The sequence below is a fragment of the Oncorhynchus mykiss genome, chromosome 28 (genome assembly GCF_013265735.2).
Source record: "Oncorhynchus mykiss isolate Arlee chromosome 28, USDA_OmykA_1.1, whole genome shotgun sequence".
Taxonomy (NCBI): domain Eukaryota; kingdom Metazoa; phylum Chordata; class Actinopteri; order Salmoniformes; family Salmonidae; genus Oncorhynchus; species Oncorhynchus mykiss.
Genome location: NC_048592.1, coordinates 9005760 through 9077848, shown reverse-complemented (window position 1 = coordinate 9077848; position 72089 = coordinate 9005760). Strand labels below are relative to the sequence as shown.

Below are 72089 nucleotides of genomic sequence, written 5' to 3'. Positions count from 1 at the left end.
TAGGGTTGATTTGAACATTCTGACCTAACAACAGCAGTCAAGCACCCAAGCTAACTGGCTAATGTTGGCTAGCTTGCTAGCTACTTCCAGACACAAATGAGAGAACTGCTCACTCTGACCATTTTACTCACCCTAGCAGAGCTGGTTAGGCTGTTTTTATGTTAACCAGACCATTAGTGACTATAACTGTGCTGCTGGCAATAATTGAATTACGCTATTTTGCCAACGTTTACTGACACCGGCCACGGGTGTTGAGCGTTCATAAATGTGTCAGTTATTCTGCTCTTTGGCACAGAGCTCTGGCACGGAGTAGATAGCCAGTGCGAATTTACCAGCTACGTCTATTGACAGTTGTTGCCTTGACATCATGAACATTCTATTGAAATGGCTACTTGAATAGTGGAGTCTTTTGTTTAGTTATTTAGCCAGCTAGCTAAACAATGAACCATAATCCCAACTCATAACGCTACTACCCTGCATGAATATGCAGGTAGCTAACCAACTAGGTCCAATGTTAGTCTGCTAACTAACACTGGGCAATAACTAACAATGCAAATGGCTCTGAGATACGTATACTTTTTCTACACAGATCATACAAGTAACATTAGCTAGTGAGCCAGCTAGCTAACGTTAGCTAGATAAATAACAGTACGGTTTTAACTTGAAATGACAACAACTTTCTGACAAATTTACAAACCTGTAATATCTGAAAATGCAGCTAGCTAGACTATCTTACGTATACATGGATGGATGCTTCTCCCTCTCTGTCATGGATGCCATGGTTGCCCTTAGTTTGAAGATGTAATCCAGCGACAGGTATTTTATAGAACAGCCGTATGTTCTCTTTTCGACATCTCTCTGCATATTTGCAATCAATTGCCAGAATTTTCTACATCTCCTTAGCTAATTCCACTGTTCATTCCACTGATTTCAAAACTCTGTCCTCCAGAAAGTGGAGAACACTTTTTCAGTTATACTACATGACATCTTTCAAAAAGGTGTGTTAAAAAGGATTACCTACACATACTGACCAGCTCATATTACAGACAGAAGCGTGTTACATTGCAGACCAATCCGAAAGTATCTCTCGGCATATCCAGCCCATGCATTGTCCCAGCCAATCATAACTAGAGGGAAGGTTCCTGAATTTTTCCGTGGCTAAACCAACTAGGCTTCACAGATTTTCATTGTAAAGGGTTTAAACACTGTTTCCCATGCTCGTTCAATGAACCATAAACAATTAATGAACATGCACCTGCGGAATGGTCGTTAAGACACTAACAGCTTACATATGGTAGGCAATTAAGGTCACAGGTATGAAAACTTAGGACACTAAAGAGGTCTTTCTACTGACTCTGAAAAATACCAAAAGAAAGTTGCCCAGGGTCCCTGCTCATCTTGCATGAACATGACTTAGGCATGCTGCAAGAAGGCATGAGGACTGCAGATGTGTCCAGGGCAATAAATTGCAATGTCCGTACTGTGAGACACCTAAGACAGCGCTACAGGGAGACAGGATGGACAGATGATCATCCTCGCAGTGGCAGGCCACGTGTAACAACACCTGCACCCTGCACAGGATCGGTACATCCCTACATCACACCTGCGGAACAGGTACAGGATGGCAACAACAACTGTCCAAGTTACACCAGGAACGCACAATCCCTCAACCAGTGCTCAGACTGTCCTCAATAGGCTGAGAGAAACTGGACTGAGGACTTGTAGTCCTGTTGTAAGGCAGGTCTGGCAAAAAGTGCTCTTCACTGATGAGTCGCGGTTTTGACTCGGATTTGCGTTTATCGTCAAAGGAATTAGCATTACACCGAGGCCTGTACTCTGGAGCGGGATCGTAGTGGATTGTCCGTCATAGTCTGGGGCGGTGTGTCACAGCATCATCGGACTGAGCTTGTTGTCATTGCAGGCAATCTCAACGCTGTGTGTTACTGGGAAGACATCCTCCTCCCTCATGTGGTACCCTTCCTGCAGGTTCATCCTGACATGACCCTCCAGCATGACAATGCCACCAGCCATACTACTCGTTCTGTGTGTGATTTCCTGCAAGACAAGAATGTCAGTGTTCTGCCATGGCCAGCGAAGAACCCGGATCTCAATCCCATTGAGCACATCTGCGACCTGTTGGATCGGAGGGTGAGGTCTAGGGCCATTCCCCCAGAAATGTCCGGGAACTTGCAGGTGGTTTGGTGGAAGAGTGGGGTAACATCTCACAGTAAAAACTGGCATATCTGGTGCAGTCCATGAGGAGGAGATGCACTGCAGTACTTAATGCAGCTGGTGGCCACACCAGATACTGACGGTTACATTTGATTTTGACCCCCCCTTTGTTCAGGGACACATTATTAAATTTCTGTTAGTCACATGTCTGTGGAACTTGTTCAGTTTATGTCTCAGTTGTTGAAAATTGTTATGTTCATACAAATATTTACACATGTTAAGTTTGCTGAAAATAAATGCAGTTGACAGTGAGATGACGTTTATTTTTATGCTGAGTTTATGTTTCAGAATGTATTTCTGCCAAAAAATGCATTTTGATTTGAAAAAAAATAGTAAGGTTCAAATGGCTCGCCTGTGAAGTAGTGACGCTCGCAACATACACCTAGTTTCCCAAAACGAGTCACAAATGAGTGTCTAAGTAAATATGATATCAGTACAATTAAACTCTTCATTGCAAAGCATGTAACAGCAAGATGGCACTGGCAGACATGGCAGCTCTGCTTCTAGCTCCAAAGCAACTTGGCAGTATTAGATTTTTTGGTGTGTTATTTCTTACATTATTAGCCCAGAATGTTTTTTGTGTTATTAAATACACTTGGAAATAACTTTGGGATTTCAGAGTGGCGGTAACTCACCAGCATTACCAACAGGAATATGACTTTCCCGAATTGGATCCTTGTTCGTAACACCCAGGGCAATTTAACTTATCCCAGAGGCTGCTCCAAGACGCCGGCGGTGGAGAACAGGTTGTTGGAGTGAACCTCTAGTCCGACCTCTAGTACGGGCAAACCATCTACCTCTAATACTTCTAATACTTCTAATACTTACCTCTAATACTTTCTAATGTTCAGTCTCTGGACAATAAAGTAGATGGGTTTATGGCGAGGATGTCCTTCAAAGAGACATCAGGGACTGTAATGTACTCTGTTCCACGGAATCATGGCTATCTCCAAATATACTATCACCCCATCCATACAGCCAGTTGGGTTCTCAGTACATCACGCAGAAAGAAATAAAGAACTCCCCGGGAAGAAGAAAGGCGGTGGTGTATGTTTCATGATAAACTACTCATTGTGTGATTGTGATAACATACAGAAACTCAAGTCCTTTTGTTCACCTGACCTAGAATACCTCACAAACAAATGCTGACCGTATTACCTCCCAAGACAATTCTCTTCGGTTATATATCAAGCCGATACCCTGGCGGCCCTCAAGGAAGTACACTGGACTTCATGCAATCTTGAAACCACATATTCTGAGGTACTCGCGCTGCTAAAACACTCAACCACTGTTACCCCCCTTTCTGGGATGCCTACAAGGCCTTCTCCCGCCCTCCCTTCGGCAAATCAGATCACGACTCCATTTTGCTCCTCCCTTCATATAGGCAGAAACTCGAAAAGGAAGTACCGTGCTAAGGTCTATTCAATGCTAGTCTGACTAATCAGAATCCATGCAGACTGAGATATGTTGTGGGTAGCCTCTGAGAATAACATTGACGTATACACGGCCACGGTGACTGAGTTCATCAGGAAGTGGAAAGGAGATGTTGTTCCCACTGTGACTATTAAAACCTACCCAAACCAGAGACCATGGATAGATGTCAGCATTCGCGCAAAACTGAAAGCGTGAACCACAACATTTAACTAAGGCGACTGCGAATACGGTTGAATACAAACAATATAGTTATTCCCTCTATAAGGCAGTCAAACAGGCAAAACGGCAGTACAGAGACAAAGTGGAGTCGCAATTTAATGGCTAAGACACAAGGAGTATGTGGCAGGGACTACAGACAATCACAGATTACAAAGGGAAAACCAGCCATGGCGCGGACCCCAACTTCATGCTCACGGACAAGCTAAACACCTTCTTCGCCCGCTTTGAGGATAACACAGTCCCACCAATGCGGCCGACTCCCAAGGACTGTGGGCTCTCGTTCTCTGTGGCCAATGTGAGTAAGACATTTAAGCGTGTTAACCCTTGCAAGGCTGCCAGCCCAGACGGCATCCCTAGCCACGTCCTCAGAGCATGCGCAGACAAGATGGCTGGAGTGTTTAGGGACATTCAATCTCTCTCTATCCCAGTCTGTCCCCACTTGCTTCAATATTCCACCATTGTTCCTGTACCCAAGAAAGCAAAGGTGCCTGAACAAAATTACTATCGCCCCATAGCACTCACTTCTGTCGTCATCATCCCCTAAGACCCTCACAAACTTTTACAGATGCGCAATTGAGAGCATCCTGTTGGGATGTATGGCCTGGTACAACAACTGCACCGCTCGCAACTGCAGGGCTCTCCACAGGGTGGTGCGGTCCACTCAACTCATCACCAGGGGCACACTGCCTGCCCTCCAGGACACCTACAGCAGCCAATGTCACAAGAAGGCCAAAAAGATAAATCAAGGACGTCAACCACCCGAGCCACTGCCTGTTCATCCTGCTATCATCCAGAAGGCGAGGTCATTACAGGTGCATCAAAGCTGGGACTGAGAGACTTAAAAACTGCTTCTATCTCAAGGTCATCAGACTGTCAAATAGCCATCACTAGCTGGCTACCACCCGGCAGCTTAGAGACTGCTGCCCTATGTACATAGACATGAAATCACTGGTCACTTTAATAATGGAACACTAGTCACTTTAACAATATTTACGTACTGCTTTACTCATTTCACATGTATATACTGTATTATATTCCACTGTATTTCAGTCAATGCCACTCCAACATTGCTCATCCAAATATTTATATATTTCTTAATTCCATTCTTTTACTTTTAGATGTGTGTGTATTGTTGTGAATTGTTAGATACTACTGTGCTGTTGGAGCTAGGAACGCAAGCATTTCGCTACACCCGCATTAGCATCTGCTAAATATGTGCCAAATGAAATTTGATTTGATACAGTATAAGGCCTAGCATGGTAGGCAGATTGTTCTGGCAAATCTCACATAGAAACTTAATTGGGAGGAAGAATGTTTGACATGCTATTTACATTCGTAGCACAAACCATTCTTTAGAAAATCATGATGAAAATTGACATTTTGGGCCCTTTTTCGACCTATACATGCCTCCTTTAAGACTTTATAATCTGTGAACCGTTCATGATACAGACAACATCTTGGTGTCATTATACTCCTTATAGTGGGCTCTAACATATGGAGTATGTCTTGGTTCTGAAATACACATTATATTAATATGAATATCTCAAAAGTACCCTTCTTGATTTAGTTAATTTCATTGTTTGGAAAGAATATACTCTACAAGTGCATCACTTTTCCAGAGTGGTCTCTCTGGTAATTCTAAAGTTGTGAAAAATGTTATGAGCACCGGCAACAAAGTGAATGCTAAACGGATTCAAAGGGAATTCCTTCTGCTGATGATTTGCTGAATGTGCAATCCCAAAGGAGGGCTGTGATTGGTTAATGAACTATAATGACCATTACTATGTATAAAATGGGTCATATTGTTAAAAGTACCAGAGAGCCCACTGAAATTTTGACTTGTTTGAAGAGTATATTGTTCCAAACAATATATCTAAAAATAAACAATATCAAAAAGGGTGCTTTTGAGATATGAATAATATTTTTTTAATGTTAAATACATTATTATTGTGAAGACAAAAAACTACTCCATATGTTAGAGCCCACTATAAGGAGTATAATGACACCAAGATGTTGTCTGTATCATGTACGGTTCACAGACCATAGGGTCTTACAGGAGACATGTATAGGTCTAAAAAGGTCCCAAAATGTCCACTTTCATCATGATTTCCTAAAAAATGGTTTGTGAAACAAATGTAAAAACCATCCTCCCAATGAAGTTTCTATGTGAGAATTGCCAGAACAATCTGATGTATGTTGGCATGGAATCGCAATTCTGAAAAGCAACCTGCAGTAGAGCATAGTGGGAAATATGATAATGATGGGCATGGTTTAGAGTGGTTTTGAGCAAACATTAATTTGTAGTTTTATATTCAGCTCACTATTAAGCTTGTTCAGTAAATACATTTTAACGCATTAGCTCAAATTCTCCCCCTTTTGAAGTCCAGTCAACTCACAGAATAACGCTGATTAATTGGTTTCGTTTTTTAAAACAATGTATCACAGAGGACACAGACATTAAAGAATAGAGGACTCACACACAATTAGGACACCACACACACACACACACACACACACACACACACACACACACACACACACACACACACACACACACACACACACACACACACACACACAGGAGGGGTGTATCTGGTGGCAGATGGGGAGCAGTCTGGTACCTTGGCAGCTCAGGAGAGAGAACCCACATTTCTCTACCAGAATCAGTGGACACACTCATGGACAAGGGAAAAGAGAGAAGGAGAGGAGGAACCTGCACTTTGTCATTGTGCCCTGGACCGGACAAACACAATACAGTCAGCAGCATCTCAAACCAAATCAAATGTTATTTGTCACATGCGCCGAGGGGTGAAAGTATAATGAATTTATTCCCGGTACGGGACCTGCTATATGTGCACGCGCTTGCGAGTGTAGGAATTTTTTTATGGGCCTAATCATAGAATTACATACGGTGCATCCGGAAAGTATTCTGACCCCTTGACCTTATCCACATTTTGTTACGTCACAGACTTATTCTAAAATGGATTAAATAAATGTTTTACCTCGTCAAAACTCGTCAGTTTTACCTACACACAATACCTAACAATGACAAAGCAAAAAAATAAGGAAATACCTTATTTACATAAGTATTCAGACCTTGTGCTGTGAGACTCGAAACTGAGCTCAGGTGCATCCTGTTTCCATTGATCATCCTTGAGATGTTTCCACAACTTGGAGTCCACCTGTGGTAAATTCAATTGATTGGACATGATTTGGAAAGCCACACACCGGTCTATATAAGATCCCACAGTTGACAGTGCATGTCAGAGCAAAAACCAAGCCATGAGGTCGAAGGAATTGTCCGTAGACATCTGAGACAGGATTGTGTTGAAGCACAGATCTGGGGAAGGATACCAAAAAATGTCTGCAGCATTGAAGGTCCCCAAGAACACTGTGGGCTCCATCATTCTGAAATAGAAGATGTTTGGAACCACCAAAACTCTTCCTAGAGCTGGCCGCCCGCCCAAACTGAGCAATCGGGAGAGAAGGGCCTTGGTCAGGGAGGTGATGGTTACTCTGACAGAGTATTCCACCAATCAGGCCTTTATGGTAGCCACTCCTCGGTAAAAGGCACATGACAGCCCTCTTGGAGTTTGCCAAAAGGCACCTAAATTACTTGTTTCTCACGGTCTGATGAATCCAAGATTGAACTCTTTGGCCTGAATGCTAAGCGTCACATCTGGAGGAAACCTGGCACATTCCCTATGGTGAAGGATTGTGGTAGAGACTAGTCAGGATCAAGGGAAAGATTAATGGAGCAAAGTACAGAGAGATCCTTGATGAAAACTTGCTCCAGAGCTCTCAGGACCTCAGACTGGGTTGAAGCTTCACCTTCCAACAGGACAACGACCGTAAGCACACAGCCAAAACAACGCAGGAGTGGCTTCGGGACAAGTCTCTGAATGTCCTTGAGCGGCCCAGCCAGAGCCCGGACATGAATCCGATCTAACATCTCTGGAGACACCTGAAAATAGCTGTGCAGCGACGCTCCCCATCCAACCTGACAGAGGTTGAGGATCTGCAGAGAAAAATGGGATAAACTCTCCAAACACAGGTGTGCTAAGCTTGTAGCGTCATACCCAAGAAGACAAGAGGCTGTAATCGCTGCCAAAGGTGCTTCAACAAAGTACTGAGTAAAGGGTCTGAATACTTATGTAAATGTAATATTTCAGTTTTATATTTATTTATACATTTTGCAGAAAATTCAAAAACCTGGCTTGGCTATGTCATTATGGGTTTTTTTTGTGTAGATTGATGAGGAAAAAAGCATTTGACACGTAACAAAATCGACTGGTGGAAAAAGTCAGCCCGGTCTGAATACTTCCCGAATGCACTAGAACCCCTATTAATTGATTCAATGTATTACCATTTATTGTGGCATAAACACAACCAGTCCTGATGTCAAACAATCACTTCAAAGGGCTCCTTTACTAGGCTACCCGTGCACGTTCATCCACTCGCAACGTACAGTACCTTCAGAAAGTACTCATAACCCTTGACTTATTACACACCTTGTTGTGTTACAGCCTGCATTCCAAACGGATAATATATTTATTTCTCACCTACCTACACACAATAACCCATAATGACAAGGTGAAAACGTGTTTTTGGACATTTTTGCAAAGGTATTCTAAAATGAAATATAGAAATATCACATTTATATAAGTCTTCACACCCCCTGTTAGAATAACCTTTGGCAGTAATTACAGCTGTGAGTCTTTCTGGGTAAGTCTCTAAGGGCTTTGCACACCAGGATTGTACAATATTTACACATTTTTGTTTCAATTATTTTTTTGCCTGTGGTTAGCTCTATTCCATTTCTTTTTATCCTCAAAAACTCACTAGTCCTTGCCAATGACAAGCATATCCATAACATGATGCAGCCACCGCCATTCTGGAAGGCGAAGGTTCACCTTCCAACAGGATAACTACCCTTTGGGGCGGCAGGTAGCCTAGTGGTTAAAGCACTGGGCCAGTAACCAAAAGGTTGCTAGATCGAATCCCTGAGCTGGCAAGGTAAACATCATCCGTTCTGCCCCTGAACAAGGCAGAAAACCCACAGCTCCTAGGCCGTCATTGTAAATAACAATTTGTTCATAACTGACTTGCCTGGTTAAATAAAGAAAAAGTCTTGAAAATATAAAGAGTGGTACTCAGTGATGTGTCCTGTTAGATTTTCCCCAAACATAATGCTTTGTATTCAGGACATAACGTTCTTAATTTCTTTGCCACATTTTGTGCAGTTTTACTTTAGTGTCTTATTGCAAACAGAATGCATTTTTTTGAATATTTTTTTATTCTGTACTTCCTGTCATTTAGGTTAGTATTTTGGAGTAACTACAATGTTGTTGATCCATCCTCAGTTTTCTCTGATCACAGCCATTAAACTCTGTAACTCATTTGGTGAAAGCCCTGAGGAGTTTCCTTCCTCTTAGAGTTAGGAAGGACCGATGTATCTTTGTAGTGACTGGGTGTATCGATACACCATCCAAAGTGTTCTTAATAACTTCACCATCCTCAAAGGGATATTCAATGTCTGCTTTTTTACCCATCTACTGTACCAGTAAGTGCCCTTCTTTGCGAGGCATTGGAACATTTCCTAGGTCTTTGTGGTTGAATCTGTGTTTGAAATTTACTGTTCGACTGGGGACCTTACAGATAATTGTACGCTACATATACAAAAGTATGTGGACACCCCTTCAAATTAGTGGATTCGGCTAGTTCAGCCACACCCGTTGCTGACAGATGCATAAAATCGAGCACACAGCCATGCCATCTCCATATAAAACATGGGCAGTAGAATGGCCTTACTGAAGAGCTCAGTGACTTTCAACGTGGCACCGTCATAGGATGACACCTTTTCAACAAGTCAGTTCATTCAATTTCTGCCCTGCTAGAGCTGCCCTGGTCAACTGCAATTGATGTGATTGTGAAGTGGGAACGTCTAGGAGCAACAACGGCTCAGCCATGAAGTGGTAGGACACACAAGCTCACAGAATGGGACCACAGAGTGCTGAAGCGCGTAGCGTGTAAAAATGGTCTGTCCTCGGTTGCAACACTCACTACCGAGTTCCAAACTGCATCTGGAAGCAACGTCAGCAGTGATAAATCACACTTCACCATCGGGCAGTCCGACGGATGCATCTGGGCTTGGCGGATGCCAGGAGAACGCTAGCTGCCCCAATGCATAGTACCAGCTGTAAAGTTTGGCGGAGGACTCACATACTTTTGGTCATGTTGTGTATGTGTGGAGTACAGAGATAAGGTAGTCATTCAAAAATAATGTTAAACACTATTATTGCGCACAGATTGAGTCCATGCAGATTGAGTCCATGCAGATTGAGTCCATGAACTTATTTAGGCTCGCCATTCCAAAAAGGGGTTGAATACTTATTGACTCAAGACATATCATTTCATTTTGTATTCATTTGTAAACATTTCTAAAAACATAATTCCACTTTGACATCATGAGGTATTGAGTGTAGGCCAGTGACACAAACTCTCAATTTACTCAATTTAAAATTCAGGATGTAACACAACAAGATCTGGAAAAAGTCAAAGGGTGTGAATACTTTCTGGAGGCCCTCCAAACAGTGGTGAATAGAAAGAGACTGTAACACAAAACACCAAAAAGGGTCATGGCATTTGGCGAGTTTCATTAGGCCAGAATGAATGAATCCTTTGCTGTCCGCGTGCGTCTAGGAGTTGACCACTCATCTCTGCCTTGGCAAAAAGTTTGTGTTCTGGTAGAACGACATCGCATTTTGGAGCGTAGGCTATACCACTCATTTTTCATGCGTCTGAAATGTGGTAATTATAAAAAGTGGTGTAATAGCCTACAGTTTTCTTGAAATTTTGTTTGAGTTATTTTGATGTGCTCATGTTTTACCGATACGGCCTACCCCCACTATATATTTTGTAGGAACGCCGTACCAAACCGTATACATGTACTTTCACCCCTGTATGCGCCGAATACAACTGGAATGCTTGCTTACGAGCCCGTCCCAACAATGCAGAGATTAAAATAGTAACACAAGAGGAATAAAATAAAGTACACAAGTATGGAGCTATATACAGGGAGTACCAGATCAATGTGCAGAGGTACGAGGTACATGAGGTAGATAAAGTTGAAGTCGGAAGTTTACATACACTTAGGCTGGAGTCATTAAAACTCGTTTTTCAACCACTCCACAAATGTCTTGTTAAAACCTCTTGGAACTACCCATCCCAGATCCGGGAGAATTGTCATCAACTGACACTAATTAGCATAGCGCAACGGTCAAAAATATTACTAGAAAATATTCATATTCATGAAATCACAAGTGAAATATAGTGAAACACAGCTTAGCCTTTTGTTAATCACCCTGTCAGCTCAGATTTTAAAATGATACTTTACAGCCAAAGCAAGACGAGCGTTTGTGTACGTTTATCGATAGCCTAGCATAGCATTATGTCCAGCTAGCAGCAGAAGCTTGGTCACGAAAATCAGAAAAGCAATCAAATTAACCGTTTACCTTTGATCTTCGGATGTTTTCACTGACGAGACTCCCAGTTGGACAGCAAATGTTCCTTTTGTTCCATAAAGATTATTTTTATACCCAAAATTCCTCCGGTTGTTGGTCACGTTATGTTGAGAAATCCACCGGAAATAGCGGTCACGACAACGTCGACAATTCCAAATTATATCCATAATATAGATAGAAACATGGCAAACGTTTTTTATAACCAATCCTCAGGGTGTTTTTCAAATATCTATTCGATAATATATCAACCAGGACAGTTGACTTTTCAGTAGGACCGTTCTTTTGCGCAAGAATCACTCTGAAAGCCATCAGCTGGCCACTTATGCAATGTAGTCGTTCACGCTCATTCTTCAACATAAAGGCGTGAAACTACGTCAAAATGCTGTAGACACCTTGGGGAATACGTAGAAAAAGGAATCTGGTTGATATCCCTTTCAATGGCCAATAGGGGTGCATAGGAACACAACGGTTTCAAAATAAGAGGCACTTCCTGATTGGATTTTCCTCAGGGTTTCGCCTGCAATATCAGTTCTGTTATACTCACAGAAAATATTTTGACAGTTTTGGAAACTTTAGTGTTTTCTATCCTAAGCTGTCAATTATATGCATATTCTAGCATCTGGTCCTGAGAAATAGGCGGTTTACTTTGGGAACGTTATTTTTCCAAAAATAAAAATAGTGCCCCCTAGTTTCAAGAGGTCAAACTATAGTTCTGGCAAGTCGGTTAGGACATCTACTTTGTGCATGACACAAGTCATTTTTCCAACAATTGTTTACAGACAGATAATTTCATTAATAATTCACTGTATCACAATTCCAGTGGGTCAGAAGTTCACATACACTAAGTTGTCTGTGCCCTTACACAGCTTGGAAAATTCCAGAAAATTATGTCATGGCTTTAGAAGCTTCTGATAGGCTAATTGACATAATTTGAGTCAATTGGAGGTGTACCTGTGGATGTATTTCAAGGCCTACCTTCAAACTCAGTGCCTCTTTGCTAGACATCATGGGAAAATCAAAATAAATCAGCCAAGACCTCAGAAAAGAAATTGTAGACCTCAGTCTGGCTCATCTTTGGGAGCAATTTCCAAACGCCTGAAGGTACCATATTCAACTGTACAAATAATGGTATGCAAGTATAAACACCATGGGACCACGCAGCCGTCATACCGCTCAGGAAAGAGACGCGTTCTGTCTCCTAGAGATTAACGTACTTTGGTGCGAAAAGTGAAAATCAATCCCAGAACAACAGCAAAGGACCTTGTGAAGATAATGGAGGAAATAGGTACAAAAGTATCTATATCCACAGTAAAATTAGTCCTATATCGATATAACCTGAAAGGTCGCTCAGCAAGGAAGAAGCCACTGCTCCAAAACCGCCATAAAAAAAGACTGGTGCACTTCACAAAATAGATGGCATCATGAGAAAGAATAATTATGTGGATATATTGAAGCAACATCTCAAGACATCAGTCAGGGAGTTAAAGCTTGGTCGCAAATGGGTCTTCCAAATGGACAATGACCCCAAGCATACTTCTAAAGTTGTGGCAAAATGGCTTAAGGACAACAAAGTCAAGGTATTGGAGTGGCCATCACAAAGCCCTGACTTCAATCCTATAGAAAATTTGTGGGCAGAACTGAAAAAGCGTGTGTGAGCAAGGAGGCATACAAATCTGACTCAGTTACACCAGCTCTGTCAGGAGGAATGGGCCAAAATTCACCCAACTTATTGTTTGACCCAAGTTATACAATTTAAAGGCAATGCTACCAAATACTAATTGAGTGTATGTAAACTTCTGAGCCACTGGGAATGTAATGAAAGAAATCAAAGCTGAAATAAATCATTCTCTCTACTAATTATTCTGACATTTCACATTCTTAAAATAAAGTGGTGATCCTAACTGACCTAAGACAGGGAATTTTTACAAGGATTAAATGTCAGGAATTGTGAAAAACTGAGTTTACATGTATTTGGCTAAGGTGTATGTAAACTTCCGACTTCAACTGTCTACAGTATATGAAGGCAGGGTAAAGTGACGAGATATCAGGATAGATAATAAAACAATTAAAACAGATAACAGTGTAGGAGCAGCAAATTGTGTAAAAGTGTGTGTGTGAGTGTGAATGTGTAATGTGCATGTATGTATGTATGTGTGTTTGTGTTGTGTCGGCATGCGTGGGTGTGCATATGTAACGTATGTGAAAGTGTGTGGGTTTTGTGTGGGAGTGTCAATGTAGTGTGTGTGAGTGTGTATACATAGTCTAGTAAGTGTGAGTAGAGTCAGTGCAGATAGTTCAGGTAACATTCATTGACTATTTAGCAATCTGGCTTTTGAGCAGTCTTATGGCTTGGGGTAGAAGCTGTAACGGAGCCCGTTGGTCCGAGAGCCAAATATCCAGTGCCGTTGCTGCACGGTAGCAGATTGAATAGACTATGGCTTGGGTGGCTGGAGTCTTTGTCAATTCTTCAGGCCTTCCCCTGACACCGCCTGATATAGAGGTCCTGGATGGCAGGGAGCTTTTCCCCAGTGATGTTCTAGGCTGTCCATACCACCCTCTGTAGCACTTTGGGCGATGCATTTGCCATACCAAGCGGTGATGCGTCCAGTCAAGATGCTTTCAGTGGTGTAGCTGTAGAACTTTTTGAGGATCCAAGGACCCATGCCAAAACTTTTCAGCCTCCTGAGGGGGAAGAAGTGCTGCCGTGTCCTCTTCATGATTCTGCGGGTGTGTGTGGACCATTTTAAGTCCTTAGGGATGTGTACGCCAATGAACTTGGAGCTCTTGTCCCACTCCACAAGAGCCCCGTGCTCTCCCCTCTTTCTCCAATAGTCCACTATCAGCTCCTTGGTCTTGCTGAAGTTGAAGGAGAGGTTGTTGTCCTGGCATCAAACTGCTAAGTCTCTAACCCGCTCCCTGTAAGCTTATTCATCACGTCGGTGATCAGGCCTACCACTGTCGTGTCGTCAGCAAACTTGATGATGGTGTTGGAGTCATGCTTGGCCATTCAGTAGTGGTTGAACAGGAGGGGACTAAGCACACACCCCCGAGGGGCTCCCGTGTTGGGTCAACGTGGCTGAGGTGTTGTTGCCTACCCTCACCACCTGGGGCCGGCCTATTAGGAGGTCCAGGATCCAGCTGCAAAGGGAGGGGTTCAGTCCAAAAGTCCCTAGCTTGGTGATGAGCTTGAGGGCACTATGGTGTTGAACGCTGATCTGTAGTCGATGAACAGCATTCTCATATAGTTATTTCCCCTCTTGTCCAGATGGGAGAGGGCAGTGTGAAGTGCAATTAAGATTGCGTTATCTGTGGATCTCTTGGGGTGGTATGCGAATTGGAGTGGGTCTACAATGTCTGGGATGATGGTGTTGATGTGTCTCATGTCCAGCCTTTCAAAGCACTTCACAATTACAAATGAGCGCTACAGGACGATAGTCATTTAGGCAGGTTACCTTGGAGCTTGGAGCTTTCATGTCTCGTCAGAGGTCGTAGGGGGCTTTCTTGTATGTGTCCATGTCCGTGTCCCGTTCATTGTAAGCAGTAGCTCTAGTCTTTAGCCCATTGTGGATATTGCCTATAATCCATGTTTTTTTATTTGGATCCATTCTTATAGTCACAGTGGGGATGACATCGTCTATGCACATCGTCTATTGATGAAGCCTGTGACTGTTGTGGTAAACTTCTCAATGCTTTTGGATGAATCCCGGGACACATCGCAATCTGTACTAGCCAAACAGTCTTGTAACCACATGTCTTCTATATTCAACCACTTCCGTATTGAGGGCATCACTGGTACTTCCCGTTTGAGCTTTAGTTTCTAACACGGTAGCAGGAGAATGGAGTCATGGTCAGATTTGCCAAAAAGAGGACGAGGGAGGGCCTTGTATGCATTTCTGAGGGTAGAATAAAGTGGCGCATGGAACGTGTTGGTAGAAGTGAGATAGGACGGTTTTAAGTCTTCCTGGGTTAAAGTCTCTGCCCTCTAGAAACACTGCCTCTGGGTGAGCGGTTTCTTTAACTTCACTAGGGTAGGGGGCAGCATTCTGAATTTTGGATGAAAAGCGTCCCCAAATTAAACTGCCTGCTACTCAGGCCCAGAAGATAAGATATGCATATAATTTGTAGATTTGGATAGAAAACACTCTAAAGTTTCCAAAACTTTTAAGATAATGTCTGTGAGTATAACAGAAAGGATATGGCAGGCAAAAACCAGAGGAAAATCCAACCAGGAAGTACTATTATTTTGAAAGGCTGTTTTTTCATCCTATCCACCATACAAAGACTTAGGACCCAGTTCACGGTCTCTATGGCTTCCTCTACATGTGGCCAGTCTTTAGGCATTGTTTCAGGATTTTACTCTGAAAAATGAGGGAGACACAGCACTTTCAATCAGTGGCCAGTGGAAATTTCCATTCATCAGCCATGCGCCTGATAGGGAACGCGCCTTTCTTGTTTCTCCTTTCCTATTGACAAAGCTTTTGTCCGGTTGAAATATCATTGATTATTTATGACAAAAACAACCGGAGGATTGATTTTAAACATCGTTTGGCATGTTTCTACTAATTTTTATTATACTTTCTTTTGACTTTTCGTCTGGACATAGTGCCTTAAGCATTTGGATTACTGGACAAAACAAACATTTATTGTCTAACATGGAGACCTGGGAGTGCCACCAGATAAAGATCATCAAAGGTAAGTGATTCATTTGAATGCAATTTCTGACTTTTGTGACACTCTCCTTGGCTGGAAAATGTCTGTGTGGGTTTCTGTGGTTAGGTGCAGACCTGACATAATCGCAAAGTGTGCTTTCTGTGTAAAGCCTTTTTGAAATCTGACACAGCGGTTCCATTAACCTATTTCATTTTTGGATAAAAAACGTTCCCGTTTTAAGCGCGATATTTTGTAACGAAAAGATGCTCGACTATGCATATTCTTGACATTTTTTGAAAGAAAACACTCTGAAGTTTCAGAATCTGCAAAGATATTGTCTGTAAGTGCCCCAGAACTCATTCTACAGGCGAAACCAAGATGATGCATCAACCAGGAAATTAGCAGAATTTCTGAAGCTCTGTTTTCCATTGTCTCCTTATATGGCTGTGATTGCGCAAGGAATGAGCCTACACTTTCTGTCGTTCCCCCAAGGTCTTAGCAGCATTGTGACGTATTTGTAGGCATATCATTGGAAGATTGACCATAAGAGACTACATTTTCCAAGTGTCCGCCTGGTGTCCTGCGTGGAATTCGGTGCGCAATTGCCAGCTGCTTGTACTTTTCCATTTGATATAGGGGAGAAACCATGCGTCCAAGAACGATATATCAATGAAGAGATATGTGAAAAACACCTTGATGATTGATTCTAAACAACGTTTGCCATGTTTTCAGTCGATATTATGGAGTTAATTTGGAAAAAAGTTCGCGTTTTGAGGACTGAATTTTCGGGTTTTTTTGGTAGCCAAATGTGATGTATAAAACGGAGCTATTTCTAATACACAAAGAATATTTTTGGAAAAACTGAGCATCTGCTATCTAACTGAGAGTATCCTCATTGAAAACATCAGAAGTTCTTCAAAGGTAAATGATTTTATTTGAAGGCTTTTATGTTTTTGTTGAAATGTTGCGTGCTGGGATGCTAACGCTAATGCTAATGCTAAATGCTACGCTAGCTAGCTACTTTTACACAAATTATTGTTTTCCTATGGTTGAGAAGCATATTTTGAAAATCTGAGATGACAGTGTTGTTTACAAAAGGCTAAGCTTGAGAGATGGCATATTTATTTCATTTCATTTGCGATTTTCATGAATAGTTAACGTTGCGTTATGGTAATGAGCTTGAGGCTGTAGTCACGATACCGGATCCGGGTTTGGGAGATCAGAGAGGTTAAGGAGAAGTTTATCTTTATTCGCATGTTTAACACTTGTATCGTTTATCAATGTTTATGATGAGTATTTCTGTAATTTAATGTGGCTCTGCACTTTCACCGGATGTTTGTTTGAGACAATGCATTTCGGACCATAATGTGCAAATGTAAACTGAGATTTTTGGATATAAATATGAACTTTATCGAACAAAACATACATGCATTGTGTAACATGAAGTCCTATGAGTGCCATCTGATGAAGATCATCAAAGGTTAGTGATGAATTTTCTCTATTTCTGCTTTTTGTGACTCCTCTCTTTGGCTGGAAAAATGACTGTGTGGTTTTCTGTGACTAGGTGCTGACTTAACATAATCGCATGGTGTGCATTCGCAGTAATGCCTTTTTGAAATCAGACACTGTGGTTGGATTTACAAGAAGTTTATATTTAAAATGGTGGATAATACTTATTTTTATTTTAATTAGGGATTTCTGTTGTTTTGAATTTGCCCCCCCTCCCCCATTTCACTGGCTGTTGTCGATGTGGGACTCTAGCGTCCCACTTGTACCAGAGAGGTTAATGTCTATGGCCCCAGTTTACAGTTTGCTGAGTGCCAGAGTGGTGTTGGCTTATGGAGGGATGTAGACAACTGTGATAATTACAGATAAGGACTCTGATGGTAGTCCTTATTTCCTTCACACTTGAAGCAGCACGGCAGTTGTTATTTGACGAAAAACCACACTCCACCTCCTTTTGAATTCCCAGAGGCTGCCTTCTGATCCTGCCGCTGCATGGACAATCCAGGAGTACTACGTGCGTAGCGTCATCATCCAGCCACGTTTCAGTAAGTCATATAATATGGCAGCTTTTCAAGTCTCTCTGATAGGAGACTCTCGAACGAAGCTCATCCATCTTATTCTCCAGTGACTGGACATTTGCCAGTTGAACATAGGGGAGAGGCGTTCTGTTTTCTCATCGCAACCAATTTCCCCACCTCGTCTCCCGCGTCTACACCGGCTGCGTTTTAGTAGCCCCTGGAACAATGAATAAGGTTCGGTAAGAACAGTGGAACAGCTGAGTCGCATTTGAAGTTGAAATCGAGGTTCGTAACTTTTGATCTGATGTCCAGAAGTGCTTGGTGATCATGTGTGATAATAGTACACACTTTATTTTAAGATAAACACGATTAAAGTCACCATATAGCCAAGTTGGGGTCGAATTCGTAAGATGTCGCCCTTCTTTGTCGGTGTCCCCTTCATGAGGTGTTGCTGTAACTCTCAGCTCTCTCTCTCGCTCCCTCTCTCTCTTTCACTATGTGCGTGCATAGATGCGTGCATCTTAAAGATAATATTTTGGGGGTTGGGGACTGGGGCTTGTAGTCTGTAAATATGATTGGCAATTGGTGGTCCTAGTGTAATGTTGTAACGGCGGGAGGAGGCTTCATAGAGAGCAGCAAGATTAGCGTTAATCACACTGGTATTCCCCAAGGAGATCCTGACTAGACAATGACAGAGACATTGTAGGTCTGCAGACCACACCCTTCCTCCCCCGACCCGGACAACTACGCCCTCAGCGACCCCTCTATGACCTTTAAACCAGGACTCCTCAACTCTGGGTCCATCTAGGATCAGGTCCCCTCTGTCAATGTATTCCTTAGGATCAGCATTTCCACTCTGAGACTGTTTGTTGGTTTTCATTACAGCCACTTACTTTCATTGACAAGACTCCATTAAATGGCTGTGGCTATTTGAAGTATTCCTGATAACTATTCCGCAGAAAAGTCATAGAGCTATTACCCAACTGTCTGAACAGTTTTTAGGGTGAAAGGTGCTGTGGTAAGATGCCACATCAGACTCATTAATTGGCTGCTAATGTCTGTCTCAGACTCATTAGTCAGCTTTTAATGTCTGTCAGATGTTATCTGTCCACTGGCAGCGGGAGAGGTGGATCACATGACTCGAGTCAGTGGCTTCAGTAATAAAGGGAGCACAGGTTGCCAAATTGGACAGGTGGCTACACCAGGATGGCGTGAGAGAGGGAGATAAAAAGAGGGACTAGGCGTTTCTGTATACACTGTGTACAAAACATTAGGAACACCTTCCTAATATTGAGTTCCACCCCTTTTTGCCCTCAGAACAGCCTCAATTCGTCGGGGCATGGACTCTATAAGGTGTCGAGTGTTCCACAGGGATGCTTCCCACAGTTGTGTCAAGTTGGCTGGTAGCAATTCTTGACACAAACCGGTGCTCCTCGCACCTACTACCGTACCGTACCTGCTCAAAGGCACTAAAATACACACACACAATCCATGTCTCACTTGCCTCAATGCTTAAAAATCCTTCTTTAATCTGTCTCCTCCCCTTCATCTACACTGATCGAAGTGGATTTAACAAGTGGCATCAATAAGGGATCATAGCTTTCACCTGGATTCACCTGGCCTGTCGATGTCATGGAAAGAGCATGTGTTCTTAATGTTTTGTATACTCAGTGTATGCTATTTTACACTGGGGGGACTGCCTGTCACCTCTCTACCAGTACCAGTGGGCACGCAAACTTGCTTGCACGTACACACACAAAACACGCACACCAGGGTTACCGTGGGAATGCCTCTGGCATTGCGTTGGTCAATGAGGTGATGCATTTAAATGGAAATCCTGAAAGACATGTAAACCCTGGCTGTGTGTGTGTGTGTGTGTGTGTGTATGTGCGTGCATGCGACTGTGTGTGCGTGTGTGTGACTAAACCCTGTCTCTCTCCTCCCAGTCACACACACATTAGGGTACGGTTGGCTGGCTATTAAAGACACCCCACGATCACTCCCTCTGTGTAAGACCAGGCGAGATTAGCCTGTTCTATTACCACACTAATCTAGTGACCAAAAGACCACAATGACACCCTACAGAGAGCGGGAGAGAGAGAGCGCGCGAGAGACAGAGGGGAGAATTTTTTAATTGAAGCATTCATCCTAACAGAGATTCTGTTCTCTTAACATGGTTTTTTCAGTGGCAGCCTGCGTAGACAGACGGACAGATTAAGAACGGGTGTCTATCTTCGTGCTCCGGTCTCCCTCAAGCTCTATTAGAGTGGGAGAGTGGGCGCACATGACTCTATAAGGACAGAGTGGGTTTTGTGCGAGATGGGTTTCGTCTGTGGGAGAGAGGAGTGTGTCTAACACCATTAACGGGATCAAGTCTTCAAAAAGACTGTCCCAGCATATCTGCCCCACACCCCTAACCCACAGGCCGGCTTTGTGTTGGTGCGAGTGTGTGTGTGTGTGTGTGTCTCTCTCAGATCATATGCAAAACCCCGGTGTAGAATGTCTGAGTATCCAAGGTGATTTTGCCTGTTGTCTCCAGCTGGCAAGGATTTTATTTAATCCACAAAAGCAAATATCCCTGATTTGAATGTGAAATTGAGGTTTGGTTTTGTGCAAGTACATGTCGTTGCTAAAGTGACATATCTGTGTTGTACTGTTACCGATGTCCTTCACCTGTGCTGTCCATGTGTGTGTGCCCGAAGTTCTCTCCTGCTGCGTGTGTGTCACAGTGTGTGTGTGTGTGTGTGTGTGACACACTGTGTATGCGTTTCTCCGTGTGTGTTTAGCAGATGGCTCTCTCCACACCACTGAACGTTTTAACAGAATGCCTCCCAGCACCCTTCACTTTAATCCACCTGGCTTTGTTGCCGGTCAGACCACACCAGTGCACACACTTCCCTTAGTTACACACACACACCGAACACACACTTCCCTTAGTTACACACACACACACACACACACACCGAACACACACTTCCCTTAGTTACACACACACACACACACACACCGAACACACACTTCCCTTAGTTACACACACACACACCGAACACACACTTCCCTTAGTTACACACACACACACACCGAACACACACTTCCCTTAGTTACACACACACACACACACACTTCCCTTAGTTACACACACACAAACACACACACACACACACACACACTTCCCTTAGTTACACACACACACACACTTCCCTTAGTCACACACACACACACACACACACACACCCCTTAGTTACACACACACACACACTTCCCAGTCGCACACACTCTTCCGCATCTGCTTCAAAAAGAAGTTCAGACAGAAATGACCCATTTCAGTCATTTACATTATTCCTATTTCACAATGTACAACCTCGATAATAAGAAGACGATAAATAGAATGAAATCCTTTATGCACCTGATTGTATTTCCAAACAGTAACATTTTACAAAGACATGTAATACCTAGAGTATATGTTAATCGTTGACGAGATAAAACTAGCTAATACCGTTGTTAATGTGCTCATCCTAAATAAAAAGCCAGCAAGAGCTTGGCACACATACATTCTATCACAAAACGCTCCCCTGCCCATATTTCTGTCTTTGAATATCCCAAACTAGTCCTCAAAGGCAAGCACACACACCAGGATTGAGGTCAATTCCATTTCAATTCCAGTTTATTCAGAAAGTAAACCCAATTCTAAGTGAACATTTTACTGATTGAAAAGCATTGGAAGAGAATTGGAGTTGGAATGTCATTGTATTTTCTGAATTGACTGGAATTTAAATGGAATTGACCCCAACCCTGACACACACACACACACACACACACACACACACACACACACACACACACACACACACACACACACACACACACACACACACACACACACACACACACACACACACACACACACACACACACACACACACACACAGTGATGCTTCAGAACTACACTTTATCAGCTCGTTCATTAAGTTTCTCGACTTCCAGACGACATTCAATTTGTCCTGTTTTTATTTGTCGAACTATGCTTCACTATTAACTTACAAGTCTTTGTTGGTGAATATTTGTAGCACTCATTAGTCCTGGTCTACAAAAGCTCAATGGATGGATTACTTCTTTGTGGGAATGGGAGCTGGAGTCCTTCTGGTATAAAGACAAATGGGTAGCCTAGTCCTGAGATGCATATGAGGCAAACTGGAGGTGTCTGGAAATGTGCACGGGAGAGAAAACAGTTTCTAAACTGAAAACAATGGCACCACTGTCGGGATGACACAAAATCAACAACAACAAAAATGTTTAAAAAAAGAAAAATCAGGAGCAGATGAATGTTATTTACAAGGACACGTATGTACAAAAAGTAAACAAAAAAGGGACAAAATGTCTCGTTGTTTCCTCAGTGTTGCAGTGAAACCATCTTCAGCAGCTTCTTCAGCCTCAGGTCAAACCTCAGGTCATAGTTCAAAGGTCAAAGTTTATAGGGTTTATAAAAGTGCTGCTTTTCTCTCTTTCTCTCCTCATATTTTCTGTTGTAGTTTTTTGTATGTTGATGTAATTCCTTGTGAAAATCTCATTCTAAAGTGCATGGATGAGGTAAATAAAATTCATTAAAAACAAATTGTTTTAGTTTTGTATCCATTCACTGGCTCAGACGGGAACCATACTGTCTGGCATCTGTTCCTGTATTTGTTGCATGTGGGACAGCAATACCTGCTGCACACTGGCAAGGATCTGGTCCTGGTGTGATGGTGTGATAATTCCTATACTGGTCATATCCCTGTAAACATGGAATAATTAAATTAGACATGTTCAGAGTTATGAAGACTATGAGTACCCACCCAGAAAGAAAGAGAGAGAGAAAGAGAGAGCGGGGGGGAATAGAGGGAGAGAAATAGAGAGCCATAGTGATATATAGAGAGGGGGGTTAGAGAGAGAGAGGGGGGTTAGAGAGAGAGAGGGGGGTTAGAGAGAGAGAGGGGGGTTAGAGAGAGAGGGAGAGAGAGAGAGAGATACAGAGATACTGAGAGAGAGAGAGAGACTCACTGATGTGTGAGGGTTAGCAGAGAAATAGAGAGAGCCATAGTGATATATAGAGAGGGGGGGGGATTAGAGAGAGACTCACTGATGTGTGAGGGTTAGCAGGCTGTCAGGGCTGGTGTATCCAGCAGTAGTGAGCGTGTCTCTATACATGCCCATCCCTATAGCCTGAAGACAGTCTTCTGCTGACCACACTGACACAAACTCTGGACCTCCTACAGGCTCCAACAGACTGGGAACAGGTCTGCACAGAGAGATAAAGACAGAGGTTGAGGTAGTTATGGGGAGTGAATGTTATGCTGGAAAAACACATTGAAAGAGCTTGCAATGAAAGACATCGTGTCCCCCGTGTGTACCTGTCTCCTCCTGTCCTCCTCAGAGTGGTGGTCGGGTTGCGGATGAGTTTATCCAGCATGTTGAGGATCTGTGTGAAGCTGGGTCTGTGTGTTCTCTCTGTCTGCCAGCAGTCTAACATCAGCTGGTGTAGACACACAGGACAGTCCATTGGCGGGGGCAGACGGTAGCCCTCATCTATTGCTTTTATCACCTGGAGAGAGACATTTGTCATTTCTTTCTTCTTTTGGAACTTTTGTAATGTTTACTGTTCATTTTTATTGATTATCTCACTTTTGTCTACTAAGGGAAAATGGCGCTGGAAGAAATGGCAGCAGTTTTACGGGCGCCCAACCAATTGTGCTATTATGTGTTTTTTTTTCGTGTTATTTGTAACTTATTTTGTACATAATGTTTCTGCCACCGTATCTTACGGCAAAAAAAGAGCTTCTGGATATCAGGACAGCAATCACTCACCTCGGATTAGACAAAGATTTTTTCTACAACAAGGACGACGCACAAGATACTCTCCAAACACCCCACAGGGCCAACATCCCCGTTATTTGCAAGAGGAAGCGACGCAGGTACAGAGGACAAAGAGCCGGATGCCTGGTCAGCACCCGTAGAAAGCGAGTGGGAAAGCTGCCGTTACAGTCAATACTACTCGCCAACGTGCAATCATTGGACAACCAATTAGACGAGGTACGATCACAAATATCCTACCAACGGGACATCAAAAACTGTAATATTCTATGTTTCACGGAATCGTGGCTGAATGACGACATGGATATTCAGCTGCACCGGCAAGATAGAACAGCATACTGTGAGATGAGGGCGGGAGGGGGGGGGGGGGGGGGGGTTCTGTGCATATTTGTAAACAACAGCTGGTGCATGAAATCTAAGGAAGTCTCTAGATTTTGCTCGCCTGAAGTAGAGTATATTGTGATAAATTGCAGGCCACACTACTTGCCTAGAGAGTTTATTTACCACCCTAGACAGATGCTGGCACTAAGACCGCACTCAGTCAGCTGTATAAGGAAATAAGCAAACAGGAAACCACTCACCCAGAAGCGGCGCTCCTAGTGGCTGGAGACTTTAATGCAGGGAAACTTAAATCAGTTCTACCAAATTTCTATCAACATGTTAAATGTGCAATCAGAGGGAAAACAATTCTAGATCACCTGTACTCCAAACACAGAGATGCGTACAAAGCTCTCCCTCGCCCTCCATTTGGTAAATCAGACCACAACTCTATCCTTCTGATTCCTGCTTACAAGCAAAAATTAAAGCAGGAAGCACCAGTGACTCTGTCTATAAAAAAGTGGTCAGATGAAGCAGATGCTAAACTACAGGACTGTTTTGATATCATAGACTGGAATATGTTCCGGGATTCTTCCGATGGCATTGAGGAGTACACCACATCAGTCACTGGATTTATCAATAAGTGCATCGAGGACATCGTCCCCACAGTGACTGTACATACATACCCCAACCAGAAGCCATGGATTACAGGAAACATTCACACTGAGCTAAAGGGTAGAGCTGCCGCTTTCAAGGTGCATGACTCTAACCCGGAAGCTTACAATTAATCCTGCTATGCCCTGCAATGAACCATCAAACAGGCAAAGCGTCAATACAGGACTAAGATTGAATCATACTACACCGGCTCTGACGCTCATCTTATGTGGCGGGGATTGCAAACTATTACAGACTACAAAGGGAAGCACAGCCGCGAGCTGCCCAGTGACACGAGCCTACCAGAGAGCTAAATCACTTCTATGCTCGCTTCAAGGCAAACAACACTGAGGCATGCATGAGAGCATCAGCTGTTCCGGACAACTGTGTGATCACCCTCTCCGTAGTCGTCGCGAGTAAGACCTTTAAACAGGTCAACATTCACAAGGCTGCAGGGCCAGACGGATTACCAGGACGTGTGCTCCAGGCATGTGCTGACCAACTGGCAGGTGCCTTCACTGACATTTTCAACATGTCCCTGATTGAGTCTGTAATACCAACATGTTGTTTCAAGCAGACCACCATAGTCCCTGTGCCCAAGAACATAAAGGCAACCTGCATCACTCACGTCCTGTATCACTCACGTCCGTAGCCATGAAGTGCTTTGAAAAGTTGGTAATGGCTCACATCAACACCATTATCCCAGAAACCCTAGACCCACTCCAATTTGCATACCGCCCAAACAGATGATGCAATCTCTATTGCACTCTACACTGCCCTTCCCCACCTGGACAAAAGGAACACCTACATATGTGAGAATGCTATTCATTGACTACAGCTCAGCGTTCAACCATAGTACCCTCAAAGCTCATCACTAAGCTAAGGATCCTGGGACTAAACACCTCCCTCTGCAACTGGATCCTGGACTTCCTGACCGGCCGCCCCCAGGTGGTGAGGGTAGGTAGCAACACATCTGCCACGCTGATCCTCAACACTGGAGCTCCCCAGAGGTGCGTGCTCAGTCCCCTCCAGTACTCCCTGTTCACCCACGACTGCATGGCCAGGCACGACTCCAACACCATCATTGCAGATGACACAACAGTGGTAGGCCTGATCACCGACAACGACGAGACAGCCTATAGGGAGGAGGTCAGAGAACTGCCCGGATGGTGCCAGGACAACAACCTATCCCTCAAAGTAACCAAGACTAAGGAGATGTGAACTACAGGAAAAGGAGGACTGAGCACGCATCCATTCTCATCGACGGGGCTGTAGTGGAGCAGGTTGAGAGCTTTAAGTTCCTTAGTGTTCACATCAACAACAAACTAGAATGGTCCAAACACACCAAGACAGTTGGCATGGGTCCTGAGATCCTCAAAAGGTTCTACAGCTGCAAGAGCAGCTGGTTGCATCACTGCCTGGTTGAAAGTCTGTGTTGCCCAGCAACAACCCCAAAACATCACTGCTCTAGAGGAGATCTGCATGGAGGAATGGGCCAAAATACCAGCAACAGTGTTTGAAAACCTTGTGAAGACTTACAGAAAACGTTTGACCTCTGTTATTGCCAACAAAGGGTATGTAACAAAGTATTGAGATAAACTTTTGTCATTGACCAAATACTTATTTTCCACCATAATTTGCAAATAAATTCATTAAAAATCCTACAATGTGATTTTCTGGATTTTTTTTCTTATTATGTCTTTCATAGTTGAAGTGTACCTATGATGAAAATTACAGGCCTCTATCATATTTTTAAGTGGGAGAACTTGCACAATTGGTGGCTGACCAAATACTTTTTTGCCCCACTGTACATGTTCATACTACCTCAATCTGCCTGACTAACCGGTGTCTGTATGTAGCCTCGCTACTTTTATAGCCCGCTACTGTCTATAGCCTGTCTTTTTACTGTTGTTGAATTTCTTTACTTAACTATTGTTTACCTAATACCCTTTTTGCACTATTGGTTAGAGCCTGTAAGTAAGCATTTCACTGTAAGGTCTACACCTGTTGTATTCGGCGCACGTGACAAATAAACGTTGATTTGATCTAGTTCACTTGCTTTGGCAATGTTAACATATGTTTCCCATGCCAATAAAGCCCTTAAATTGAATTGAGAGAGAACAGGGTATAGAGAAAGAGGGTAAGAAAGCATGTTTAACTAACTTTGTCTACAGTGAATACATTTGCACACATTTCTAAAAACCTGTTTTCACTTTACCATTATGGGGCATTGTGTGTAGACTGATTTAACCCATTTTAGAATAAGGCTGTAGCGTAACAAAATGTGGGAAAAGTGGGCTCTGAATACTTTCCAAATGCACTGTAGCCATCTACCTTTTGCTTCAGTCCACACAAAAAAAGATTCCACTTTCAGGGGAAAATCCATTACATAGAAAACGCACTTACATCCTGGTTACTCATGTCCCAATATGGTCTCTCGCCATAGGACATCACCTCCCACATGACCACGCCATAGCTCCAGGTGTCAGAGGATGGGGTGAACTTCCTGTAGGCGATTGCCTCTGGAGAGGTCCATCTGATGGGGATCTTCCCCCCTGGAGAGTGGTACGTCCCAGTCACCTCCTGTAACACATGGGAAGAGAATTGTATTTCAATCCACAGTCTAGCACAAAGGACCCAGTGTTCAAAGGTGATTGAAACATGAACCTCTCTCACATACTAAATCATTACCCCAGATAGACATGCTAGTGTTCAATGTTCTCCCCTGTGTTCTTACCCGTGTGGTGTAGGCATTCTCAGGGTCCTCTTGGAGTACTCGGGACAGGCCGAAGTCAGACACCTTACACACCAGGTTGCTGTTGACCAGGATGTTGCGGGCGGCCAGGTCTCGGTGAACGTAGCTCATGTCAGACAGGTACTTCATGCCCGACGCGATGCCACGCAGCATGCCCACCAACTGGATCACTGTGAAATGACCATCGTGTTTCTAACGGAGAGAGAGAGAGAGACTTTAGGACAGGTGTCAAACTCACGCCACGGAGGGCTGAATTCAGGTCACTGACTAGTAAGGAACTCCCCTCGTCTGGTTGTCTAGGTCTTAATTGAAACCCCCTGCTGTTTTAGAATATAACACACAGTACAAAGACATAGAGATAAAACTTATTTCTAATCTTTGTTTAACTTGGCAAGTCAGTTAAGAGCAAATTCTTATTTACAATGACAGCCTGCCGGGGAACAGTGGGTTAACTGCCTTGTTCAGAGCTACACCTTGTCAGCTCTGGGATTCGATCCAGCAACCTTTTGGTTACTGGTCCAACGCTCTGAACACTAGGCTACCTGACGCTCCAAGAAACACTAGGACCTCTTACCCTGAGGAAGGCGTCAAGAGATCCATTCTCCATGTACTCTGTGATGATCATCACTGGTTTACCTGCACAGGAAGCAAACAAGCAGCGATTAAGACAGGGGGGTGTTCCACAAGGATCAGTTTCGGGATCCTCTGCATTTTTATATCTTTATAAATGTAGAAGGAACCTGTCAATCTCTGCTTGGATTGGTCAAAGTAGCTGTCAATCACTCACATCGCGTGACCACGCCCTCCAGTCTGATGATGTTTGGGTGGTCGAACTGTCCCATGATGCTGGCTTCAGAGAGGAAATCTTGCCTCTGTTTGTTAGAGTATGCTGCCTTCAGACTCTTTATGGCCACGTAGATCTCCCTCTTTCCCTGGAGACGCAGACGGCCACTACACACCTCCCCAAACTCACCTACAACACACACACACAGCATAAATAACTACACACTTCCCCAAACTCACCTACAACACACACACACACACAGTATAAATAACTACAAACTTCCCCACACTCACCTACAACACACACAGTATAAATAACTACACACCTCGCCACACTCACCTACAACACACACAGTATAAATAACTACACACTTCCCCAAACTCACCTACAACACACACAGTATAAATAACTACATACATCCCCACACTCACCTACAACACAGCATTAGCATCACACACCTTCAAAACCTTGACGATTTACAGTGAGCGTGTGTGTCAGGCTCCCTTACCAATGCCAATGACCTTCTCTATGTGTATGTAGGAGGCGTCAATTTCTTTGGCAAACTCATGAACTGCCTGGTCTGGGTCCTCATAGGTGAACGGGTCCACGTATATCCTCACACCTACAGATGAAGAAAGGGGAGGAGATGGGTTGGGGAAAGGAGTTTGACATGTTTGTGGAATAGGATGAGGTGTGTGTGTGTGCGTGCGTGTGTGTGTGTGCGTGCGTGTGCGGTCTTACCTGGGTTTAGGTGTTTCTCCTCCTCGGAGTCTTGCTTGGCTTGGCTGTATTTGCCCCTCCTGAAAGAAGAAAGGCAGAGGAAGAAGTGGTGAGTGGCACGGAACACACACAATGTGAGTGATTGACAGCTACTTTGACCAATCCAAGCAGAGACGGGTTATTCAAGGCGAGTAGAGGGAAAGAAGGAGAAGGGGGATGGAGGGTGGGAAGGAGAGAGAATAGTGCCTCGGGTAATATAGGAGAAAAGGTGTGTTATCTTACAGAACCTGTCTGTAACACTACCCATTGTGTCTTTAAGCGGTGTGGTGTGTCATACCTTGAGAGCCACTGTCAGTAAAAAGAGGCCTCAAGGGAGAGGTTGTGTGTGAGTGTTCGGAGGCCAGGGGAAAGCTGATACAGTGGCTGTGTTGTTGTGGAGACACTAATGATAAGTCAGGGACAAGGGGATTACCAGGTGAACAATCAGACCTTCAGAAGGACATACTGTCTCCTCTTTAATCCCCCTCCAAAGCCCCAGGTGATCTGTGTGTGTGTGTGTGTGTGTGTTTTAGCGGTTGCTTGTTCTTCTGAGGCCATATGTGTTTGTACCTGCGGCTGATAATGAAGACTGCGGTGGAGGTGAGCAGTAGAATCACACCTCCGCTGATTGACAGCAGGAGCAGGGTGGAGCTGGCGGCATCACCAATCAGAGGCAAGGGATCTGTCAGTGGGAGGAGACATCAGGTTACAAACCAGGATGTTTTCTGTAAAAACAGGTCGCCCCAAAAAAATGCAATATCTCTTGCTCAAAATCAGCCGAATAGAATACATTAGAATGTCTTCTACCTGAGTTGGTGGAGAACTCCAAGGGGCCGCTGAACTCTCCGTATCCGGCGGCGGTGCGAGCGCGCACCTGAAACAAGTACACAGTAAGGGGACTCAGCCCAGTGATGTCAGCACTGCGAGACGCCGTCTTCATGATGCGGTAGGAGCTCTCCTTCTGATCCTGATTGGAGGAGAGACAGGAAGAGAGAAAGAGGGGAGGGATCTGTTAATGAGCAGAAATCTGCGGCCATATACATGACTCTTTCCAAGATACAGCATAACTTAAATGCACCCCATTTTAACTGGGAAGTGTAAAGATAAGGGGTAACGGATGAGGTCATGATCCTAAAATGTAACTTGAAGTTGCAGAACAATGTGTGGTTCTGGAGCGAAATACCTCTCCCTGTGGACCCTAGGCCTATAATCACAAAACCAGACGAGCGAGGACAAACTGTAGCCACACAATTCCAAATCCACTACAAATCACTCCCGCCCATCTTGCTCTCTCCACAAAAGAAAAATGCATCTCGTAGTCTCTCCCTTCATATCTCCCTCCCTCTTTTTCCATGTCAAACACAAGGAATGCTTTGAAGATTGTTTATTGGTTGTTTTATAGGTCTATTGATACCAGTTTAAGCAGATAGCATGTGAACACTCACAAACATGCATGGATGCACATAACATCCCCCCCCCCACACACACACACACCAGTTATAGTGTTTTCCAAAAAAAGAAAGTGGTATCAAAAATAGTGGTATCTAGTAGAACCCTTTCCACAGAGGGTTCTACCTGGAACACAAACGAGTTCTCCTATGGGGACAGCCGAAGAACACTTTTGGAAACCTTTTTTTTCCCTAAGAGTGTAATTTTTTTTAAAGGATTTCTGAACCGCGGTTCCCACAAGGCATCTCACCTTCTCGTAGTACTTGACCTCATACTCCAGGATCACCCCGTTGGGACGATCGGGCTGTTGCCATGCCAACGACACACCATGCCTGGTGACATCACCAGCCTGGATGGATGTAACTGGGGAGGGAGCTGAGTGAGTGAGAGAGGTACACAAGTTGAAGAACTAGGACAGCCCAAGATATATCATGGCTTTTATGTTTGTGTATTGAATCTCTTGAATAGTTTACCAGAAAATAATGTATAAGACACAATGGCATAACATCCGCAAATAAAATAATTCAAGCTACAGGATTGACAGGTTTTCATCCAAATCCACATTTGGAGTTATAAAAAAAACACTTCCCTGAATGTTTGGTGGCAGTCACAATGACCCAATTCACCACAGCTGAGTCCTGGATGACACTTTTACCTTTTTCTCTTGGGAACAGGCCATGACCTTTCTCACCTCTTTTCCTTTCTATCCCTTTATCATTGTCTTTCCCACTTCCTTTATCATTGTCTTTCCCACATTCTTTCTATCCCTTTATCATTGTCTTTCCCACTTCCTTTCTATCCCTTTATCATTGTCTTTCTATCCTTTTATCATTCATTGCCTTTCCCACATCCTTTCTATCCCTTTATCATTGTCTTTCTATCCCTTTATCATTCATTGCCTTTCCCACATCCTTTCTATCACTTTATCATTGTCTTTCTATCCCTTTATCATTGTCTTTCTATCCCTTTATCATTGTCTTTCTATCCCTTTATCATTCATTGCCTTTCCCACATCCTTTCTATCCCTTTATCATTGTCTTTCCCACATCCTTTCTATCCCTTTATCATTGTCTTTCTATCCCTTTATCATTGTCTTTCTATCCCTTTATCATTGTCTTTCCCACATCCTTTGTATCCCTTTATCATTGTCTTTCCCACATCCTTTCTATCCCTTTATCATTGTCTTTCCCACATCCTTTCTATCCCTTTATCATTGTCTTTCTATCCCTTTATCATTGTCTTTCTATCCCTTTATCATTGTCTTTCCCACATCCTTTCTATCCCTTTATCATTGTCTTTATATCCCTTTATCATTCATTGCCTTTCCCACATCCTTTCTATCCCTTTATCATTGTCTTTCTATCCCTTTATCATTGTCTTTCCCACATCCTTTCTATCCCTTTATCATTGTCTTTCCCACATCCTTTCAATCCCTTTATCATTGTCTTTCCCACATCCTTTCAATCCCTTTATCATTGTCTTTCCCACATCCTTTCTATCCCTTTATCATTGTCTTTCTATCCCTTTATCATTGTCTTTCCCACATCCTTTCTATCCCTTTATCATTGTCTTTCCCACATCCTTTCTATCCCTTTATCATTGTCTTTCCCACTTCGTTTCTATCCCTTTATCATTGTCTTTCCCACATCCTTTCTATCCCTTTATCATGGTCTTTCCCACATCCTTTCTCATTGTCTTTCCCACTTCCTTTCTATCCCTTTATCATTGTCTTTCTATCCCTTTATCATGGTCTTTCCCACATCCTTTCTCATTGTCTTTCCCACTTCCTTTCTATCCCTTTATCATGGTCTTTCCCACATCCTTTCTCATTGTCTTTCCCACTTCCTTTCTATCCCTTTATCATTGTCTTTCTATCCCTTTATCATGGTCTTTCCCACATCCTTTCTCATTGTCTTTCCCACTTCCTTTCTATCCCTTTATCGTTGTCTTTCTATCCCTTTATCATGGTCTTTCCCACATCCTTTCTCATTGTCTTTCCCACTTCCTTTCTATCCCTTTATCATGGTCTTTCCCACATCCTTTCTCATTGTCTTTCCCACTTCCTTTCTATCCCTTTATCATTGTCTTTCTATCCCTTTATCATTGTCTTTCTATCCCTTTATCATGGTCTTTCCCACATCCTTTCTCATTGTCTTTCCCACTTCCTTTATCATTGTCTTTCCCACTTCCTTTCTATCCCTTTATCATGGTCTTTCCCACATCCTTTATCATTGCCTTTCCCACTTCCTTTATCATTGCCTTTCCCACATCCTTTCTATCCCTTTATCATGGTCTTTCCCACATCCTTTATCATTGCCTTTCCCACATCCTTTCTATCCCTTTATCATTGTCTTTCCCACTTCCTTTCTATCCCTTTATCATGGTCTTTCCCACTTCCTTTCTCATTGCCTTTCCCACTTCCTTTCTATCCCTTTATCATGGTCTTTCCCACTTCCTTTATCATTGCCTTTCCCACATCCTTTCTATCCCTTTATCATTGTCTTTCCCACATCCTTTCTAGCCCTTTATCATGGTCTTTCCCACATCCTTTCTCATTGTCTTTCCCACTTCCTTTCTATCCCTTTATCATTGTCTTTTCCACTTCCTTTATCATTGTCTTTCCCACATCCTTTCTATCCCTTTATCATTGTCTTTCTATCCCTTTATCATTGTCTTTTCCACTTCCTTTATCATTGTCTTTCCCACTTCCTTTCTATCCCTTTATCATTGTCTTTCCCACATCCTTTCTATCCCTCTATCATTGTCTTTCTATCCCTTTATCATTATCTTTCTATCCCTTTATCATTGTCTTTCCCACTTCCTTTCTCATTGTCTGTCCCACATCCTTTCTCATTGTCTTTCCCACTTCCTTTATCATTGTCTTTCCCACATCCTTTCTATCCCTTTATCATTGTCTTTCTATCCCTTTATCATTGTCTTTTCCACTTCCTTTATCATTGTCTTTCCCACTTCCTTTCTATCCCTTTATCATTGTCTTTCCCACTTCCTTTCTCATTGTCTGTCCCACATCCTTTCTCATTGTCTTTCCCACTTCCTTTCTCATTGTCTTTCCCACTTCCTTTCTCATTGTCTTCCCCACTTCCTTTCTATCCCTTTATCATTGTCTGTCCCACATCCTTTCTATCTCTTTATCATTGTCTTTCCCACTTCCTTTCTATCCCTTTATCATTGTCTTTCCCACTTCCTTTCTATCCCTTTATCATTGTCTTTCTATCCCTTTATCATTGTCTTTATATACCTTTATCATTGTCTTTCCCACTTCCTTTATCATTGTCTTTCCCACAATCTTTCTATCCCTTTATCATTGTCTTTCCCACTTCCTTTCTATCCCTTTATCATTCATTGCCTTTCCCACATCCTTTCTATCCCTTTATCATTGTCTTTCTATCCCTTTATCATTCATTGCCTTTCCCACATCCTTTCTATCCCTTTATCGTTGTCTTTCTATCCCTTTATCATTGTCTTTCTATCCCTTTATCATTCATTGCCTTTCCCACATCCTTTCTATCCCTTTATCATTGTCTTTCCCACATCCTTTCTATCCCTTTATCATTGTCTTTCTATCCCTTTATCATTGTCTTCCCACATCCTTTCTATCCCTTTATCATTGTCTTTCTATCCATTTATCATTGTCTTTCCCACATCCTTTCTATCCCTTTATCATTGTCTTTCCCACATCCTTTCTATCCCTTTATCATTGTCTTTCTATCCCTTTATCATTGTCTTTCTATCCCTTTATCATTGTCTTTCCCACATCCTTTCTATCCCTTTATCATTGTCTTTATATCCCTTTATCATTCATTGCCTTTCCCACATCCTTTCTATCCCTTAATCATTGTCTTTCCCACATCCTTTCTATCCCTTTATCATTGTCTTTCTATCCCTTTATCATTGTCTTTCTATCCCTTTATCATTGTCTTTCCCACATCCTTTCTATCCCTTTATCATTGTCTTTATATCCCTTTATCATTCATTGCCTTTCCCACATCCTTTCTATCCCTTAATCATTGTCTTTCTATCCCTTTATCATTGTCTTTCCCACATCCTTTCTATCCCTTTATCATTGTCTTTCCCACATCCTTTCAATCCCTTTATCATTGTCTTTCCCACATCCTTTCAATCCCTTTATCATTGTCTTTCCCACATCCTTTCTATCCCTTTATCATTGTCTTTCTATCCCTTTATCATTGTCTTTCCCACATCCTTTCTATCCCTTTATCATTGTCTTTCCCACATCCTTTCTATCCCTTTATCATTGTCTTTCCCACTTCCTTTCTATCCCTTTATCATTGTCTTTATATCCCTTTATCATTCATTGCCTTTCCCAAATCCTTTCTATCCCTTTATCATTGTCTTTCTATCCCTTTATCATTGTCTTTCCCACATCCTTTCTATCCCTTTATCATTGTCTTTCCCACATCCTTTCTATCCCTTTATCATGGTCTTTCCCACATCCTTTCTCATTGTCTTTCCCACTTCCTTTCTATCCCTTTATCATTGTCTTTCTATCCCTTTATCATGGTCTTTCCCACATCCTTTCTCATTGTCTTTCCCACTTCCTTTCTATCCCTTTATCATGGTCTTTCCCACATCCTTTCTCATTGTCTTTCCCACTTCCTTTCTATCCCTTTATCATTGTCTTTCTATCCCTTTATCATGGTCTTTCCCACATCCTTTTTCATTGTCTTTCCCACTTCCTTTCTATCCCTTTATCGTTGTCTTTCTATCCCTTTATCATGGTCTTTCCCACATCCTTTCTCATTGTCTTTCCCACTTCCTTTCTATCCCTTTATCATGGTCTTTCCCACATCCTTTCTCATTGTCTTTCCCACTTCCTTTCTATCCCTTTATCATTGTCTTTCTATCCCTTTATCATGGTCTTTCCCACATCCTTTCTCATTGTCTTTCCCACTTCCTTTATCATTGTCTTTCCCACTTCCTTTCTATCCCTTTATCATGGTCTTTCCCACATCCTTTATCATTGCCTTTCCCACTTCCTTTATCATTGCCTTTCCCACATCCTTTCTATCCCTTTATCATGGTCTTTCCCACATCCTTTATCATTGCCTTTCCCACATCCTTTCTATCCCTTTATCATTGTCTTTCCCACTTCCTTTCTATCCCTTTATCATGGTCTTTCCCACTTCCTTTCTCATTGCCTTTCCCACTTCCTTTCTATCCCTTTATCATGGTCTTTCCCACTTCCTTTATCATTGCCTTTCCCACATCCTTTCTATCCCTTTATCATTGTCTTTCCCACATCCTTTCTAGCCCTTTATCATGGTCTTTTCCACTTCCTTTATCATTGTCTTTCCCACATCCTTTCTATCCCTTTATCATTGTCTTTCTATCCCTTTATCATTGTCTTTTCCACTTCCTTTATCATTGTCTTTCCCACTTCCTTTCTATCCCTTTATCATTGTCTTTCCCACATCCTTTCTATCCCTCTATCATTGTCTTTCTATCCCTTTATCATTATCTTTCTATCCCTTTATCATTGTCTTTCCCACTTCCTTTCTCATTGTCTGTCCCACATCCTTTCTCATTGTCTTTCCCACTTCCTTTATCATTGTCTTTCCCACATCCTTTCTATCCCTTTATCATTGTCTTTATATCCCTTTATCATTGTCTTTCCCACTTCCTTTATCATTGTCTTTCCCACATTCTTTCTATCCCTTTATCATTGTCTTTCCCACTTCCTTTCTATCCCTTTATCATTCATTGCCTTTCCCACATCATTTCTATCCCTTTATCATTGTCTTTCTATCCCTTTATCATTCATTGCCTTTCCCACATCCTTTCTATCCCTTTATCATTGTCTTTCTATCCCTTTATCATTGTCTTTCTATCCCTTTATCATTCATTGCCTTTCCCACATCCTTTCTATCCCTTTATCATTGTCTTTCCCACATCCTTTCTATCCCTTTATCATTGTCTTTCTATCCCTTTATCATTGTCTTTCTATCCCTTTATCATTGTCTTTCCCACATCCTTTCTATCCCTTTATCATTGTCTTTCTATCCCTTTATCATTGTCTTTCCCACATCCTTTCTATCCCTTTATCATTGTCTTTCCCACATCCTTTCTATCCCTTTATCATTGTCTTTCTATCCCTTTATCATTGTCTTTCTATCCCTTTATCATTGTCTTTCCCACATCCTTTCTATCCCTTTATCATTGTCTTTATATCCCTTTATCATTCATTGCCTTTCCCACATCCTTTCTATCCCTTTATCATTGTCTTTCTATCCCTTTATCATTGTCTTTCCCACATCCTTTCTATCCCTTTATCATTGTCTTTCCCACATCCTTTCAATCCCTTTATCATTGTCTTTCCCACATCCTTTCAATCCCTTTATCATTGTCTTTCCCACATCCTTTCTATCCCTCTATCATTGTCTTTCTATCCCTTTATCATTATCTTTCTATCCCTTTATCATTGTCTTTCCCACTTCCTTTCTCATTGTCTGTCCCACATCCTTTCTCATTGTCTTTCCCACTTCCTTTATCATTGTCTTTCCCACATCCTTTCTATCCCTTTATCATTGTCTTTCTATCCCTTTATCATTGTCTTTTCCACTTCCTTTATCATTGTCTTTCCCACTTCCTTTCTATCCCTTTATCATTGTCTTTCCCACTTCCTTTCTCATTGTCTGTCACACATCCTTTCTCATAGTCTTTCCCACTTCCTTTCTCATTGTCTTTCCCACTTCCTTTCTCATTGTCTTCCCCACTTCCTTTCTATCCCTTTATCATTGTCTGTCCCACATCCTTTCTATCTCTTTATCATTGTCTTTCCCACTTCCTTTCTATCCCTTTATCATTGTCTTTCCCACTTCCTTTCTATCCCTTTATCATTGTCTTTCTATCCCTTTATCATTGTCTTTATATCCCTTTATCATTGTCTTTCCCACTTCCTTTATCATTGTCTTTCCCACATCCTTTCTATCCCTTTATCATTGTCTTTCCCACATCCTTTCTATCCCTTTATCATTGTCTTTCCCACATCCTTTCAATCCCTTTATCATTGTCTTTCCCACATCCTTTCTCAATGTCTTTCCCACTTCCTTTCTATCCCTTTATCATGGTCTTTCCCACATCCTTTCTAATTGTCTTTCCCACTTCCTTTCTATCCCTTTATCATTGTCTTTCTATCCCTTTATCATGGTCTTTCCCACATCCTTTCTCATTGTCTTTCCCACTTCCTTTCTATCCCTTTATCATGGTCTTTCCCACATCCTTTCTCGTTGTCTTTCCCACTTCCTTTCTATCCCTTTATCATTGTCTTTCTATCCCTTTATCATGGTCTTTCCCACATCCTTTCTCATTGTCTTTCCCACTTCCTTTCTATCCCTTTATCGTTGTCTTTCTATCCCTTTATCATGGTCTTTCCCACATCCTTTCTCATTGTCTTTCCCACTTCCTTTCTATCCCTTTATCATGGTCTTTCCCACATCCTTTCTCATTGTCTTTCCCACTTCCTTTCTATCCCTTTATCATTGTCTTTCTATCCCTTTATCATTGTCTTTCTATCCCTTTATCATGGTCTTTCCCACATCCTTTCTCATTGTCTTTCCCACTTCCTTTATCATTGTCTTTCCCACTTCCTTTCTATCCCTTTATCATGGTCTTTCCCACATCCTTTATCATTGCCTTTCCCACTTCCTTTATCATTGCCTTTCCCACATCCTTTCTATCCCTTTATCATGGTCTTTCCCACATCCTTTATCATTGCCTTTCCCACATCCTTTCTATCCCTTTATCATTGTCTTTCCCACTTCCTTTCTATCCCTTTATCATGGTCTTTCCCACTTCCTTTCTCATTGCCTTTCCCACTTCCTTTCTATCCCTTTATCATGGTCTTTCCCACTTCCTTTATCATTGCCTTTCCCACATCCTTTCTATCCCTTTATCATTGTCTTTCCCACATCCTTTCTATCCCTTTATCATGGTCTTTCCCACATCCTTTCTCATTGTCTTTCCCACTTCCTTTCTATCCCTTTATCATTGTCTTTCTATCCCTTTATCATGGTCTTTCCCACATCCTTTCTCATTGTCTTTCCCACTTCCTTTCTATCCCTTTATCATGGTCTTTCCCACATCCTTTCTCGTTGTCTTTCCCACTTCCTTTCTATCCCTTTATCATTGTCTTTCTATCCCTTTATCATGGTCTTTCCCACATCCTTTCTCATTGTCTTTCCCACTTCCTTTCTATCCCTTTATCGTTGTCTTTCTATCCCTTTATCATGGTCTTTCCCACATCCTTTCTCATTGTCTTTCCCACTTCCTTTCTATCCCTTTATCATGGTCTTTCCCACATCCTTTCTCATTGTCTTTCCCACTTCCTTTCTATCCCTTTATCATTGTCTTTCTATCCCTTTATCATTGTCTTTCTATCCCTTTATCATGGTCTTTCCCACATCCTTTCTCATTGTCTTTCCCACTTCCTTTATCATTGTCTTTCCCACTTCCTTTCTATCCCTTTATCATGGTCTTTCCCACATCCTTTATCATTGCCTTTCCCACTTCCTTTATCATTGCCTTTCCCACATCCTTTCTATCCCTTTATCATGGTCTTTCCCACATCCTTTATCATTGCCTTTCCCACATCCTTTCTATCCCTTTATCATTGTCTTTCCCACTTCCTTTCTATCCCTTTATCATGGTCTTTCCCACTTCCTTTCTCATTGCCTTTCCCACTTCCTTTCTATCCCTTTATCATGGTCTTTCCCACTTCCTTTATCATTGCCTTTCCCACATCCTTTCTATCCCTTTATCATTGTCTTTCCCACATCCTTTCTAGCCCTTTATCATGGTCTTTTCCACTTCCTTTATCATTGTCTTTCCCACATCCTTTCTATCCCTTTATCATTGTCTTTCTATCCCTTTATCATTGTCTTTTCCACTTCCTTTATCATTGTCTTTCCCACTTCCTTTCTATCCCTTTATCATTGTCTTTCCCACATCCTTTCTATCCCTCTATCATTGTCTTTCTATCCCTTTATCATTATCTTTCTATCCCTTTATCATTGTCTTTCCCACTTCCTTTCTCATTGTCTGTCCCACATCCTTTCTCATTGTCTTTCCCACTTCCTTTATCATTGTCTTTCCCACATCCTTTCTATCCCTTTATCATTGTCTTTCTATCCCTTTATCATTGTCTTTTCCACTTCCTTTATCATTGTCTTTCCCACTTCCTTTCTATCCCTTTATCATTGTCTTTCCCACTTCCTTTCTCATTGTCTGTCACACATCCTTTCTCATAGTCTTTCCCACTTCCTTTCTCATTGTCTTTCCCACTTCCTTTCTCATTGTCTTCCCCACTTCCTTTCTATCCCTTTATCATTGTCTGTCCCACATCCTTTCTATCTCTTTATCATTGTCTTTCCCACTTCCTTTCTATCCCTTTATCATTGTCTTTCCCACTTCCTTTCTATCCCTTTATCATTGTCTTTCTATCCCTTTATCATTGTCTTTATATCCCTTTATCATTGTCTTTCCCACTTCCTTTATCATTGTCTTTCCCACATCCTTTCTATCCCTTTATCATTGTCTTTCCCACATCCTTTCTATCCCTTTATCATTGTCTTTCCCACATCCTTTCAATCCCTTTATCATTGTCTTTCCCACATCCTTTCTCAATGTCTTTCCCACTTCCTTTCTATCCCTTTATCATGGTCTTTCCCACATCCTTTCTAATTGTCTTTCCCACTTCCTTTCTATCCCTTTATCATTGTCTTTCTATCCCTTTATCATGGTCTTTCCCACATCCTTTCTCATTGTCTTTCCCACTTCCTTTCTATCCCTTTATCATGGTCTTTCCCACATCCTTTCTCGTTGTCTTTCCCACTTCCTTTCTATCCCTTTATCATTGTCTTTCTATCCCTTTATCATGGTCTTTCCCACATCCTTTCTCATTGTCTTTCCCACTTCCTTTCTATCCCTTTATCGTTGTCTTTCTATCCCTTTATCATGGTCTTTCCCACATCCTTTCTCATTGTCTTTCCCACTTCCTTTCTATCCCTTTATCATGGTCTTTCCCACATCCTTTCTCATTGTCTTTCCCACTTCCTTTCTATCCCTTTATCATTGTCTTTCTATCCCTTTATCATTGTCTTTCTATCCCTTTATCATGGTCTTTCCCACATCCTTTCTCATTGTCTTTCCCACTTCCTTTATCATTGTCTTTCCCACTTCCTTTCTATCCCTTTATCATGGTCTTTCCCACATCCTTTATCATTGCCTTTCCCACTTCCTTTATCATTGCCTTTCCCACATCCTTTCTATCCCTTTATCATGGTCTTTCCCACATCCTTTATCATTGCCTTTCCCACATCCTTTCTATCCCTTTATCATTGTCTTTCCCACTTCCTTTCTATCCCTTTATCATGGTCTTTCCCACTTCCTTTCTCATTGCCTTTCCCACTTCCTTTCTATCCCTTTATCATGGTCTTTCCCACTTCCTTTATCATTGCCTTTCCCACATCCTTTCTATCCCTTTATCATTGTCTTTCCCACATCCTTTCTATCCCTTTATCATGGTCTTTCCCACATCCTTTCTCATTGTCTTTCCCACTTCCTTTCTATCCCTTTATCATTGTCTTTTCCACTTCCTTTATCATTGTCTTTCCCACATCCTTTCTATCATTTTATCATTGTCTTTCTATCCCATTTTCATTGTCTTTTCCACTTCCTTTATCATTGTCTTTCCCACTTCCTTTCTATCCCTTTATCATTGTCTTTCCCACATCCTTTCTATCCCTCTATCATTGTCTTTCTATCCCTTTATCATTATCTTTCTATCCCTTTATCATTGTCTTTCCCATTTCCTTTCTCATTGTCTGTCCCACATCCTTTCTCATTGTCTTTTCCACTTCCTTTATCATTGTCTTTCCCACTTCCTTTCTATCCCTTTATCATTGTCTTTCCCACTTCCTTTCTCATTGTCTGTCCCACATCCTTTCTCATTGTCTTTCCCACTTCCTTTCTCATTGTCTTTCCCACTTCCTTTCTCATTGTCTTCCCCACTTCCTTTCTATCCCTTTATCATTATCTTTCTATCCCTTTATCATTGTCTTTCCCACTTCCTTTCTCATTGTCTGTCCCACATCCTTTCTCATTGTCTTTCCCACTTCCTTTATCATTGTCTTTCCCACATCCTTTCTATCCCTTTATCATTGTCTTTCTATCCCTTTATCATTGTCTTTTCCACTTCCTTTATCATTGTCTTTCCCACTTCCTTTCTATCCCTTTATCATTGTCTTTCCCACTTCCTTTCTCATTGTCTGTCACACATCCTTTCTCATAGTCTTTCCCACTTCCTTTCTCATTGTCTTTCCCACTTCCTTTCTCATTGTCTTCCCCACTTCCTTTCTATCCCTTTATCATTGTCTGTCCCACATCCTTTCTATCTCTTTATCATTGTCTTTCCCACTTCCTTTCTATCCCTTTATCATTGTCTTTCCCACTTCCTTTCTATCCCTTTATCATTGTCTTTCTATCCCTTTATCATTGTCTTTATATCCCTTTATCATTGTCTTTCCCACTTCCTTTATCATTGTCTTTCCCACATCCTTTCTATCCCTTTATCATTGTCTTTCCCACATCCTTTCTATCCCTTTATCATTGTCTTTCCCACATCCTTTCAATCCCTTTATCATTGTCTTTCCCACATCCTTTCTCAATGTCTTTCCCACTTCCTTTCTATCCCTTTATCATGGTCTTTCCCACATCCTTTCTAATTGTCTTTCCCACTTCCTTTCTATCCCTTTATCATTGTCTTTCTATCCCTTTATCATGGTCTTTCCCACATCCTTTCTCATTGTCTTTCCCACTTCCTTTCTATCCCTTTATCATGGTCTTTCCCACATCCTTTCTCGTTGTCTTTCCCACTTCCTTTCTATCCCTTTATCATTGTCTTTCTATCCCTTTATCATGGTCTTTCCCACATCCTTTCTCATTGTCTTTCCCACTTCCTTTCTATCCCTTTATCGTTGTCTTTCTATCCCTTTATCATGGTCTTTCCCACATCCTTTCTCATTGTCTTTCCCACTTCCTTTCTATCCCTTTATCATGGTCTTTCCCACATCCTTTCTCATTGTCTTTCCCACTTCCTTTCTATCCCTTTATCATTGTCTTTCTATCCCTTTATCATTGTCTTTCTATCCCTTTATCATGGTCTTTCCCACATCCTTTCTCATTGTCTTTCCCACTTCCTTTATCATTGTCTTTCCCACTTCCTTTCTATCCCTTTATCATGGTCTTTCCCACATCCTTTATCATTGCCTTTCCCACTTCCTTTATCATTGCCTTTCCCACATCCTTTCTATCCCTTTATCATGGTCTTTCCCACATCCTTTATCATTGCCTTTCCCACATCCTTTCTATCCCTTTATCATTGTCTTTCCCACTTCCTTTCTATCCCTTTATCATGGTCTTTCCCACTTCCTTTCTCATTGCCTTTCCCACTTCCTTTCTATCCCTTTATCATGGTCTTTCCCACTTCCTTTATCATTGCCTTTCCCACATCCTTTCTATCCCTTTATCATTGTCTTTCCCACATCCTTTCTATCCCTTTATCATGGTCTTTCCCACATCCTTTCTCATTGTCTTTCCCACTTCCTTTCTATCCCTTTATCATTGTCTTTTCCACTTCCTTTATCATTGTCTTTCCCACATCCTTTCTATCATTTTATCATTGTCTTTCTATCCCATTTTCATTGTCTTTTCCACTTCCTTTATCATTGTCTTTCCCACTTCCTTTCTATCCCTTTATCATTGTCTTTCCCACATCCTTTCTATCCCTCTATCATTGTCTTTCTATCCCTTTATCATTATCTTTCTATCCCTTTATCATTGTCTTTCCCATTTCCTTTCTCATTGTCTGTCCCACATCCTTTCTCATTGTCTTTTCCACTTCCTTTATCATTGTCTTTCCCACTTCCTTTCTATCCCTTTATCATTGTCTTTCTCACTTCCTTTCTCATTGTCTGTCCCACATCCTTTCTCATTGTCTTTCCCACTTCCTTTCTCATTGTCTTTCCCACTTCCTTTCTCATTGTCTTCCCCACTTCCTTTCTATCCCTTTATCATTGTCTGTCCCACATCCTTTCTATCTCTTTATCATTGTCTTTCCCACTTCCTTTCTATCCCTTTATCATTGTCTTTCCCACTTCCTTTCTATCCCTTTATCATTGTCTTTCTATCCCTTTATCATTGTCTTTATATCCCTTTATCATTGTCTTTCCCACTTCCTTTATCATTGTCTTTCCCACATCCTTTCTATCCCTTTATCATTGTCTTTCCCACATCCTTTCTATCCCTCCATTAATGTCTGTCCCTTCCCTTTCTATCCCTCTAACATAGTCTTCCCCGTATGTCCCTGTATTATTGTGATAGTCCCTCTGACATAGAGAATGACACAGTGACTCACCAAAGACAGTACAGTGTATGTGACTCAGTGACTCACTAAAGACAGAAAATAGTTATTTCAGAGTGAATGAGTATTGAATGACAACACTGTTTCTGCCTTTGAATAATAGTTCCCAGCCTTCTCATTTAGCACCCAGTAGGTTACTCTACGCTACACAGGGAGACAACACACTTCCCACGGGTAGTCAGAGCAGGTGTGTCTGCCACTATCTGGGACTCAGAGGCCGCGTTTACCTAGGCATCTGATCTTTTTTTCCCTTCCACTCATTGATATTTTGACCAATCAGATCAGCTCTGAAAAATATCTGATGTCAAAAGATCTGATGTGATTGGTCAAAAGGTCAATTCCTGAAGGAAAACAAATCAGAATTGGGCTTCCTGTGTAAATGCAGCCAAAGACATTGTAAAGATAGAGTCAGTGGGCAGTGTTCCAGTTCACGCACAGTAAAGCACACAGAAAAAACACTTCATAAGCACACACTCCATCTGACTCACACTCCCCGTAGAAGCTCAAATGAAACACCTTGTAAAAAACTTTACAGACCTCCTAAATGTAGAGGTGATCAAACCAACACACTTTCTCCCCGCATGTGACACACACACGCACACACGCACACACCGTGGCATAAGCCAATAAGACCGTGGCATTCTGTTTATGTCACCGAGACAAGTCACTCCTTGAGAGTTTGACAAACACACTCACACACATTACTCCCATGTACTGTTCCAGAATGTATTCACACCCCTTAACTTATTTCACATTTTGTTGTGTTACTGCCCGAATTCAAAATGGACTACATGCAAATGTATCGAAAATGAAATACAGAAATATCTCATTTTACATAATTATTCACACGCCTGAATCAATACTTTGTAAAAGCACCTTTTGGCGGCTATTACAGCTTTAAGTCGTCTTGGGTATGTCTTTATCAGCTTTGCACATCTGGATTTGTTCCTTGCAGATTTGGATCGGCGCTGAATAGCAATCTTCAAATCTTTCCACAGATTTTCCATGGGATTCAAGTCTGGGCTTTGGCTGGGCCACTCAAGGACTTTCACATTCTTGTTCTGAAGCCATTCCAGCCTTGCTTTGGCTGTATACTAGGGGTCATTGTACATTCATTGTCCCCTGTATCCTTACCCTTCTCCCAGTCCATGCCACTGAAAAGCATCCACATAGCATGCTTCACGGTAGGGATGGTCCACCACCACCATGCTTCACGGTAGGGATGGTGTTAGACGGGTGATGAGCTGTGCCTGGTTATATCCAGACATAGCACTTTGTATTCAGGCCAAAGTGTTTTATCTCATCAAACCACAGAATCTTTTGCCTTATACTTTGAGTCTTTCACGTGCATTTTTGCAAACTCATGGTGTGCTGTCATGTGACTTTCTCCGGAGTGGCTTCTGCCTGGCCACTCTAGCAAAAAGCCCAGATTGGTAAAGTGCTGTAGAGACTGCTGTACTTCTGGCAGGTTCTCCCATCTCAGCCAAGGAACTCTGCCGTTCTGTCAGAGTGGTCATTGGGTTCTTGGTCACCTCCCTGACCAAGGACCTTCTTTCCCGGTTGCTCGGTTTGGTCGGCCGACAAGCTCTAGGCAGAGTCTGAGTAGTTCCATATTTTTTCAATTTCCCAATGATGGAGACTGTGCTCTTGGAAACTTTCAACACTCTAGAAATGGTTTTATACCCTTCTCATCACAATTATATCTCGGAGATCTACTGACTTCATGGTGTAGTTTCTGCTCTGACAACTGTGGGATCTTATATAGACAGGCGTGTTTCTTTCTAAATCACGTCCAAACAATTGAATTGGCCACCCGTGGACTTCAATCAAGCTGGAGTGACATCTAAAGGATGATAAAAGGAAATTGGATGCACCTGAGCTCAATTTGGAGTGTCATAGCAAAGGGGTGTGGTGTGAATAATTTTGTAAATGCGATAGTTCTGTATTTTATTACCAATAAAGCATTTATTTTCTAAAAACACATGTCATCTTTGCCTTTATGGGGTATTGTGTGTAAGAAGAAAAAAAATATATATATAATCCATTTTGAATTCTGGCTGTAACACAACAAGATGTGGAATAAGTCAAAGGGTATGAATACTTTCTGAAGGCACTGTATACAGACACACACCAGCAGGCACATACACTTCTTCCAACTTAATCCAATTCACATTCCCCAATTAAAGGCTACCTGCTTCACAGACGCTCACACACACTCCCCTCAATCCCCCACACTCCATGCAATGCACAGCCTGTACTTGGCCACACACACACACACACACACACACACACACACACACACACACACACACACACACCTCCTTACTTACATACTCCTTCACACAAACTCACCGGCCTGGTTGGTGGTGAGAGTGACAGACACACTCTGTCCTGCCCCTGCACTGTGGCCCTGGGAGACCCCGTTGCGGGCGAGAATGGTGAAGGTGTAGCGTGTGTGTGCCTGCAGCTCGCTCACACACACCCTGGTGGCCCTTAGGCCACTCTGCTGGGGAGAGAACAGGACGTCTTGACTGCAGGGCAGGCAGAGCTGGGCCCCAAGAGGACCCTTAAGAGCTGCAATGCTACCAGCTTCTCCAAGTTGACTCCCAATCTGAGTTCGATTTCCGGTTTGACTCTCAGGTCCGTGGCAGAGCAGGCAGTCCACACTGTAGCTGATGTCACTTCTCCCTCCGAGCCTGAGGGGGGCGCTCCACTCCAGAACCACTGACGTCTCGTTGACCTCGGAGATCAGCTGCTGCGGAGCAGATGGGGGTTCTGGGATACATAGGACAGGGAGGTTGAGTTAGAAAATATATTGTGGCTGTGGTACATATATGGTTCCTCTGTGTTACAGTTTTCGTTATGTTTTTGTGTGAGAGAGTGTTGTCTGTGTTCTCAGGCTGACTGGCTGAACCCTGTGCTGTATATAGGCATAATTAAGTTTATGACAAACAGACCAAGGTCTCAGTCAGAGAGAGAGAGAGAATGAAAGAGAGAGAAAGACAGAGCGAGAAGGAGAGAGAGGGACTGAAAGTGACATGTAACTGAGCCCGAGGACTATTCATTCGATCTCAACGCCTTATCTCCCGTCCAGGACATGGTGGATTAGTCAGAAGTCATTAGATCAGTACAGAGGGACGACAGAGGAAAGAGAGAGAGGACAAAAGAGAGAAGAGGAACCGAGAGGAGAAAGAGTACAGATGTTATAGATTGATCGATTAATCGACCCCCTGGGGGGAAATGATGTGTGTGTTCTTACGTGTGCAGGGCACAGATGCAGGGTCGCTCTCAGAGCGGTAGTATCCCGGGTTGCAGTCACAGACAGCAGCCCCCTCCTTCTCTGAGTGACTGTGCGGAGGACACTTGGAACACGCTCTGTCTGTAGACACAGCTCTGTTGAAACCGACCGTGCAAGCTACAGAGAGAGGATGAGATTCCATTCATTTTCATTCTAGTACAAACAAAACACATGCATTGACATGACAATACTCAGTTTGACTTATTCAGAATGCCCAACCCCCATGGCTGTCAACCCATTCATGAAATCATTCACTTTTTCACAACTCTTCTAGAAGTAATTACGTTACTATCTCTATTCTCCCCCTATTTCCTTTCCAGGGGGTGACCAAGTCATCGCAGTGGGAGTGGTTCGGAATGTGGGAGTGACAGAGTTTGTATTTGAAAATGGGGGTGACAGTGTGTGTGTGACAGAGTGTTTTATGACACTCAGTAGAGGAAGTCTTCCCATAGGAATGTCCCATCTCTGTAATCAACGCTGTCCTAACCATCCCTCTCTTCTGGGAGGCTCTACCTCTCTCACACATACTTTATTTCTCACGCTCTCTATCTTTCTCTCTATATTCCTCTCTCCCTCCCTCTCTGTATTCCTCTCTCTCCCTCCCTCTCTGTATTCCTCTCTCCCTCCCTCTCTGTATTCCTCTCTCTCCCTCCCTCTCTGTATTCCTCTCTCCCTCCCTCTCTGTATTCCTCTCTCCCTCCCTCTCTGTATTCCTCTCTCCCTCCCTCTCTGTATTCCTCTCTCCCTCCCTCTCTGCATTCCTCTCTCCCTCCCTCTCTGCATTCCTCTCTCCCTCCCTCTCTGCATTCCTCTCTCCCTCCCTCTCTGCATTCCTCTCTCCCTCCCTCTCTGTATTCCTCTCTCCCTCCCTCTCTGTATTCCTCTCTCTCTCTCACTCCCTCTCTCCCTCCCTCTCTGCATTCCTCTCTCCCTCCCTATCTGTATTCCTCTCTCCCTCCCTCTCTGTATTCCTCTCTCCCTCCCTCTGTATTCCTCTCTCCCTCCCTCTCTGCATTCCTCCCTCCCTCTCTGCATTCCTCCCTCCCTCTCTGCATTCCTCCCTCCCTCTTTGCATTCCTCTCTCCCACTTTGCATTCCTCTCTCCCTCTCTGTATTCCTCTCTCTCCCTCTCTGTATTCCTCTCTCTCCCTCCCTCTCTGTATTCCTCTCTCCCTCCCTCTCTGTATTCCTCTCTCCCTCCCTCTCTGTATTCCTCTCTCCCTCCCTCTCTGTATTCCTCTCTCTGTATTCCTCTCTCCATTCCTCTATCCGTATTCCTCCCTCCCTCTCTGTATTCCTCTCTCCCTCTCTGTACTCCTCTCTCCCTCCCTCTCTGTATTCCTCTCCCCCTCTCCCTCTCTATTCCTCTCTCCCTCTCCCTCTGTATTCCTCTCTCCCTCTCCCTCTGTATTCCTCTCTCCCTCTCCCTCTGTATTCCTCTCTCCCTGTATTCCTCTCTCCCTGTATTCCTCTCTCTCTGTACTCCTCTCTCCCTCTCCCTCTGCATTCCTCTCTCCCTCTCCCTCTGTATTCCTCTCTCCCTGTATTCCTCTCTCCCTGTATTCCTCTCTCTCTGTATTCCTCTCTCCCTCTCTCTCTGTATTCCTCTCTCCCTCCCTCTCTGTATTCCTCTCTCCCTCCCTCTCTGTATTCCTCTCTCCCTCCCTCTCTGTATTCCTCTCTCCCTCCCTCCTCTGTATTCCTCTCTCTCTGTATTCCTCTCTCTCTGTAATCCTCTCTCCATTCCTCTCTCCCTCTCTGTATTCCTCTCTCCCTCTCTGTATTCCTCTCTCCCTCTCTGTATTCCTCTCTCCCTCTCTGTATTCCTCTCTCTCCCTCTCTGTATTCCTCTCTCCCTCTCTCCATTCCCCTCTCTCCCTCTCTCCATTCCTATCTCCCTCTCTCTCCCTCCCTCCCTCTCTGTATTCCTCTCTCCCTCTCTCTCCCTCCCTCTCTGTATTCCTCTCTCTCCCTCCCTCTCTGTATTCCTCTCTCCCTCTCTTTATTCCTCTCTCCATCCCTCTCTGTATTCCTCTCTCTCTCCCTCCCTCTCTGTATTCCTCTCTCTCTCCCTCCCTCTCTGTATTCCTCTCTCTCTCTCTCCCTCCCTCTCTGTATTCCTCCCTCTCTCCCTCTCTGTATTCCTCCCTCTCTCCCTCTCTGTATTCCTCCCTATCTCCCCCTCTGTATTCCTCCCTCTCTCCCTTTCTGTATTCCTCCCTCTCTCCCTCTCGGTATTCCTCTCTCCCCCTCCCCCTCTGTATTCCTCCCTCTCTCCCTTTCTGTATTCCTCCCTCTCTCCCTCTCGGTATTCCTCTCTCCCCCTCCCTTTCTGTATTCCTCCCTCTCTCCCTCTCGGTATTCCTCTCTCTCCTTCCCTCTCTGTATTCCTCCCTCTCTGTATTCCTCCCTCTCTCTCCCTCCCTCTGTATTCCTCTCTCCCTCCCTCTCTGTATTCCTCTCTCCCTCCCTCTCTGTATTCCTCTCTCCCCCCTCTCTGTATTCCTCTCTCCCTCCCTCTCTGTATTCCTCTCTCCCTCCCTCTCTGTATTCCTCTCTCCCTCCCTCTCTGTATTCCTCCCTCCCTCCCTCTCTGTATTCCTCCCTCCCTCCCTCTCTGTATTCCTCCCTCTCTCCCTCTCTGTATTCCTCCCTCTCTCCATCTCTGTATTCCTCCCTCTCTCCCTCTCTGTATTCCTCCCTCTCTATTCCTCCCTCTCTCCCTCTCTGTATTCCTCCCTCCCTCTCTGTATTCCTCTCTCCCTCTCTGTATTCCTCCCTCCCCCTCTCTGTATTCCTCCCTCCGCCTCTCTGTATTCCTCCCTCCGCCTCTCTGTATTCCTCCCTCCGCCTCTCTGTATTTCTCCCTCCCCCTCTCTGTATTCCTCCCTCTCTCCCTCTCTGTATTCCTCCCTCTCTCCCTCTCTGTATTCCTCCCTCTCTCCCTCTCTGTATTCCTCCCTCTCTATTCCTCCCTCTCTCCCTCTCTGTATTCCTCCCTCCGCCTCTCTGTATTCCTCCCTCCGCCTCTCTGTATTTCTCTCCCTCTCTCTAGATTCCTCCCTCCCTCTCTCTAGATTCCTCCCTCCCTCTCTATAGATTCCTCCCCCCCTCTCTCTAGATTCATCCCTCCCTCTCTGTATTCCCCTCTCCCTCTCTGTATTCCTCTCCCTCTCTCTGTATTCCTCTCCCTCTCTCTGTATTCCTCTCCCTCTCTCTGTATTCCCCTCTCCCTCTCTCTGTATTCCTCCCTCCCTCTCTGTATTCCTCCCTCCCTCTCTGTATTCCTCCCTCCCTCTCTGTATTCCTCCCTCCCCCCCTCTCTGGTTTTCCTCCCTCCCTCCCTCTCTGGTTTTCCTCCTTCCCTCCCTCCCTCTCTGGTTTTCCTCCCTCCCTCCCTCTCTGGTTTTCCTCCCTCCCTCCCTCTCTGGTTTTCCTCCCTCCCTCCCTCTCTGTATTCCTTCCTCCCTCCCTCCCTCCCTCTCTGTATTCCTTCCTCCCTCCCTCCCTCTCTGTATTCCTTCCTCCCTCCCTCCCTCCCTCTCTGTATTCCTTCCTCCCTCCCTCCCTCCCTCTCTGTATTCCTTCCTCCCTCCCTCTCTGTATTCCTTCCTCCCTCCCTCTCTGTATTCCTTCCTCCCTCCCTCTCTGTATTCCTTCCTCTCTCCCTCGCTGTATTCCTCCCTCCCTCTCTGTATTCCTTCCTCCCTCCCTCTCTGTATTCCTTCCTCTCTCCCTCGCTGTATTCCTCCCTCCCTCCCTCTCTGGTTTTCCTCCCTCCCTCTCTGGTTTTCCTCCCTCCCTCACTCCCTCTCTGGTTTTCCTCCCTCCCTCCCTCTCTGGTTTTCCTCCCTCCCTCCCTCTCTGTATTCCTTCCTCCCTCCCTCCCTCTCTGTATTCCTTCCTCCCTCCCTCCCTCTCTGTATTCCTTCCTCCCTCCCTCTCTGTATTCCTTCCTCTCTCCCTCGCTGTATTCCTCCCTCCCTCTCTGGTTTTCCTCCCTCCCTCCCTCTCTGTATTCCTTCCTCCCTCCCTCCCTCTCTGTATTCCTTCCTCCCTCCCTCTCTGTATTCCTTCCTCCCTCCCTCCCTCTCTGGTTTTCCTCCCTCCCTCCCTCCCTCTCTGGTTTTCCTCCCTCCCTCCCTCTCTGGTTTTCCTCCCTCCCTCCCTCTCTGTATTCCTTCCTCCCTCCCTCCCTCTCTGTATTCCTTCCTCCCTCCCTCTCTGTATTCCTTCCTCCCACCCTCTCTGTATTCCTTCCTCTCTCCCTCGCTGTATTCCTCCCTCCCTCTCTGGTTTTCCTCCCTCCCTCCCTCCCTCCCTCTCTGGTTTTCCTCCCTCCCTCCCTCCCTCCCTCTCTGGTTTTCCTCCCTCCCTCCCTCCCTCCCTCCCTCTCTGGTTTTCCTCCCTCCCTCCCTCCCTCCCTCCATTCCTTCCTTCCTCCCTCCCTCCCTCTCTGTATTCCTTCCTCCCTCCCTCTCTGTATTCCTTCCTTCCTCCCTCCCTCCCTCCCTCCCTCTCTGTATTCCTTCCTCCCTCCCTCCCTCCCTCTCTGTATTCCTTCCTCCCTCCCTCCCTCTCTGTATTCCTTCCTTCCTTCCTCCCTCCCTCCCTCCCTCCCTCTCTGTATTCCTCCCTCCCTCCCTCTCTGTATTCCTTCCTCCCTCCCTCGCTGTATTCCTTCCTCTCTCCCTCGCTGTATTCCTTCCTCTCTCCCTCGCTGTATTCGTCCCTCCCTCTATTCCTCCCTCCCTCTCTCTATTCCTTCCTCCCTCTCTCTATTCCTTCCTCCCTCTCTCTATTCCTTCCTCCCTCCCTCTCTCTATTCCTTCCTCCCTCCCTCTCTCTATTCCTTCCTCCCTCCCTCTCTCTATTCCTTCCTCCCTCCCTCTCTCTATTCCTTCCTCCCTCCCTCTCTCTATTCCTCCCTCTCTCCCTCTCTGTATTCCTCCCTCTCTCCCTCTCTGTATTCCTCCCTCTCTATTCCTCCCTCTCTCCCTCTCTGTATTCCTCCCTCCGCCTCTCTGTATTCCTCCCTCCGCCTCTCTGTATTTCTCTCCCTCTCTCTAGATTCCTCCCTCCCTCTCTCTAGATTCCTCCCTCCCTCTCTATAGATTCCTCCCCCCCTCTCTCTAGATTCATCCCTCCCTCTCTGTATTCCCCTCTCCCTCTCTGTATTCCTCTCCCTCTCTCTGTATTCCTCTCCCTCTCTCTGTATTCCTCTCCCTCTCTCTGTATTCCCCTCTCCCTCTCTCTGTATTCCTCCCTCCCTCTCTGTATTCCTCCCTCCCTCTCTGTATTCCTCCCTCCCTCTCTGTATTCCTCCCTCCCCCCCTCTCTGGTTTTCCTCCCTCCCTCCCTCTCTGGTTTTCCTCCTTCCCTCCCTCCCTCTCTGGTTTTCCTCCCTCCCTCCCTCTCTGGTTTTCCTCCCTCCCTCCCTCTCTGGTTTTCCTCCCTCCCTCCCTCTCTGTATTCCTTCCTCCCTCCCTCCCTCCCTCTCTGTATTCCTTCCTCCCTCCCTCCCTCTCTGTATTCCTTCCTCCCTCCCTCCCTCCCTCTCTGTATTCCTTCCTCCCTCCCTCCCTCCCTCTCTGTATTCCTTCCTCCCTCCCTCTCTGTATTCCTTCCTCCCTCCCTCTCTGTATTCCTTCCTCCCTCCCTCTCTGTATTCCTTCCTCTCTCCCTCGCTGTATTCCTCCCTCCCTCTCTGTATTCCTTCCTCCCTCCCTCTCTGTATTCCTTCCTCTCTCCCTCGCTGTATTCCTCCCTCCCTCCCTCTCTGGTTTTCCTCCCTCCCTCTCTGGTTTTCCTCCCTCCCTCACTCCCTCTCTGGTTTTCCTCCCTCCCTCCCTCTCTGGTTTTCCTCCCTCCCTCCCTCTCTGTATTCCTTCCTCCCTCCCTCCCTCTCTGTATTCCTTCCTCCCTCCCTCCCTCTCTGTATTCCTTCCTCCCTCCCTCTCTGTATTCCTTCCTCTCTCCCTCGCTGTATTCCTCCCTCCCTCTCTGGTTTTCCTCCCTCCCTCCCTCTCTGTATTCCTTCCTCCCTCCCTCCCTCTCTGTATTCCTTCCTCCCTCCCTCTCTGTATTCCTTCCTCCCTCCCTCCCTCTCTGGTTTTCCTCCCTCCCTCCCTCCCTCTCTGGTTTTCCTCCCTCCCTCCCTCTCTGGTTTTCCTCCCTCCCTCCCTCTCTGTATTCCTTCCTCCCTCCCTCCCTCTCTGTATTCCTTCCTCCCTCCCTCTCTGTATTCCTTCCTCCCACCCTCTCTGTATTCCTTCCTCTCTCCCTCGCTGTATTCCTCCCTCCCTCTCTGGTTTTCCTCCCTCCCTCCCTCCCTCCCTCTCTGGTTTTCCTCCCTCCCTCCCTCCCTCCCTCTCTGGTTTTCCTCCCTCCCTCCCTCCCTCCCTCCCTCTCTGGTTTTCCTCCCTCCCTCCCTCCCTCCCTCCATTCCTTCCTTCCTCCCTCCCTCCCTCTCTGTATTCCTTCCTCCCTCCCTCTCTGTATTCCTTCCTTCCTCCCTCCCTCCCTCCCTCCCTCTCTGTATTCCTTCCTCCCTCCCTCCCTCCCTCTCTGTATTCCTTCCTCCCTCCCTCCCTCTCTGTATTCCTTCCTTCCTTCCTCCCTCCCTCCCTCCCTCCCTCTCTGTATTCCTCCCTCCCTCCCTCTCTGTATTCCTTCCTCCCTCCCTCGCTGTATTCCTTCCTCTCTCCCTCGCTGTATTCGTCCCTCCCTCTATTCCTCCCTCCCTCTCTCTATTCCTTCCTCCCTCTCTCTATTCCTTCCTCCCTCTCTCTATTCCTTCCTCCCTCCCTCTCTCTATTCCTTCCTCCCTCCCTCTCTCTATTCCTTCCTCCCTCCCTCTCTCTATTCCTTCCTCCCTCCCTCTCTCTATTCCTTCCTCCCTCTCTGTTTTTCCTCTCTCTCTCCCTCCCTCTCTGTTTCTCTCTCTCTGGAATGCTTTGAAGATTGTTATTGTTTTTTTTTATAGCTCAATCGATACCAGTTAAGCGCTGACTGCATAAGAACATGCACACACACGTGCACTAAAACACACAGATAGGAGCCATTCACATCCGTGAACCCTGCTTGTATGGCTCTATGTCAATCACTTTACAGCTGTAGGCCTTGATGTCGACATTTTACATTTGAGTCATTTATCTAGCCGACGCGCTTATCCAGAGTGACGTACAGTTAGTTAGTGCATTCATCTTATGATGAACCACGTATCACAGTCGTAGTAAATGCATTTTTCCTCAATACAGAAGTTATCAGAAAGTCTGTGCTAGTTGCAAAAGGCAAGTGCCTTTTGTTGTTTTTGACTGAGCCCCCGCTATCAATGAGTGAGTGAAGATCTGGGTATTATAATACTATCAGTAGAGACCTTGGTGTGTGTGTGACACCATAAGGTCGTAAACTGTTGAGGGTGGTGGTCTTTGTGAGGGTGCGACAGAGGGGAAAGAGGTGTGTAGAGAGAAAGAGAGAGAGAGAGAGAGAGAGAGAGAGAGAGAGAGAGAGAGAGAGAGCAGCAGTCCACTGTAGCCCTCTCTTATATAGGGCTCAGAACACCTTTATGAGCTGTAATTTCAGGTCAACGCTCACTCTCCCTTTGCAGCACAAACACAAATCATGACACACACACACACACACACACGCCTTTTCCCTTCAGAGAGAGGAATGATAAAAAATTGAGAATATCAGAGACTGTGGGGAAAGAGAAGAGGGACAGAAACAGAGAAGACAGGGAATGAGCGAGAGACAGAAACAGTGGCGTGAAAAGACGAAGGAGTGTTTATGGGTTGGTGGCCACACTCCCTCCCTTTCTTATTCTCTCTCCCTCTCTCTTTCACCTTCCCTCTGTTCATTGTGGGAAAAATGGAGAAAGGCAGGGTGGGATGGAGACAAAGCCAGCTCACAGCCTTGAGTCCTGCCCTCCTGCTACAATGCAATAGCTCACGGTGTGCCAACAATGTGTGCCAGTATGGCTGTATGTGTGCCGGTGTGTTTGTGCATGTGTGGGAGAGAGAAAGAGAGTGTGTGTGTGTGTGTGTGTGTGTGTTCATGTCAACGGCAGGTCAGGTATCGCGTGTCTCTATGATGGACAGCCCCTGGGTCGTCCATCAGACTCAGAGACAAGAGTCCCGCCCAGCAGAACGCACACAGTAGGAGTGTGTGTGTGTGTGTGTGTGTGTGTGTGTGTGTGTGAGGAAGGGGGGTGGCAGTTGACAGAGGAGGAAGGACAGTAGGACACACACACACAAACACACGCACTGTAAACAGTCAGATCCTTGGCTCTTGTCTCCAGTCTCCTGATGAGAGCAGCTGAAGCTGCTAGCCAAACCCAGCAGGTAAGGGGTAGACAACTCACTTATCCCTAAACTCTCTCTCTCTCTCTCTGTGTGCAAGAGAGATCCCTCTCCACTCCTGTAGTTTCTCCTTCCCCTTTGCTCTTCATTTGACAGAAAATGCTGAGTTGGGTAGAGTGAGTAAATGAGTGTTGGCTACTTCATTTTTACTACAAACTCCATAAACTGTGTGAGTGAGTGAGTGAGTGAGTGAGTGAGTGAGTGAGTGAGTGAGTGAGTAGCACATCTTTGACTATGTACAGACTCAGTGAGCATAGCCTTGCTATTGAGAAAGGATGCCGAAGGCAGACCTGGCTCTCAAGAGAAGACAGGCTATGTGCACACTGCCCACAAAATGAGGTGGAAACTGAGCTGCGCTTCCTAACCTCCTGCCAAACGTATGACCATATTAGAGACATATATTTCCCTCAGATTACACAGACCCAAAGAATTCGAAAAACTAATCCAATTTTGATAAACTCCCATATCTATTGGGTGAAATACCACAGTATGCCATCACAGCAGCAAGATTTGCTGTCACTTGCTTTGGCAATGTAAACATATGTTTCCCAGAGAGAGCGAGAGAGAGCGAGAGAGAGAGCGAGAGAGAGAGAGAGAGAGAGAGAGAGACAGAGAGAGAGAGAGACAGAGAGAGACAGAGAGAGACAGAGAGAGACAGAGAGACAGAGAGAGAATTGTTGCCGGGGGCTTCTGACATGCTAATATTCTCACTGTCAGTTCCAACCGCCCCCAGCCTGAGCACACACACTAAACACTGTGAATGTGAAACTTAATCCACCTAGACTAGTGTGTAACTAGCAGGTCTGGGTGACTGATGGAGGAAAGAGAAGCGACAAACTCTGTAAATATCCTCCAAGACAACGAGTGTCAACACCTTTCCAATGACAAATGCATTCCACATACAAACACACAGGGCTGTGCTTGCATATCTGTGCGTGCGGTGGTGAGGTAGGAGCTAATCCTGGTTTACCCTGAGGGAAAGGCAGGCTGACAGTCAGACAGACAGACATCTCACTCACTCAGGGGAGCCATATATAACATCTAACCAGGCTCTCATACAGATGTTCTGTTGTGTGTCACTGCAGAGGTGACACATCTGCATTGAGGATCATAGTTCTTCTGGTTAGGAACTCTGATTTTGTTCACAAGCCACAAGAGGAAGTGCCGGAACACAAGAGGGATTACGTAATCAGACTAGATTGCAACATTTAAGTAGCTATATTCTGCTACAATGTTGAAGAGCCCCTTGATCACAGAGGAGTGAATGGGACAGGCCTTGGGATCACTAATCTACAGTGGTAAACTCATCTCGTTTTCCCCAGGTCCACCAGGCACCCATAACTCCCTCTGATGTCCATCCCTCCATCTCATTTATCACTCCATCCATCCATCACTCCGTCCCTCCCTCTATCCATCACCTAGACAGCCGACACACTGGAGCGGTCAGGGCCACTTCCGACTCACAGAGAGAGAGAGCGAGGACGACAGGAGAGGGTTAGAGAGAAACTCACACACACACACAGGCAGGCACACACACACACAGTATGTAATGAGATAGATTTGCATTTTATCTGGATTTGCATTTGCGCAAAAAAAATGAATATGTAAATGACTTAGATGATAGCAATAAAAGGGCACCTTTACTGTGAATGTTTCCCTTTCACTCTCTCCTCTTGTTCTCCCACTCCCTACACCTATCTCATCTCTCTATCGGTCTCCCTCGTCTCTCTCACTCTCTCGCTCGCTCTCTTCTCTTCTCTTCTCTTTCAGTAGACAGGTGATGATCACGTATTCAGTATTCTCCCACAGAGAGAAGCAGACAGGATATGAATATTCAGACTGTCAATACCTTTTGTTTTACAGACACAGAAGGAGAAGCAACACACAGCACTGTGATCACACACACATTTCCAAAATAATATCCATATTCAACGGGTGTTGAGTGTTCGTAAATATGTCAGTTATTCTGCACTCTGGCACAGTCAGACGAGAGTGCTCTGAAATCGGAGAAGATAGCCAGAGCGAATTTACCAGCTACGTCTATCAACAGTTGTCGCAGTGACATTCTATTGAAATGGTTACTTGCATAGTGGAGTATAACCTCTTGAAGCTAGGGGGCACTATTTTTATTTTTGGAAAAATAACTTTCCCAAAGTAAACTGCCTATTTCTCAGGACCAGATGCTAGAATATGCATATAATTGACAGCTTAGGATAGAAAACACTCTAAAGTTTCCAAAACTGTAAAAATATTGTCTGTGAGTATAACAGAACTGATATTGCAGGTGAAATCCTGAGAAAAATCCAATCAGGAAGTGACTCTTATTTTGAAACCCCTGTCTTTCTATGCATCTCTATTGCCCATTGAAAGGGATATCAACCAGATTCCTTTTTCTGTGGCTTCCCCAAGGTGTCAACAGGCCTTTACTTTGAAGAATGAGCATAAACGTCCACATTGCGTAAGTGGTCAGTTGTTGGCTCTCAGTGTGATTTTTGCGCTAAACAGAGAGGTAGCCATTTTTCCTCCCGGTCTTACTGAAAAACCAACTGTCCCGGTTGATATATTATCGAATAGATATTTGAAAAACACCTTGAGGATTGATTATAAAAAATATTTGCCATGTTTCTGTCGATATTATGGATATAATTTGACATTTTTGTCTGCGTTGTCGTGACCGCTATTTCCGGTGGATTCCTAGGCATAACACATCAAACTAACGGAGGTATTTGGATATCAAAAATATCTTTATGGAACAAAAGGAACATTTAATGTCTAACTGGGAGTCTCGTGAGTGAAAACATCTGAAGCTCAAAGGTAAACGATTAATTTGATTGCTTTTCTGATTTTGTGACCAAGTTACCTGCCGCTAGGTGTACATAATGTTTTGTTAGTATATCGATAAACTTACACACGCTTATTGTTTTCGCTGTAAAGCATAATTTCAAAATCTGAGACGACGGGGTGATTAACAAAAGGCTAAGCTGTGTTTCGCTATATTTCACTTGTTATTTCATGAATATGAATATTTTCTATTAAGATTATTTGACCGTTGCGCTATGCTATTTAGCATAGTTGATGACAATTATCCCGGATCCGGGGGGGGGGGGGGGGGGGGGGGGGGGTTCCAAGAGGTTAAGCCATGTAGTTAGCTAGCTAGGTAAACAATGAACCATAATCCCAACTCATGACGTTACTACCCTGCATGAATCTGCAGGTAGCTAACCAACCAGGTTCAATGTTGGCTAGCTAACACTAGGCTATAACTAGCAAAGCAAATGGCTCTGAGATATGTATAATAAGATCATACATGTAACATCAGCTAGCAAGCCAGCCAGCTAACGTTAGCTAGCTAGCTAACAGTACACTTGAACTTGAAATGAAAATGAATTTGTCAAAATTAGAAACGTGTAATATCTGAAAATGTGGCTAGCTAGAATATCTTACCCATATACATCATGGATGGGCGCTTCTCCCTATCAAGGATGCCATGGCTGCCCTTAGTACAGTGCCTTGCGAAAGTATTCGGCCCCCTTGAACTTTGCGACCTTTTGCCACATTTCAGGCTTCAAACATAAAGATATAAAACTGTATTTTTTTGTGAAGAATCAACAACAAGTGGGACACAATCATGAAGTGGAACGACATTTATTGGATATTTCAAACTTTTTTAACAAATCAAAAACTGAAATATTGGCCGTGCAAAATTATTCAGCCCCTTTACTTTCAGTGCAGCAAACTCTCTCCAGAAGTTCAGTGAGGATCTCTGAATGATCCAATGTTGACCTAAATGACTAATGATGATAAATACAATCCACCTGTGTGTAATCAAGTCTCCGTATAAATGCACCTGCACTGTGATAGTCTCAGAGGTCCGTTAAAAGCGCAGAGAGCATCATGAAGAACAAGGAACACACCAGGCAGGTCCGAGATACTGTTGTGAAGAAGTTTAAAGCCGGATTTGGATACAAAAAGATTTCCCAAACTTTAAACATCCCAAGGAGCACTGTGCAAGCGATAATATTGAAATGGAAGGAGTATCAGACCACTGCAAATCTACCAAGACCTGGCCGTCCCTCTAAACTTTCAGCTCATACAAGGAGAAGACTGATGCAGCCAAGAGGCCCATGATCACTCTGGATGAACTGCAGAGATCTACAGCTGAGGTGGGAGACTCTGTCCATAGGACAACAATCAGTCGTATATTGCACAAATCTGGCCTTTATGGAAGAGTGGCAAGAAGAAAGCCATTTCTTAAAGATATCCATAAAAAGTGTTGTTTAAAGTTTGCCACAAGCCACCTGGGAGACACACCAAACATGTGGAAGAAGGTGCTCTGGTCAGATGAAACCAAAATTGAACTTTTTGGCAACAATGCAAAACGTTATGTTTGGCGTAAAAGCAACACAGCTCATCACACTGAACACACCATCCCCACTGTCAAACATGGTGGTGGCAGCATCATGGTTTGGGCCTGCTTTTCTTCAGCAGGGACAGGGAAGATGGTTAAAATTGATGGGAAGATGGATGGAGCCAAATACAGGACCATTCTGGAAGAAAACCTGATGGAGTCTGCAAAAGACCTGAGACTGGGACGGAGATTTGCCTTCCAACAAGACAATGATCCAAAACATAAAGCAAAATCTACAATGGAATGGTTCAAAAATAAACATATCCAGGTGTTAGAATGGCCAAGTCAAAGTCCAGACCTGAATCCAATCGAGAATCTGAGAAAAGAACTGAAAACTGCTGTTCACAAATGCTCTCCATCCAACCTCACTGAGCTCGAGCTGTTTTGCAAGGAGGAATGGGAAAAAATGTCAGTCTCTCGATGTGCAAAACTGATAGAGACATACCCCAAGCGACTTACAGCTGTAATCGCAGCAAAAGGTGGCGCTACAAAGTATTAACTTAAGGGGGCTGAATAATTTTGCACGCCCAATTTTTCAGTTTTTGATTTGTTAAAAAAGTTTGAAATATCCAATAAATGTCCTTCCACTTCATGATTGTGTCCCACTTGTTGTTGATTCTTCACAAAAAAAAAACAGTTTTATATCTTTATGTTTGAAGCCTGAAATGTGGCAAAAGGTCGCAAAGTTCAAGGGGGCCGAATACTTTCGCAAGGCACTGTATGAAGATGTAATCCGGAGATAAGTGTTTTCTCCATCTCCTTAGCTATCGTACTCTAATTCTACTGATTTCAAAACTCGGTCCTCCAGAAAGTGGAGAGCAACACTTACGCAGTTCTACTACGCGATACATAAAATAAAAAAAAGCTGCATTAGACAGGATTACCTACACATACTGACCAGCTCCAATAGACAGCAGCGTGCTATATGGCAGACCAATCCGAACTCATCTCTCGGCATGTCCAGCCCACTCATTATCTCAGCCAATCATGGCTAGCGGGAAGGTTGCTCTTTTTCTGTTGCTAAACCAACTAGGCTCGTAATTTAAATGTTTTAATCTTATTTACAGACGGCATACAAGTCTGTTATTAAGGAACATGAAAGTTCACATGTTACAAAAGCTATTTATAGCAAAAAAACACATTTAGATTAAAAACAAAAAGTTTACATTCAAATGGCTCTCCTGTGAAGTAGTGACCCGTGACATACGCCTAGTTTCCTGAAACGAGACACATTTATGTCTTGCACAGAATAGAATAGGTTAACTTTTGTACTATGAAAGATAGTAAATTGACATAGGCTAGTTATTTTGCCATTTGTTAGGCCTACTCATCTTATTGGCTGATGAAAAGTAAATGTGGACAGTTCTTCCAATGTCTTCAATATGTACCTCGGAAATGGATAAGGACACGCACATTTGTGTCCCCGGTGTGTCTGTCTTCACTTGAAGCCTGTGAGAAAAACCTGATCACTTGAGGGAGAGCCATGTGGTTTGGAACATGCAGCACTCCAGGCCAAGGGCACAATGGCCACTGGCTGCAAAAGGCATGGATATTTTTAGGTGCATTATGGCCAAACAAAGGGGATGCCGCAGGGAAATTCAAGCCGTTATCAAGTGCTTGTCTAATTGTGAACGAGAGACTGATGAAGTGTGTACAGCCTGCGCAAAAAAAACAAAGCAGAGCTAATGCCTTTGAAGCCACTTTTTTCAAATCATCAATAGACTCGCATCATGCAGCTTTACAATGTATTAAACATCAAAAAATATCGCCCAACGTTTGTAGAACAACTAAAGTTACATTTCTTTGTTAACCGCTCAACACAGTATAGCCGCATATGTGCACTCCTTCAAATCGTTTGGAGGAAATATCCTTTCTATTTAATTCAGCTTAGTTCAAGTGTATTCTTCATACTATAATATAAAATACTGCCACAGAATTCTAAGCAAATCTCGTCTGCTAAATGAACTAGTGTAGCCCACAGCCATTTGGCATAGCCAGATCAGGGCCTAACATAAGGACAACTCAACTTCTGTTCTTCTGAAATGGACTACATTTTCATCATATCATGTTTCTTAACACCTGTCTAAAAAATAGATTTCATTTATTGTGAAGGTGTAGGCGATATTACATCAGTTATTTGCTTGACAATCACCGGTTGACAAAATGTTGTGACAGGATACACATGAGTATCCTTGATGAAAGGTGGCCATTGAGGAGGGGAGGACACTTCTGTTCACCTACTAACGAATCGACATCTCCATAACCACTCAACCACTCATCGGTGTCCGTGTCAAGAGAGAGGACGGAGGAGAGAGGGTGGAACAGACTTTTGCTCAAATGAGAAAATTATGTCACCTGAGCGTGCGAAACAGCGCCCCACTGTCTTACTATCTGTAGCCCATGTATCTGATGCCGTCTGGCCCCCCCAAAAAAGAGTATGACATGTCATGCACATGGGCTACACAGACTGAGGCAGATGGGTGCTGTTTCGCTCGGGTGCTTTGTCTGGTATTGTTGCGTCTATGTCGACGTGCGTCTCAGTCAAATAAATGATCAATATTTAAATATTTTATTTGGATGGGCAAGGAGGTACAGTAAGGCGGGCCAGGCCCCATAAGGCCCACCCATAACGCTGGCCCTGTCTCTCTCTCTGGCCATCTCTCTCTACACACACACACACACACACACACACACACACACACACACACACACACACACACACACACACACACACACATAACCAAATCCTCTGTTGGTTGAGTTACTGAAGGTGCACCAGAGTGAATTGCAGTTATAAAGTCTCTCTGACGTCGATCACACTTGGACAACCGCCACCATGCATCTTATAAAATCTCATTTCAGGTCTCTCTCTATCCCTCCCTTACTCGCTTTATTTCACCTCTCCCTCCACACAGTGTCTTCGGAAAGTATCCAGACCCCTTGACTTGTTCCACATGTGTTTTTCTCAGCAACACAGTACTCCATAATGACAAAGCAAAGAAAAAAACAGAAATACCTTATTTATGTAAGTATTCAGACCCTTTGCTATGAGACTCGAAATTGAGCTCAAGTGCATCCCTTCCAAGACTCAGACCATGAGAAACAAGAAGCTCTGGTCCAATGAAACCAAGATTGAGCTCTTTGGCCTGAACGGCAAGCGTCACATCTGGCACCATCCCTACGGTGAAGCATGGTGGTGGCAGCACCATGCTGTGGGGATGTTTTTCAGCGGCAGGGACTGGGAGACTAGTCAGGATCGAGGGAAAGATGAACGGAGCAAAGTACAGAGAGATCCTTGATGAAAACCTGTTCCAGAGCGCTCAGGGCCTCAGACTGGGGCGAATGTTCACCTTCCAACAGGACAACGACCCTAAGCACACAGCCAAGACAACGCAGGAGTGGCTTCGGGACAAGTTTCTGAATGACCTTGAGCGGCCCAGCCAGAGTCCGGACTTGAACCCGATCGAATATCTCTGGAGACACCTGAAAATAGCTGTGCAGCAACGCTCCCCATCCAACCTGACAGAGCTTGAGAGGATCTGCAGTGAGGAATGGGAAAAACTCCCCAAATACAGGTGTGCCAAGCTTGTAGCTTCATACCCCAAAAGACTTGAGGCTGTAATCACTGCCAAAGGTGCTTCAACAAAGTACTGAGTAAAGGGTCTGAATACTTATGCAAATGTGATATTTTATTTATAAAAAAAAAAAAAATTGTTGCAAGAATTTGTAAAAAACAGTTTTTGCTTTGTCATGATAGAGTATTGTGTGTAGATGTATGAGGTGGAAAAACGATTAAATACATTTTAGAACAAGGCTGTAATGTAACAAAATGTGGAAAAAGTCAAGGGGTCTTAATACTTTCCCGAAGGCACTGTATATCGCACACAAACACATATACACACTGCAGAAATTAGAAACACACTCACACACAGATAACGCCCACATAGGACACCCAGTAATAGCAGCAGATGAGCAACCACAGCTGAACAAAGTCCCTCTAAAAAGGCGCCGTCAAAACTCTAACAAAACTCTTAACAAAATGCAGAGATCCTTTTTCATTCCGGAGTCTGGCTGTCCCATTCACATTTAAACCACCTCTGTTGTCTCTCCTCCCCTTCTCTGTCCCCTCCCTTGCTTCCTCTCCTCCCAGCCCGAATCACAGCTGTCAGAGTTTTGACGTCTTTATCAACCTCGGTCATGACCCTGCCCTTCACAACTTAACAGAGTGTATTTGCGTGTGTGTCTGTCAAAGTTTTTGACGGCTTCATCAAGCCTGGTCATGACCCTGCTCTTAAAGGTGTGTGTGTGTATGTGCGTGTGTGGGGGTAAGGGGGGGTAAGGGACATTGGGGGATATAGTTGAGGGGAGCGGGGGGGGGGTAACCTCTCTTATGTTTGTGTTCTTGCCCCTGTGTGAGCCCACTGCACCACCTCTAACACCCCGACATAGTAACAATTTGGGGGGGGTGGGGGGGGGCTGGGCTATCATTGATGCCTTATGCCTTAAATGGCCTCCTTATACAACCCCCTCTCTATTCACAAACTAATTCCTCCTTCCTTTCCTCCCCCTCTCTCTCTCCAATCCTCCACCCCTACTCCACCTCTATCCACCGGTATCTCTCTGCACTGCTCTATTTCTCTCTCTGTCTCTTTATAGCACTCTGTAGCGCTAAACAGTCTTCTACTCATTCCCTGCCTCGCTTTGTCGTTTCTCTCTCCCTATTGGTACTCTCCATTGTTTGCAGTCCGCTAATTGATATGACGGAGAGACTTAATCTAGGGTCCAATCGGTCGTCAAGCCTGACAGTGTATTGGCAAATCACTAGAGCACTCCAGTCCTGAGTGGGCTGTTTCAACTTAGAGTGGGGAAAAGGAAATACTTAAAAAGAGCTAGTCCTTCACTTCAGTTCAAAGGTGATCAGAGTCAAGGGTCTAGTTAAATCTTGTTAAAGAAAACAGCCTTTAGACGTCATTAACTCTGCTATGGATAAAGAGAGGGAGGTCTGGATGGAGAGAGAGGGAGGTCTGGATGGAGAGAGAGGGAGGTCTGGATGGAGAGAGAGGGAGGGAGAGAAGTTGGTGTCTGTCACGTACAGAAACGTTTGATAGCTGTCCCTTTTCTCTACTATCACAGACACACCTTCTGCTCCGGTCCGCAGGCCTTTAAAAGTTGAAGCTGTTTGTTATATAATTAGCCTGCTGGGATGGCCATAATAAATAGGATTGAGAGAATAGACCCACAGCTGTATATCATACCCTACTGAAGCACTGACGCTCAACTGGTGTGTGTGTGTGTGTGTGTGTGTGTGTGTGTGTGTGTTGAACAGAGACTCTCTATTCAGAGAGAGTAATGGCGTGCTATAAAACTGTCTTCAGAACGTCTGTTCCCTCCAGTCTCGCCTTTTTCCCTCACTCTCTCTTCCAGAGGTCCAAGAGCTGATGACTTAACTTTAGCTCAGTCGCCTAAGTGCATACGCCCGGGGGTTCGATACAATTTAGAAGAAAATGTGGTCATTAAATTAAAAGTAAATCAAATGCCTTACCCTGACAGGCTCCGCTTTTCTCCTCGTATCCCAAGTTACAGACACACCCTCCAATGGGGACCAGCCATTCCCCGTCTGCGCCACAATACATCTTGGGCTCCTCCCTCTCTTCTGATTGGTTCACGCACGACCCCCTGACCTCCACTAACGAGGAAGTGTCAGCTCCGGTGTTGGTATCTGGGAAGGTTGCTAAGTTGCGGACAGTGAGGGGGCAGGTTTTGTAGAAGACACGTACGGAAACCAGAGCAATGCAGGCGCCAACATCCTGGAACGCCAGGTAGAAACCCTTCCGGGTTGTGACCTTTACGTCCCGCACCTCAGTGTTCAGCTTCATGATGCGGTCCCCAATGTCCACCTGATCATTGTAATAATAACATAATTACTGATAATAAATAGCCATAAGGACACAATCTTCCTTCATTGTAATTTTCACATTGAACAAACATAATCAACACACCATCAGATCTTAAAATTGAACAAAGAGATTAAAAACAAACCAAGGCTCCTAACCTGAGTGAAGCTCTCGTCGGCTGCCACGGTGTCGATCTTGAGAAAGTTGCTCTCTCTGATGTAGTGCTCTCTGTCGTTGTTAGACTCATAGTAGTAGAGGTTGAAGGTCTCCTTACAGGTGCCGGTGACTCCAGGCAGGCTGTTACAGTCCCGGAGGGTGAACTTGATCTCGACGTAGATGCGCTGCGCTCCAGACCGAGGGATCCAGTCGGTTCTAAGCCAGTTGCTCTGGCTGGGTTCCATCACGTTACACACCTGGTATGTTCTGATAGGGACGTTCTTCTCATCCATGATGCTTACCTCCTCCCACTGGGAACACACACATTCTGATCATTAGACCAAAGTCCTTTCTAGTCATTAATCAGCTTCAGTGACGACAAAACCTTCCATGCGTTTATCTTGGATAGTTTATCAAGGACGTTTTATGGAGTTGCATGGTGACCTTGCCTAACTATGGCATCTTATTACCATGGAATAATAATGTGGCCTCCCACTCCCTGCTGGTGAGAGCTTTAGACGTACCGAGCCAGAGACTGTGTGTGTGTGTAGAGGTGTTCTATAGGACCTGTCATAGAGTATGACTCCAAGGAATAACCCTCCTTTGGAGTCTTTGTTGAAGGACAGAAATCACAGCTGTCACAGTCGTAAAGCTGGACACGGGCCCCGACTGTGATGTGGAGAGGGGTTTGTGTGTGTGCGTGTGTGTGTGTGTGTGTGTGTGCGTACGTGCGTGCGCGCGTAAGCAATGGGTGGGTGGGGGTACGCTGGCAATCAAAGGGCTCAGTGTGTGGGGACCAGGACCTTGTCAATCAAGCAGTTCAGTAAAAGAAAGTGAGCGCAGGGAGACTGGAGAGGAGTCAAGTTCACCAATAACTCTTAAACTAACAAAGAGGCTGGCGAGAGTGAAAGTGAGCGCGAGAGAGGGTGTGCCTGCAATGAAGACAGAGGGAGATGGAGACTGCAGTAGAATGCCGTCTAGCTTGGATTATAGGGTATTTAAAAAAACAAAAAAAATACTCACCCATAGTCTACCTGTGTACAACTATGCATTATAAAACACATATTCTCACTGAAATAGGTTATTTTGTCTCGGCCGGACCACGTACCCCTCCTTCTGTTGGACTTGCCGCCCATTTCAGCTCGCCAGGAACTGTCCTTGTGTCCAGTAACGTCTCTGAAACACACAGTTACAAACAGGTACGGAAGGTGATTTCCACTTTCCATTGGCAGTACACTCCTAGGCTCAAGAAGAACCCGTACATACTGCATTCATACAGATGCAGATATGGAAAGAAAATGATAAGATTGATAAAATATGACAAACAGACAGACTATCTCAAATATACTGGAACGAATGTATAGATTTTGGGCTAAACTTTACACATATAGCTCGCCCATGACACTGTGTTGGGATTAACTAGTGCCCCTGTACATTGTTTTATTTAACCTGTATTTAACTAGGCAGGTCAGTTATTTAAGAACAAATTGTTTTTTTTTACAATGACAGCCTACACCGGCAAAACACAGACGACGCTGGGCCAATTGCGCGCCGCCCTATGGGACTCCCAGTCAATGCCGGTTGTGATACATCCTGGATTCAAACCTGGGTGTCTGTAGTGACACCTGAAGCAATGAGATGCAGTGCCTTAGACCACTGCGCCACTCGGGAGCTCCAACATTGACTCTGTACCGGTTTGCCCTATATATAGCCTTGCTATTGTTATTTTACTGCTACTCTTTAATTATTTGTTACTATAATTTCTTATTTTTTACTTAAACCTGCATTGTTAGTTAAGGGCTTGTAAGTAAGATTTTCACTGTAAGGTCTGTATTCGGCGCATGTGACAAATACAATTTGATTTGATTTGGGATAAAAACCCGTAGCGCAAAGGCCGTAGGTCACTGCTGAAACCGAAAATGTTTTGACGTTTTACTTGTTAGAAATGTGACATTTGTCAGAATCTGGAGGTTTCATTTGTTCCCCTGTTCAAACTGCTTTCGGCTGAGCAGGCTACTGACTGCATAACATTGAAATTCAGCTAAAATGATAAAGAAAGATAGTTTGGGAGGCAACCACATACATTTTTTGGATTGCAGTGATTGCGATTATCATTCATCATTCTAAGCTTGTGAAACAAATTGTTGGATAAAAGTCAAATGAAAGAGGAACAACTGTATGTACATACTTGAACTCCAAATCAGTGTTTTGCAATTGAGACACGTTAAGTAGCCTAACCAAATATTTCGGAGAATCGTACCCTCCCTTATGCCTAAACAATTGCAAAACACTGATTTCCTTACCTTCGTTAGGCGGATACACTCGAGCGGTGGAAATAAGTGTAAACATCCATATGAACGCACAAGTTGTTTTGCAAAAACTCGCAGCCATTTGTGCTGTATGGAAGTGTCTCCGTTTAGCTCCGCGCATCCCTGTCGGAAAACTGTGTGTGTGTGTGTGTGTGTGGGAATGATATACTTGGAACGCTGTGGGCAAAAGGAGGTCCTCTCTCGCTCCCTCTGACGCAGTTGAAGGTATCTTCTCTTCTCTGGTCAGTGGTATCTCGCTGGCATAGGGTGTACGTGTTTGTCAACGTGTGAGTTGTTATATGTCATATGTGTAGATTATGTTGTAATGTCTGCGTGTTTTTACTGTTTTACCTGTGCTCCTAGCAATTAAGTCACTGACAGTCGTGTGACAACATCACACTAAGCCCGCGTCATTGATTCGTCATGATGAGACAATTTAACGTGATCGTTTCGATAAATCAACAGACAAGCTTTTAACGAAACATGTGTAGTATGTGACAAATAGGACTAATTTAAGATAGAAAACTGTTTATAGATTGAAACAAAAGTGATAGATAAAATAGTGTGCTGTTGGCTGTTTATTGTCGCTTTGGAACTGGGAACACATCAAATATGAAGGTCACTTCCCACTGGGCAAAAACTGGTTGAACCAACATTGTTTCCACGTTATTTCAAGCCAAACAAATATATGTGATGACATTTAGTCAACGTGAGAAACTGTTTCGATTTGCTTAAAGTAACCAATTGAAGGGCATTTCGTATTTTTTCACCCAACTGTTAACCTAAATCCAATGGCATAATTACATTTTTTTGTTGATTTCACATTGAATTCATGTTAGTTGAAATGTAAATCAAAACTAGACGTTGAACTGACATTCGTCCCAGTCTGTAGGTTGTTTGTTGCTTACTGCATTTACAATGCCTCACTGACAAGGATGCAGGAAAAACAAGAGGGAGATAGCGCCCCCTGTCTTTAGCTCATATCTCTCTCTCTCTACCTGACGCTCTTCCATTGGGAGTGAGATCTGGGGTGATGCTGATGAATCTCAATAGCCTAAGGCCAGGGTTGGGTAGGTTCCTTTCTTAATGTAATCAGTTACTGCTACTAGTTATCTGTCCAAAAATTGTGATCAAAAACGTAACTTTTGGATTATCCAAATTCAGCAATGCAATCTAATTACGTCAGGTTGTGGTTCGATCGATGGGCCAGTAACCAAAAGATTGCTGAATCAAATCCCCGAGCTGACAAGGTAAAAATCTGTTGTCCTGCCCCTGAACACGACAGTTAACTCGTATGCTGCCATTGTAAATAAGAATGTATTCCTAACTGACTTGCCTGGTTAAATAAAGGTAGAGTAACATTTAGTTACTTTGAGATGACTTTCCCCTTTAAGAGGCAAGAAGACAAAAATGTATGTTACCAATGGAACGACATCTAAATGTAATTTTATGGGTTGGTTATGTAGGATCCTTCTAAAACCTTTTCTTTCTAATACATATAATAATAATAATATTACATTATATCTTCACTTTAATGTATATAATTTATAAATCCCAAAATAGATGTAGCAACTACAGATTGCCCCTTTAAGGCTATCAAAAGTGTGCGAGTTTGAACATGTGTCCATTAGGCCAATGGAAATAGATTGAGCAATAAAAGCTCCACTTTTATTTCATAGGCTGGGATCTGCAATATGCAGCTGTTGCAAGGGCACATTTTTTTCACTGGTTGTCCACTGGTTTCAAAAACAATGATTTACAAGCAGCTTGAACATGCTGAATTCAACCATTATTGGGTTCAAATGCACATTTAGATTTGTGAACAGCCATCCACAACAACCCACAATCCGTAAGGCGCAAATAGTTAAATGAGAGAGCAGCAGTGTGATTCACATCAATGCACTTTGTAAATATCAGGAATAAGTGATATCCGTATCGCCGTAGTCTACACCACTGCTGTCATCCTTACCGCCAAGCGTTTATTCAAGTTGGATAATCTTTGGATGCCGACAGCAGTCGCACCATTGGAAGACATAGCTTGGGCTGTAGCCTACAAAAGCCTATTCCTGCTATTGTTACACGATCCGTCAAACCCATTAGTTGTGTCGTCATAGTGATCTCTGACTTGTGGTCAGACTCGTTCAGCTGGAACAAACTTACACTTGCACCACCTTTTTTCAATGTTGATTTGAATGTCATTGAGAAAACAGAGAAGTGTCAAATATTTTTTTCTCCCGAAATATCCATTCTGAGTTTAAAAGTAATCCTCAAAGAAATCATCTAGTTTTTCAAAAGTATCTGTAATCCGGCTACAGTGTTTTTACGGGTAACGTAACGGATTACAGTTACATATTGGTTGTAATCCCTTACATGTAACAGATGACATGTAATCCATTACTCCCCAACCCTGCCTAAGGCTATGGACAACGACACAATAAGAACAGTGACACTGTCAACATAAAAAGGGTCTGAATACCAGAAACGTTGCCGTAACGGGACACGCGCACCACCGTGCCACAACGATCCAGACCTCTTGGCAAAGGTCATACTATGCTTACATCTACCGTATACAGGTAGTCCCCCGAGGCAGGCACGCACCGCAGCCATTATTACACACTCTGTTCGGAAAAAAAGTCGGACTCCATCCTGTGCAGGCTGTAAAAGCGTTGAGGAAGAACAAAGAGAGGGGTCTGCGGTCCTCCCACACCTTCTCTCTCTCAATGGAGTGGCTGCACAAAGCAACACAGTGGATGTCTCTTAAGAGAAGAGACACAGGTCTTTTACTATAGCCTGTTACAGCTGTTTATCCCAACCACGACTTGGTAGTCCACGATCTTTAATTCCGTCCTGTCCACGTCTAATATTGCTTTCGACCGGGTCACGCGAGTTGCATGTGGTTTGTTAAGAGCTCTACCTAGGGAGTTTGCGATGTCGACCAGAGGCCTTTTATCACATTGAAACGTGTTCAACCTCGAGTGAGAGTGTGTAACTTTTGTGCTGACCTCAATTTAGAGACAGAGGGAGAATTTATTGTGTGTGAGACCTGTATATGTGAATTGCATGTGTGTTCGCCATAGACTTTCCATCTCGTTGCATGGGGCCATTCTCAGGTCCGGGCGGGGCCCTTAGTACAGGGTGCTGTGTGTTTGTGTTTCTCCAGGGTCCTATTCTGAACGCCTTTGTGTCATTTCGGTTGCTCAGGCGAAACCATCCCGTCCCCCATAATGCACCATAATGGAACCAGGAAGAGCATCTGGTGCTTTGAGACCGAAACCCATCGCCTCACATCGACCCGTCACTCACCGCCGCAGACCATAATGCCGTTTTCACCACCTCATTTTCCTCCAAACCCACGACAGACTGCGCATTCACAAAGACCCAATTAGCCGAGAGCGGGTGGCAGCTTCGCTGTGGAGTCGGTGTCCAATCACATCGAGCCGTGGAGGGCAGGGGCCTATCGAACGCGGGTGCCAGTGGGCAGACCCTCGCCGCGGGTCGGAGGTGACACAGTGACATTATGGAGTTGCAGGCCGTTGTTCAGGCTCGTTTGTGTCAGT

The 72089-nt window shown here is 43.9% G+C and overlaps 1 protein-coding gene across 1 annotated transcript; it reads right to left on the bottom strand.

The window, feature by feature from the left end:
* Positions 1–21465: 21465 nt before the first annotated feature.
* LOC110508457 (ephrin type-A receptor 4) lies at positions 21466–68896 on the bottom strand. The gene is made up of 18 exons (XM_036966621.1): positions 68527–68896; positions 67332–67399; positions 66226–66534; positions 65716–66070; positions 47367–47522; positions 46460–46882; positions 30899–31023; positions 30007–30166; positions 29770–29881; positions 29182–29240; positions 28949–29062; positions 28444–28629; positions 28231–28292; positions 27639–27848; positions 27308–27484; positions 23470–23660; positions 23199–23357; positions 21466–22853 (listed from the first exon to the last, which is right to left on the bottom strand). The coding sequence occupies exons 1-18, from the start codon at positions 68651–68653 to the stop codon at positions 22724–22726; spliced, it is 3123 nt and encodes a 1040-aa protein (XP_036822516.1). The 5' UTR covers positions 68654–68896; the 3' UTR covers positions 21466–22723.
* Positions 68897–72089: the final 3193 nt, after the last annotated feature.

Coding starts and splice junctions, on each gene's coding strand:
- LOC110508457 (XM_036966621.1), bottom strand. CDS start 68,653: ATGCGCGGAGCTAAACGGAGACACTTCCATACAGCACAAATGGCTGCG. Junction 31,024..46,459: donor TCTCACCACCAACCAGGCCG/GTGAGTTTGTGT, acceptor TCACTCACTCAG/CTCCCTCCCCAGTTACATCC. Junction 27,485..27,638: donor AGAATGCCTACACCACACGG/GTAAGAACACAG, acceptor CATGTGTTACAG/GAGGTGACTGGGACGTACCA.